Source organism: Podarcis erhardii (assembly GCF_964252035.2).
Source record: "Podarcis erhardii genome assembly, chromosome: 3".
NCBI lineage: Eukaryota > Metazoa > Chordata > Lepidosauria > Squamata > Lacertidae > Podarcis > Podarcis erhardii.
Window position 1 is genome coordinate 56,373,367 of NC_138507.1, and position 60,948 is coordinate 56,434,314.

A 60,948-nucleotide genomic window follows, 5' to 3' on the forward strand; every position below is an offset into this window, starting at 1 on the left:
GCACAATTCAAAGTGCTGGTGCTGACCTTTAAAGCCCTAAGTAGCCTTGGTCCAGTATACCTGAAGGAGCATCTCCACCCCCATTGTTCAGCCTGGACATGGAGGTCCAGCACCGAGGGCCTTCTGGCAGTTCCCTCACCATGAGAAGTGAGGTTACAGGCAGAGGGCCTTCTCGGTGGTGGCAACCGCCCTGTGGAACGCCCTCCCAGCAGATGTCAAGGAAATAAACAACTATCCGACTTTTAGAAGACATCTGAAGGCAGCCCTGTTCAGAGAAGTTTTTAATGTTTGATGTTTTCTTGTGCTTTTAATCTTCTGTTGGGAGCCTCCCAGAGTGGCTGGGGGAACCCAGCCAGATGGGCGGGGTATAAATAATAAGTTATTATTGTTATATTATCGTGATTTGTTTAGAAGTGTTGGGCTCTAAAAACGAATCAGCTAGGCCATCACTTTGTAATTACCACTTTTCCACCTATTGTTTTATGTTGTGTACGTCTGTTGTAATTTTTATGCTTCGAAACCACCCAATAAACTTCATTTTTATAGGTGTGACCCAGAGTATGGCACTCAGCATATACCTATGAATCTTGCTTGGGAACAGAATAGAAATGTCTAAAAGAAATATACATTCCTAAGATACTTGTATTTTTGAAGGATTTGGAAGATTAATGTATCAGTGTGGTATGGAAATAAGGACCTGTCAAAAGTTTTGTCCCTCTTGCGCCAGGGGAAACTGTGACCCTTCCAATGTTGTGGGACAACATCTGTAGGGCCATCGGTTCTCAATCCCTCTTTTACATAATGCCATTAAACTTACCAGCACATTTTCTCCCAAAGTCAACTAATAGCGAACTCTGGAGACCCAGCTGTGTGAAAGATAATTAATTTGGAACTGAAACCCTGGAGCCAAATCAAGAGTTTGCTCATCTCCCTGCAATTCCAACAAACTATAATTGTCCTTGGTTTGTTATAGCAGCCAAAAGGTTTTTAATGAACTCAGAAGAGGCCCACACTTGCTCAACTATACTGAAAGACTATGGGAAAATAATTTCATGTGATTGCCGCACGAGGCTCGAACTTTTCCCTGTACAAATGCATAACTGATCCTTAAAGCACAGCGCTTTGGTTGCAGATGTTTGGCTTAACAGGAGATTACTTCACCGCTGCTCTCTCCATGCGTTGCCAGCTTTTATGCTTGTCAACACCCCTTCCCACCAACAGAGCACAGATCCTTCTGCCTGCAAAGGCGGAAAAATTAGTGCGACACACAAGTCTACACTTCTGGCTCCGCTACAAAAAAAAATAAAGGGAAAAGTCAACATCTATTGGGCTGGAGACACAAGGAGGACACTCCAGGATCAACGCTATAAACCAATGTGGGGATCATGCTCCACTTGCCTTGCCTTGGTAATCTGGCCTGCACTTGGCCACAATTCCCTTTGTGAATTCCTTTTTCCTCCCAGATTATTTTCTTCTCCTCGGACTATAGGTTTTCCAGTTAAGTATGAAGAGAGATATTCAGTTAGCGGTAGATGCACTACTAGTATATTTGGCAAATCAACAACTCACTTCAAGAAACTTGGGGAGAATAAAAACATACCAAATGCCAGCCGTAGAACTGCAGTTCTAGTATTTTTTGGCAGATGTACAATATTTCTCTCCAGGAGCAAACTTAGGATAATGGTTCTGCCTGTTTGCATTAGATGCTTACTGTGCTAGCTCTGACTGGTAGACAGCAAGGGTGAAACGGAAGATTAAGTCAGTATTGGAATCAGAAGCAAGTCCATCTGTTTGTTGTACAAAGATGAGGCAAGATGGGCACAACCCCCCCCCCAAAAAAGTCTTTTTTTAATAATAATAATAAAAAGAACAGAATGTGCCAACACCTGTTTTAAGCATTTTCCATGTCTGATTACATGGACTCTGGTCCCCAAGGCTTATGCCATAAAGTATTTCTTAGCCTTCCAAGTGACACCAAGCTTTTAATCATTTATTGTTGTGTTGTGTTTTGAAGTACAGCCCTTGGGAATTCCTTCTTACCTAGGAAGTCAATATGTGAAAGCTTCAGCACAATTCTATATGTGTCTACTCAGAAGTAAGTCCTACTTTCAGTGACACTTACTCCAAGATAAGTGGAGACAGGATTGCAGCTTTAATGCCTTAGTGGTTTTTGAAAGCTTTAGAATCTACAGAGGAAAAAGAGATGCATTTTATAAGTTATGGGCCATATTCCACAAGCATGTTGCTCTAGCGGAAGCCATCACAATGATTCCCACTAGCGCAGCAGGGCTTCCCTCCTCCCCCTCTGTGCCCTCCCCAAATCTGCTTCAGAGGGTTGGGAGGACCTCCCAAACACCCGCAAAACAGCATGCAAGGAGAGGAGAGGAGATACTTGTTTTATCAGAGAAGCAGAAATGCTTGAGCTGATGGAACAATCTTCTTGGCGTTACACCAAATGCAACCGTAAACTATTATGTGTGACTGTGAGTGTGGAGGAATGCTAGGCCACAGGTCAGTGGTAGTGAATGTGTTTTGCATGCACAAAGCCTCAGGACACTTGTTCCCCCTTATCTATAAACTATAGTTGTTTTCCATGTTAAGACTTACTAAACGCATTCATCTAATTCTAAGAATTCAGCAATTCAAATTTCAGGCCAACTAATTCTCCATTTGCAATAGCTATTTCGCTAATTGAATCGAGAGCTCCTTTGAGCACATTTAAGTGCTTGAGCATGTGCATTGTTGTGGGTCAGAGCTGGATGAGAGAGGCCGACGCTGGAAAGCAGGGACTTGGACGCCTAAACTGTACACATGTGGAAGGGAACTGACTAATTGGTCCATCTCTGCCTCTTAACAATCTTCTCAAGCCAAATGTCTCTAATTAACAAACTTTTCTGTACAAATTTTTGTTGTGTTTTATTGCTTATGCTTGCGCCCAGGATTCCAAACTATGCACAGCAAAAGGCATTTCACCACAAGCGAAAAGATCGCCACGCTTATTGCACAATGAATTTCTTTTCTGTTATGCCAACGCGTAGAAAATAAGGAGACCCGTTAAGGGGGAAACGTAAAAACACCAGAGAGTACATTCTGTTCATTTGTTCTCCAAACTTCCTCCTTGGTCTTTGTGCAATAATTGATACCAATTATTTTCATAATGTCTTCTAGCCCTGTATGTGCTCAGTAAGCCAATTGAGTCAGCAGCAGGAGGGGGGTGGGAATTGGCTATAGGCATGCATCCAGCGACACCTGCCTATTGGCTCTGAAGTCAAATATCCTTCTGCATTAAGGGATTCAGCATGGCAGCATGTTTGTGGCCAGTTTGAGGAACCACTAAGCTAGATTAGGAAGCTCCAGATTTGGGTTTTCTGACACCCCTTGCCACTGCAGGTCATCAAGAACCCAGGGCTACAACATATGATTTGTCCGTTTTTGGCTCCTTTGAAGACCAGCAGCAGGAGAGGGAGGAATCCCTCGAGTTACCACTGCTATACTGTAATGCCACCCTCCCGCCAACAGAGCCTATGGTGGCCATGGGATAAGGACACATGCACACCTTGCTGTCTCATATGCATCCACATGTGAAATGGTGTGCCAGTATACCACAGCAATGGTGGTGAAGGGAGGTCAGGTATATAAGTTATACCCTGAACAGACTTGGACCAAACAGCCCTTCAAATAGAAACAAGGCATATGGTGACCTAAGTCAAACAAGGCCTAGTGAATAAAAGTTTTCCTAGCCACTGCTGAGACGCAACATCACTGATGCAGAAGTAGGTCCAAGGAAAGGCTGTGGCTCTATGAAGGCAAAATACAAGGGGTGTCTCTGCTTTCGGCATTTCTCCTGCAGCTGGTGCAGTGAGAAAACCATGTCGACTGTCGACTTCTGAGCTCTAAAGCCACATTGTGATAGACCCCATCAGCAAGTGACTGTAAATTTCTGAGAACTACACAGGCAAAGGCTTTTTCCACCACAGAACTCAGCAGGGAGATTCCACGCTAGTTGTTACAGTCATGGCAGTCACCTTTGTTATTGTATAGGGTCACAATGCTTGAGTTTATAGGAAAAGGTATATTGTACTTTTAATTTTATTTTTGTTCTTTAAATTCTAGGGGACTAATGTAAGTGCACCATAACCTATCGCCGTGTGCTAGATGGCACCAGCGGCAGAGAAGGTTTATATGCAGGTATGTATGGTTTGGTGGGGTGTTTTTTTTTTCCAGAACTGTTGTTTAAATAATTAAGCAAACAATGGTTTTTCTCCCACAAATGTGGTGTGAATAATTAAGCAAACAATGTTTTTAACTTTTCTTCGTGATTTGTTTAGAAGTGTTGGGCTCTAAAAACGAATCAGCTAGGCCATCAAAAGCTTAGGATTGTTTTGGAAATTGAAGCAGATGTTCCACCAGACATTTTACCAAGAAAACGGAGGGCAGCTGAGATCCAGTGTGAGATCCACCATAGTTGTGCATGAGTCTTATGTGAGGAGTTACTAAGAATCATAGAATTGATCAAAAGATGTCAGATTGTTTAAATAAATATGTTACATTCTAACAGATTCCTCAATAAATGCCAGAGCACAGGGCTTTGGAAATAAATATAACATGAAACATTTGTTTTAAAGGGGGGAAATTAAACTTATTTCTCCAAGCCCCACCTGGAGATGCTTGGGGGTTATAGATGCCATGCCTTTCATTTACAAAGCTCCAGAAGCATTCGATCACAGCAGATTCTGTTGTGTATTTTCCGCCCAGCCATGGGCAAATCACTTAATAAAGCCTTTATTGCAGCTCCATCATCTCTTCACCTACAAAATGGAAATAATACCCTCGGTAATGAGCTTGCAGGAGGAATTTGAGATCCCTCTCTCCCACCTGGCAAAAGGACATGTATGGGCCCCATATCTCTGGGATGACTCATAAGACTATAAAATGATTCAGAATGACTCATGAATATTTTCAATACCTACAAGCAAATTGATACTATCTTAGGATGCGAGTGCTGGTGGCATAAAACTGTCATGGCACATTTGCAATAGCCGGATTACCCCTCCCCAAATGCTGGATTATCACACGCCACGGATGAACTCCTAAAGAGCAATTGTGTGCGTGAACTTTTATAACCTGCAGGTACAGCTTCTATCCAGCATGCATGCAAGCTGTATCATATCACACGGTACTATCAAGAGCCAAAACAGAGCTGATATCATCTAACCAGATAGAACCCTTGAAATGGAAATTGGAGACAGGCTATATGGATCCAAGTGTTTCTACAATGAGGCCTTTAGCCAACATGGTTTTCTGACCTTGAAAGTGCCTATTAGACACATGCATGCAACAACTAACCAGAAACACATGGAAGTTCTTTATTAGAACCTGCCACAGAAGCATTACCAGACTCTAAATCCATGCCTACATTAGCAACACTAATAACAGCAGTAGTGGGAATATTAGTGGAATAAAGCCAATTTTTTAAATGTAATTCAGATGCTAGCTAAGTTCTTATCAAAGTTCACTGCTTTCAAGGGAGTTAAATAACAGCTATGTTTGGGCTAAAGAGAGTAGCTCTGTATTATTAATGATATATGGGAGACCTAATCCTAAATTTGCAGCTGCCCAGGATTAACCTGACAATCCCAAAAGAACTTTTCCCTGGATATTTAGGCTCTTTGCTTATGAATGATGCATACAGAGATTTCTTAGGATTTGTAATAAATACAGACACCTTCCCCGCAAGGCATTTCCCAATTCACCAAGGCTTCAGCTCCACTCGGCTTTGTCTGGACAATTCAGATGGTGCCACTGCAGATTTAGGGCTAGAAAAATGGGAGCTTTGAGGTGAGGAAAGTGTTCCCACAACTCATACAACAACATGGATGTCTTGGGTGTGGGGAATGTGAACACTGTTGCTTACAGAATCTCTACATTCCAGACGGGTATCTGCTGTAAGGTGGGTGTTCCTCACACATGCAACCCTAATATAGAACTACCATGCATGAAAATCCCTTTCAGACAATTCTCCCAAATGCATTGGTGGAGAAAGGCCCAAAGCTCAGAATATCCAAGGCAAGTTTAAAAGCTCAGATCCTGAAGTCCCAAAGTCAAGAGGACATAGAACTGTGAAATGGCTGCAATCTAGCTGACTGCAAGCAGGTGGGACTCAATAGATAACAATGGAAAGACAATGATTTATGGTCCCACAGACAGCATGTAAACTGTTATGTACAAAGGTCCGTATAGTTAAAGCCATGGTTTTCACAGTAGTAATGTATGGAAGTGAGAGCTGGACCATAAAGAAGGCTGATCGCCGAAGAATTGATGCTTTTGAATTATGGTGCTGGAGGAGACTCTTGATCAAACGTATCCATTCTTAAGGAAATTAGCCCTGAGTGCTCACTAGAAGGACAGATCGTGAAGCTGAGGCTCCAATACTTTGGCCACCTCATGAGAAGACAAGACTCCCTGGAAAAGACCCTGATGTTGGGAAAGATGGAGGGCACAAGGAGAAGGGGACGACAGAGGACGAAATGGTTGGACAGCGTCCTTGAAGCGACAAACATGAGTCTGACCAAGCTGCGGGATGCAGTGGAAGGCCTGGCGTGCTCTGGTCCATGGGGTCACGAAGAGTCGGACACGACTAAACGACTAAACAACAACACTGAAGTTTCTGACCCTGGGCCAGCAGGGGGATACTGTAGATAGTTATGCAAATGAAGGATCGAAAGTGACATTCAGTGATTGGATAGTTTTAGAAAGTTGTTACAGTAACAAGGTACTGGAGCTCTATATAAGCAGACTGACTGAGCCCTTCAGTTCAGTTCTGTTCTGGCATCTGAATAAAGAAGAGCTGTTTGAAGAATTGCTGTGTCGTCTGATATGTTCACCCACAACATAACATAAACTTTTTTTTTCCACAGAGAATTCCGGATCACAGCTAATGTTACAACATTTTTTCCAGCCGAGGTGTCAGTCAGAGACTTTTATGCCAGGATGTGTATCACTTCAAGTTTTAATAATGGAAAAGAATGAACAGTACTGTAAAGTTCAATGTTTCTTTTCAGCATTTAAAAAAAATAATAATAAAATACCAATGGTGCTGCACTTGTCTATAACATAAATCAAGTAAGTGAAATGAACTGGGCACAGATTCTTTGTGTGAGTATTCTGCAAAGCACTCTGAATAAGAAATAATGGCTCTTTAGCATATTAACCACGCGGGTACAGCATTTGTTTTCACTTCATTAGAGTCCCTCCCCCTTTCTCTCTCTTGGCCTCATGAAAAATTGTGAACAATCAACTTACTGCTGCCAATGTCTGGGACCCATTAAGGAGCAGTAGTTCCGTTTCATAACTCTGTAGCCAGTTAGACTTAGAATAAAAGTATACAGCTGACCACAAAAATTAGCTTTGTACTCATAAAATCTAACCAAAAAATGTTGATGGGGGAAAATATGCGACTGAAAACTTTTTATGCAGAAATGGTTTTGTTTAGCGCCTCATCACAGCCAGCCTTTGTAAGAGCACTTCGGATTTATATGGTGCCTTCGGTGGCAAAAGGATCTCAAAGCAATAGCCAGGCAGGAGTCTGTGCACAAGTGAATTACGGGCTGACTTCCAAGGGAAGAAGGCAACACACAGGGGAGAAAATGTAACACGCTAGTCCTCACCTTACAGGGCTTTAGCCAGTGAGTGCAATCAAGAGTTGTGACTGGCAAGAGACCTTCCTGGCCATCATCAGTCAGAGCTGCCTTTCTTCCTGCTTCTGTCACACTGCTGCCCAGGCATTGCAGATAATGGTCTGTGAACACTGCATGAGCTGAGTGAGTTTATGTCCTTCAGCAGCAGTAGCCCTTGTGCACAGGGCTGGATTTAGGTTTGTTGAGGCCCTAAGCTACTGAAGGTAATGGGGCCCTTTATATGCGATATTTTAGGGAGCAGGCTAGCAGGCGGGGCCCATTACTTATAACATAGGAGCCTACACAACACAAAACACTGTTGCTGTATGTAGGTTTTATTTTATTGGTTTTTTTATCTTATATTTTGGAAATGTACCGGTACATCCAGGTTTTTTTCCCTTTAATTTTTTGGGGCACCCAAGAGAGTGGGGCCCTAATATAGTTCGTTTAGCTCATACGTAAATCCGGCACTGGCTGGCCACCATTCTCTCTTTGTGCAAATCCAGCACAAGGTCCAAAAAACCCAAGAAGCCCCAGTAGGCATACACATTAAACAACAGCAGTTATGATGACAATAAATACTTCCGTGCAGCTTTTTGATATATATTCATTTTATTTCCAAGGAATAGCACAGTACACAGCTGACCTATCAGATAACTTTTTTGAAGAGATATAAAAAGTGTACATTCAGCTTATGATAGCATCGAAAAGTTCTGATAATTTGTACAGCTCTTTATATTTACAAAATATTTTTTTCTGGGCTGAACAAGAGAGCTTATTTGTCTAATTAATAATAGCCTGTTTTGAATGTGGTCCTTCCCAGCATCACTTCCTGGGTGTAAGGCTAAAATCTTAATCCCGTTTGTTGTTGTTGTTTAGTCATTTAGTCGTGTCCGACTCTTCATGACCCTATGGACCAGAGCACGCCAGGCACTCCTGTCTTCCACTGCCTCCCGCAGCCTGGTCAGACTGAAAAGAAACATTGAACTTTACAGTACTGTTCATTCTTTTCCATTATTAAAACTCGAAGTGATACGCATCCTGGCATAAAAGTCTCTGACTGACACCTCGGCTGGAAAAAATGTTGTAACATTAGCTGTGATCCGGAATTCTCTGTGGAAAAAAAAAGTTTATGTTATGTTGTGGGTGAACATATCAGACGACACAGCAATTCTTCAAACAGCTCTTCTTTATTCAGATGCCAGAACAGAACTGAACTGAAGGGCTCAGTCAGTCAGTCGTGACCCCATGGACCAGAGCATGCCAGGCCTTCCACTGCCTCCCGCAGCTTGGTCAGATTCATGTTTGTCGCTTCAAGGACACTGTCCAACCATCTCGTCCTCTGTCGTCCCCTTCTCCTTGTGCCCTCCATCTTTTCCAACATCAGGGTCTTTTCCAGGGAGTCTTCTCTTCTCATGAGGTGGCCAAAGTATTGGAGCCTCAGCTTCACTGGGTGATGGGCCCAGTGGCCATGATCTTAGTTTTTTTGACGTTGAGCTTCAGACCATATTTTGCGCTCTCCTCTTTCACCCTCAATAAAATGTTCTTTAAGTCCTCCTTACTTTCTGCCATCAAGGTTGTGTTATCTGCATATCTGAGGTTGTTGATATATCCCGTTTACCTGGATGCAAACCCGATTCCATTCAACAGGATTTACTTTTAAGTGGACATGGTTTGGATTCTGCTGTAAGTCAATGGAATTTACTTCTAGGGTTGTATCTACCTCCCTTCCATCCTAATTTTTAAAGCAATTACACAGTGTTTACTTTCGTGTCACTGTCGATATTGACAGGAAACTAATACTGAATATATATATATATATATAGAGAGAGAGAGAGAGAGAGATTCATATCTATATCTATATCTATCTATCTATCTATCTATCTGTGATGGGATAGTGAGCTGCTTGTGCGTAAAAGCTTGATCCCTCTGGGGTTTGGCTGGTCATCCAAACCGATGCACTAACGGAGCCCCCAAAGCATGACTCCGTCAGTCGCTGGTAGAATCTGACAGTGGGCGTCTACGGAATTTACGCCAACATAAAAGCTCTTTGACAGACATGCGCTTTCGTGACTCTCTGCGTGACAGTTTCCGGCGAAGGGTGGGCGTTCCCAACGGGGGTCCCGTTACCTCTCCACTACTCTCACTGGAAGCATCCCAGAGCCTCCCCTCCGCTGTGACTCCTGCACTCCCCCTGCTGGTTCCCTCTTCTGCTGCAGATTCTCTCCTATTCTCCTGGAGCCTGTCCACCACCTGTCTCTCCGATGGCAGTTCCCTGACATCCACCTCCCCCCCAGGGCCCCCTTCACCCCCTCCCGCCTCCTCTCCCACTGGCGGTGAGGGCGGAAAGCCCCTGAAGGAACTCTCCTCGTCGTCCGAGGATTCTAACACTTCTAGCCATGGCGTACCGTCTCTCTCCCCGTCTTCCTCTTCTTCGTCGGAGTCGGCTTCTTCACCCACCCCTGACTCTGGGAACCCTTCAAACTCTCCTTCCTCATCGGTGGTCCCAAAGTGTTCCCTTCTAAATCGAGCCACGGGTTGCGGTTTTCTTGGGAAACGCTGATGAAATGTTTCTATTAAAACCTCGTCATTGACTACCTCTGCTGGTACCCAAGTGTTTTCCGACTCTGCTTCCCCCTCCCATTCTACCAGATATTCCACCTGATTCCCCTTCCACCTGGAATCAATGATTCCTGCCACGTTCATGTCGCGCTCTCTCTCTTCTATCACGGGCGTTTGGGTGGCCTCTCTCTCACGCTCCCCCCACTCGCGTCCCTCTCGGTACGGCGACAGTAATGACCTGTGAAATACTGGGTGTAATTTCATGTGACTGGGCAGCCTGAGTTTGAATGCCACTGGGTTGACCTGCTGTATGACCTCAAAGGGTCCCAATCTTTTGGGCCTCAATTTCTTACTCCCGCCCTTGAACGGTAGCCCTTGGGTGGACAACCACACCCGGTCCCCCACCCTTATAGTTTCACCTTCCCTCCTATTTCTGTCTGCTTGCTTCTTATATTCTTCCTTGGCTTTCTCTAAGTTAAGTTGAAGCTGACGGTGGATCGCCTCCATCTCTTCAAAAAAATATTCCGCCGCCGGCACGCTCCACCTCTCCCCTCCCTCTCCTGGGAATGCCCGGGGGTGACACCCATAATTTGCCAGGAAGGGACTCATCCCTGTGGACACGTTCTCCGCGTTGTTGTAGGCAAATTCTGCTAGAGGTAACTTATCCACCCAATCATTTTCTCTGTCTTTTACATAACACCTCAGGTATTGTTGTAAAACCCCATTTGCCCTTTCCGCTTGCCCATTGGTTTCTGGGTGCCGGGCAGTTGAGAAATTGAGTTCTACGTGCAGTAAGCTCATAAGTTTCCTCCAGAACCTGGAAGTAAATTGTTTCCCTCTGTCGCTGACCACCCCCAAGGGGGCGCCATGCAACTTGAAAATATGTTCTACAAACAACTTGGCGGTTTCCTCCGCTGTGACTGCATGTGAACAAGCTATAAAATGACACATCTTGGTTAATTGATCTACCACCACCATGACAGCTGTTTTGCCTTTGGATTTTGGCAGGTCCGTCATAAAATCTATGGATACTGCCTCCCATGGCCTTTCGGGCGTGGGTAAGGGTTGTAATAGCCCCGCTGGCGCCACCCTCTCTCCTTTCGCTCGCTGGCACCTGTCGCAACCCCTGACATATTCCCGTACGTCCTCCCTCACCTTGGGCCACCAAAACTCCCTGGTAACCAACCACATGGTTTCATGCTGTCCAAAATGTCCCGCTGTGGGGCTGTCATGCAACTGCTTGAGTACTCTGCCCCTCAGTTCCCCGTCGGGTATGTACAGTGCCCCTTTGTAATACAACGCCCCGTTCTTTTCTTCGAACCCCCCTGTGTTCTCCTCTGTCCTCCGGAGCTCTCTGAGTTTCTCTTGGGCGTATTCATCGTTCTCCGTACCCTCTATCAGTTCCCTCTGCCCCACCAATGCCGCCCCACACACCCAGCGGTCTTCAGGGATTACATGCCTTGCCTCAGGCGCTCCCTCCCCCTCTAAGTACTCAGGTTTCCTGGAAAGAGCGTCCGCCCTCACGTTCTCGGAGCCGGGCACGTAACGAATCTCAAAGTGGAATTTGGAGAACTCCTGGGCCCATCTCACTTGTCTCTGGTTCAGCACTCGGGCTGTTCTCCAGTATTCCAGATTTTTGTGGTCAGTTCGGACTTGAACCTTGTGCTGCGCCCCAATCAGCAAGTGCCGCCATTTCCGGAATGCTTCATGAATGGCGAGCAGTTCTCGGTCGTACACTGTGTAGTTCCTCTCTGATTTGTTCAACTTCCGCGAGAAGAATGCACACGGTCTCCATTCAGACGTATCTTTTCCCGGCTGGAGAAGAACGGCCCCCACCGCTCGGTCTGACGCGTCAGTCTCCACTCTCATTGGTTGTTGTAGATCCACGTGCAAGAGTTGCTCTTCCGACGCAAACGCCTGCTTTAAGCGTTGGAACGCTTGCTGCGCTTCTCCCGTCCAAACAAATTTCTTTTTGCTACTAAGACAATCCGTGATGGGCGCTGTTAAATGGGCAAAGTTTTTGATGAACTTCCTATAGAAGTTTCCGAAGCCCAGGAACCTTTGCACGTCCTTCTTGGTCTTTGGTGTTTTCCATTCCAGTACCGCTTGAACCTTGCTGGGATCCATGGCCAATCCCTTGTCAGACAACCGGTACCCCAGGAATTCCACCTCCTTGGTATGAAACTGACACTTCTCCAGTTTCACCCACAGCCGGTTTTCTCGCAGCTTGCTCAGTACCTCTCTTACATCTCGCACATGCTGCTCCTCATTGTCTGAGTACACCAGGACGTCATCTAAGAACGCTACGCAGTTCTTGTAGAGCAGTGGCCCCAGGACGTGATTCATGAATGATTGAAAACAGGCGGAGCCCCCTTGTAATCCGAAAGGCATAACGGTGTACTCAAAGGCCCCCAAGGGGGTGAACATAGTGGTCTTCCACTCATCCCCCTTTCTCACACGTATCAAGTTATATGCCCCCCTAAAATTTTCTTGGTAAAAATTTTCCCTTTTCTCACCCGTGTTAGAATGTCATCAATTCTGGGCATAGGGAAAGTCACTGGTTCTGACACTGCATTTAGGGCCCTGAAATCACATACAAGCCTGGGCTTGCCCGTGTTTTTTTGGTCCACAAAGAACACTGGGCTGCCCCCCACCGCTCGTGACTCTCTGATGAAACCTCGCTTGAGATTCTTGTCAATGAACTCCCTTAACTCCTGCATCTCACTGTCTGACATTGCATACAGCTTGCCCACTGGCAATTGTGCTCCTGGGAGTAAGGTAATTTGACAATCAAAGGGTCTGTGCGGGGGCAGTTTATCTGCTTCTTTTTCGCTGAATACGTCAAGCAAGTCAGCGTATTGTGGTGGCACCCTCCCCTTGTCCATCACTTCCATCCCTGCTAGAGTGCCCCTGGCGCCTGCCTGAGCCTCTCCCTCCTTGCAGTGTTCTAGGCAATGTGCTGATCCAAAGGAAACCACTCTCTGATGCCAGCCTACTAGCGGATCGTGTAGCGCCAGCCAGCTCATACCCAAGATAATAGGAGCTCCTCCCAAGGTGGCTACGTTAAACGCTATCAGTTCGGTGTGTCGTGCCACCCTCATTATCATTGGTACAGTCTGTTGGCTCACTTCTCCTCCCAACAGCTCCCTCCCATCAATCGTGGTAACCTGCAAAGGCTTACTCAATGGGATAGTCTGTATTTGGTGTGCAGCTGCAAACTCTTTGCTCATGAAATTACATGAGCTACCTGAATCCAATAGCGCCTTTATCTTCAGTGGGTGTCCGTTTGCCAGTTCCAGCAACACCTCTATCACAAGCGCTGGTCTTGGAGGTTCCGGCGTGGGCACATTCATTACTCCCTGGCCTGGCTGCTGTGCCCTGATGTTGGCAACCAGGCGTTGGCTTTTACTGGCTCCGTGATTTCTTCTTCCTCCTTCCCCCCAACAGTTCCCGCCACCCCTTGCCATTCCTTCCTTTGCGGACAGACTCTGGCAAAGTGACCTGGCTGTTGGCAGAGATAGCATCTCTTGCCGCTCTTTCCCTCCTTCTTCCGCCCTTCACTGGTGTTTGAAACTGCGCGCGCGCACGCTGTTCCAAGTTCCATCGGCTCTGCTGGCGGGAAAGGCTGCTCCGGAATCTCTGGAATGCGGAAGTCCTTCCAACGTTCCCCCTTTCCTTCCCGCTTTTCCATAGCTCTAGCTTCCTGGCGTGCCCCAATGGACAGCGCTGATTTAGTCAGCTGATCCATAGACTCCGCCCTAGGCGCCCGGGAAAGTTCATCTTTCACTGCCAGAGAGAGACCTTCTTCAAACAGCATTTGAATAGGTTCACTAGCAAGGTCCCACCCAAGTCTATGAATCAGCATGGTGAACTCAGTCCAGTACTCACGTACAGATCGGCTCCCCTGTTTACACGCCATTAACTGCCTGCGCACCACTCCCTGCTCGATCTCGCTGGAAAACATCAAGTCCATGGCGCGGAAAAACTTCATTGTGTCCTTTAAGATTTCATTATTGGCTGCCATCAGGGGCCGAACCCAGTCCCTCGCCCCTCCCTCTAGATGGCCAATCACGTACGCCACTCTAGAATTCTCGTCGGGGAAGTCATCAAACAGTAGATTGAGAGCATATTGCATCTCTGTCCTAAAGACTTGATAGTTCCGGGGATCCCCCCCAAATTTCTGCACCAGTCCAGGCACCCGTCTGGCAAGTGGGGTGGTCTTCCCCTTATCTGCATCTTGAGCCCTCCTCTCCTCGAGCCTCGCCGTTTGCAGTGCCAGCTGGACCTCCAACGCCCTGTACCTTTGTTCCAGGCTTGGATCTGCGCCAGCTCCCGCTCCTGCTCCTCCGGTTCCGGCTGGTTCGCTCATGATGCCTTCTGCTTGCACAAGCTGCTTTCAAAGACTGTCAGATTGCTGTGATGGGATAGTGAGCTGCTTGTGCGTAAAAGCTTGATCCCTCTGGGGTTTGGCTGGTCATCCAAACCGATGCACTAACGGAGCCCCCAAAGCATGACTCCGTCAGTCGCTGGTAGAATCTGACAGTGGGCGTCTACGGAATTTACGCCAACATAAAAGCTCTTTGACAGACATGCGCTTTCGTGACTCTCTGCGTGACAGTTTCCGGCGAAGGGTGGGCGTTCCCAACGGGGGTCCCGTTACCTCTCCACTACTCTCACTGGAAGCATCCCAGAGCCTCCCCTCCGCAGTGACTCCTGCACTCCTCCTGCTGGTTCCCTCTTCTGCTGCAGATTCTCTCCTATTCTCCTGGAGCCTGTCCACCACCTGTCTCTCCGATGGCAGTTCCCTGACACTATCTATCTATCTGCAGTGACTAACTGATTTTGAAAATAAACCTTTACGTGTGGGGTTGTTTTTTTTACATTTCTACTGTCGGCAAGCTTTTTAATTTTTATTTTGGCTTGGTCTGATAGAAGCTGGATTCCAGAATTCTGGCAGGCACCATATTCCAGCATGGTGTAGTGTTACAGTGTGTTGGACTAGGACAGGGGTCAGGAACCTAAGGCCCATGGGCCACAAGCGGCCCACAGGGGTCGTTTAACCAGCCCATGAGCCACCCCCGAACCAAGCTGCCTGCTCGGCGAGTCCCCGCGTGCTGCACTAAACCAGCGCAGTGTGCGACTCGATTCCACGGTGCCAGGAATTGCATCTGTGCATGTGCAGACGCCAGAAATCACGTCTGCGCAGACACTGACGCCGGAAATCGTGTCTGTGCAGGCGCCGAAAATCGTCGGCGTGTGCGATCCGGCCCACGGCGGGATCTCCGCTGGAGTGAACTGGCCCAGGTGAGGTAAACCTTGCTGACCCCTGGACTAGGACCTGGAAAAGAGCCTCTCAGCCTAACCTATGTGACTGTGATGGCCTGGGATTCCGATTCAGAGGATGAACCAGAGGAATCCCAGCCTGCACAGGAGTCCCCGCCTCCAGGGCCGGCTGAACTGGGGCAAGGCCTAGATGCTGAAGAGCCTGCACCTGTGACAGAGCATCAGGAGCTGGCCCCAGGTGAAGCCCTTCTGGCCCCAGAGGGGCTTGACGACTCAGTGGCCACAGGTGAGCCTCCTCCAGGGCCCAGTAACCCTTCGGCCTCTCCTGATCTGCAGAGGCTTAGGGCAGAGAGGCGAAGGGAACTGGTTGCCCCCAGGAGGAGTGCTCGCCTTAAGGCCAGAGGAGGCGGGGCTCCTGGGGGTCGGGACCGCCCCCGGCCTTAGAAGAGGATAAAAGCCCAGTCAGCCTGGCCCCAGGTTGCGGGAGCAACGTCGTTGTTGGCTTTGGACCTTCCTGTGTTCCTGATCCCTGCTTGGCCTCCTGTTCCTGACTATCCGGTGTTCCAGTTCCCAGCTCGGCCTCCTGTTCCAGCGTACCTGTTCCCCGCCCGGCTCCCCGTCTTGGACCTCGCCCCTCTTCGTGTGGACTCTGCTTACACCCACGGTACCTTCCCCCGGGACCAGCACAGTTTGCTCCCGCCACACCCGCACTCCCCCTTCGTTGGGGTGCGTTCGGGAAGAGCCAGAGGCCATGGCTGACCAGGCGGCTGCGCTGGTGGCATTGGCCCAGGAAAACCAGGCCTTGACCCACACCGTTCAGCAGCTAAGCGATGTGGTTGCGGCGCTTCAGCAGCGGTTGGAAGCCTTTCCAGATCCTGGGGCCGACGCCCTAGCTCCAGGCAAGTACCCAGTGGCCTTGCCAGAGAAATTTGATGGGACCCAGGCCAGTTTTCCCATGTTCCTCGCCCAGGCCAAGTTGTACATTCAGGGGCGAGCCCGGAACTTCCCTGACGACCGCACCAAGGTGCATTTTTTAATCAGTTTGTTAAAGGACCAGGCGGCCAAGTGGGCTTTGCCACTGCTCCGGCAAGACTCTCCTTTGCTAACGGACTATGTGGGGTTTTGTAACCACTTAGAGACTGCGTTTGGTAACCCACTGAAGGAGAGCCAAGCCAATCGGGCGATTCGTCGGTTGAGACAGGACAAGTCCACAGCCGCCTACGCCACAGAATTTCGGCTGTTGGCACAAGACTTGTCTTGGAATGACTCTGCACTACGGGACCAGTATCTTGAGGGACTGTCGGACGAGATACTGGACCAGTTGGCCATGATGGATCGTCCCACCACACTGGATACCCTCATTCAGCGGAGCCTGCAGATAGACGATCGGTTGGAGGACCGTCGCCAGACCCGGGACCGCCAGCACTCCCGACTCCTGGCGCCAGTCCTTCCCAGCAGGTCCACGCCCACAGCCGAGTTGCCAGTCGAGCCAACGCCGCTCGGGGCTGCGCGACCTCGGCTCTCCCCCTCGGAGAAGTCGCGGCGTCGGGAGGGGAACCTGTGCCTTTACTGCGGTGGGGGTGGACATTACGCCCGTTCCTGTCCCGAGAAGCTACCAGTCGCAGGGAAACCGCCAACCTCGGTAGCCGAAGGCCCTAGCAACGTGGGGTCCCAAACCATGCAAGAAGGGCCCTCACCAGTAGAATTGCGACATCTCATGGTACCGGTGCGTCTCTACCCTCCAGGTGGGCCCTGGATTCTTACCCACGCTTTGGTAGATTCGGGGGCAACCCGCTCCTATATGGACGCTGCCTTTGCCGCGCATCATCAGGTGCCACTTCAGAACAAACCAGAACCGGTACAGGTGGAGGCAATTGACGGACGGCTCCTGCGTTCGGGTGCCGTCACTCGGGAGACCCAGCCCTTGGTCCTGTGTCTCCAGCAGCACCGGGAGGTGCGAACCTTGGACATTGCCTCCATGCCCCGGTTCCCCCTGGTGCTCGGAATGGACTGGCTAGAGGCTCACAACGTTCAGATTGACTGGGTCAAACGGACCGTACACTTCCCAGATCCGTGTTCCCATGCTCAGTCGCAGATGCTAGCGGCCGCACCCACGGAGGAGGCAGCACCCACGCTCCCAGCCATGTACCGGGACTACCAAGACGTGTTCGAGGAACGGGGGGCAGACCAGCTGCCGCCGCATCGGTCTTTTGACTGCGGCATAGACCTCCAGCCCGGAGCGCCCCTACCGGTGAGTCGCTTATACTCTCTAACAGAGCCAGAGCGCGAGGCTTTGCAGGACTTCTTGCACAAGAACCTGGAGCGTGGGTTCATTAGGCCTTCCACCTCGCCTACTGCGGCACCAGTGCTCTTTGTTAAGAAGAAATGTGGGGAACTCCGTCCTTGCCATGATTACCGAGCCCTGAACAAAATCACCATCCCAGACCGGTACCCCTTGCCCCTTATTTCGGAGTTGCTGGAGCGGGTGCAAGGGGCACAGGTGTTCACCAAGCTGGACCTCCGGGGGGCCTACAACTTGATTCGGATCCGAGCCGGGGATGAGTGGAAGACAGCGTTTGGGACCCGGTACGGGCAGTTCGAATACTTGGTTATGCCTTTTGGTTTATGCAACGCGCCTGCTGTGTTCCAACGCTACATCAACCACGTGTTCCAGGATTTGTTAGATAAGTACGTGGTGGTGTACTTGGATGACATACTGGTTTACTCCCGTGACCCGGCTCGCCATGAGGGACATGTCCGGACCGTGCTGCAGCGCTTGCGTGAGCACCGTTTGTACGCAAAGCTCAGCAAGTGCGAGTTCCATCAGCGGACTGTGGACTTCCTTGGTCACCGGCTCTCTCCAGATGGGGTGCAGATGGACCCTGGGAAGGTGGCAGCGGTTCGAGAATGGGCGGCACCCCGGAACCGCAAGGACCTACAGCGTTTCCTGGGGTTCGCCAACTACTACCGGACCTTCATCGCAGATTATGCTCATCGCACCACCCCGTTGACCCGGCTACTGCGCCCAAAGACGCCGTTTTCCTGGGACGAGGAGGCAGAGGAGGCGTTCCAGGGGTTGAAGGCCTGTTTCCAGAGGGCGCCGATCTTACAACATCCTGACCCCTCTCGACCCTTTGTGGTGGAGACCGACGCCTCCAGTACGGCTCTCGGTGCCGTCTTGTCTCAACAGAATGGACCTGAAGCGCCACTCTTGCCCTGTGCCTTCTATTCCCGCCAGCTCCTACCAGCGGAGCGTAACTATACTGTGTGGGAGCGGGAACTACTGGCCATCAAGGTGGCCTTTGAGGTCTGGCGCCACCATCTTGAGGGGGCACGACATCCGGTGGAGGTGAGAACCGACCACCGGAATCTGGAGTACCTCCAGACCACCCGCAAGCTGAACCAAAGACAGATCCGGTGGGCGTTGTTCTTTTCCCGGTTCCAGTTCCGGATCCGCTATATCCCTAGCTCTCAGAACCAGAAGGCAGATGCCCTGTCCCGGAAACCTGAAGACAACGCAGACACGGTACAGCAAGCAGAACCCACCACGATCCTACCTCCAGCTGCGTTCCTGGCCACCCAGGAGGCGGAACCACTGCAGGCTCGGGTGCGGGAACAGCAGCGGGTCGACGCTTGGGCCCAGGAACGACTCCGGGAGCTGGCTGAAGGGTCCAGCCCACAGTATCCAGGGCTGGTCCTGCATCAGGGCCTTCTGCTGCACCACGGCCGTCTGTACATCCCGCCAGGGCCACTGCGGCTGGAGGTTCTCCGGATGGCCCATGATGCCCCAGCAGCGGGGCACTTTGGACGATATCGGACCACCCATCTGGTCAGTCGTGAGTTTTGGTGGCCCCGCCTGAAGGCCGACGTGGCTCGCTACGTTGCTGGTTGTGATGTCTGCCGGCGCGCCAAGGGTCCTACCGGGCGACCCCCCGGCCTACTTCAGCCATTGCCAGTTCCACCGCGCCCTTGGCACACGGTTTCGTTGGACTTTGTAGTGGACTTACCCCCGTCTCGTGGCTGTACCTGCCTTCTAGTGTTCTCCGACCATTTCACCAAGATGGTGCACTGCACCCCCTGCCCATCTGTACCCACAGCCAAGGAAACCGCTCAGCTGTACCTTCAGCATGTCTTCCGCCTGCATGGCCTACCAGAGCGCGTGGTGTCCGACCGGGGCGTTCAGTTCACATCCCGGTTCTGGCGAGCATTACACCAGACCCTCGGGACAGAGGTCTGCCTCTCGTCAGCCTACCACCCACAGACCGATGGCCAGACGGAACGGGCGAACGCGGTGCTGGAGCAGTACCTCCGGTGTTACTGCAGCTACCAGCAGGATGACTGGGTCGACCACCTGGCATTGGCGGAGTTCGCCTACAACAACGCGGTGAATGCATCCACCCAGCAGACCCCGTTCCAGGCCAGTTACGGTTATCATCCACGGCTGTTTCCAGATGTGCTGCCGGCATCCGCGGTCCCGGCGGTGACGGAGTGGCTTCAAGAGCTCCAGTCCCAGCAACAGCTTTTGGTGGAGCAACTGCACCAGGCCAAGGAAGCGTACAAAGCCCAGGCCGACCGCCACCGCCAGGTGGGGCCGGAACTTCGCGTCGGTGACCTGGTTTGGCTCTCCACTCGCCACCTCCACCCCTCTCGACCTTCGCGGAAGTTGGACGCCCGCTTCACCGGCCCGTTCCCTATCGTGGACCAAGTCTCTCCTGTAGCATTCCGTCTCCGGTTACCCGCAACCCTGAAGGTTCACCCGGTCTTCCACAGGTCCCTGCTGAGTCCGGTGGCCCCACCCGACGAGTTCCACCCGAACCGTCCCCGTCCGCAGCCAGTGTTGGTTCAGGGAGAGCCTGAGTATGAGGTGGAACGCATCCTGGACTCCCGATACCGCAGGGGAAAGCTGCAGTATCTCATTGACTGGAAGGGGTATGGACCGGAGGACCGTTCCTGGGAACCAGCGGCCAACGTCCACGCACCTGCCTGCCTCCGAGAGTTCCATGCGACGTACCCCGGCAAGCCGGGTCCGGACCCTCGGTTGAGGGGGGGGCCTGGGAGGGGGGATGGTGTGATGGCCTGGGATTCCGATTCAGAGGATGAACCAGAGGAATCCCAGCCTGCACAGGAGTCCCCGCCTCCAGGGCCGGCTGAACTGGGGCAAGGCCTAGATGCTGAAGAGCCTGCACCTGTGACAGAGCATCAGGAGCTGGCCCCAGGTGAAGCCCTTCTGGCCCCAGAGGGGCTTGACGACTCAGTGGCCACAGGTGAGCCTCCTCCAGGGCCCAGTAACCCTTCGGCCTCTCCTGATCTGCAGAGGCTTAGGGCAGAGAGGCGAAGGGAACTGGTTGCCCCCAGGAGGAGTGCTCGCCTTAAGGCCAGAGGAGGCGGGGCTCCTGGGGGTCGGGACCGCCCCCGGCCTTAGAAGAGGATAAAAGCCCAGTCAGCCTGGCCCCAGGTTGCGGGAGCAACGTCGTTGTTGGCTTTGGACCTTCCTGTGTTCCTGATCCCTGCTTGGCCTCCTGTTCCTGACTATCCGGTGTTCCAGTTCCCAGCTCGGCCTCCTGTTCCAGCGTACCTGTTCCCCGCCCGGCTCCCCGTCTTGGACCTCGCCCCTCTTCGTGTGGACTCTGCTTACACCCACGGTACCTTCCCCCGGGACCAGCACAGTGACAGGGTTGTTGTGAGGATAACACATGGGGGACATGAACCATGTACAGTGGTGCCTCGCAAGACGAAATTAATTCGTTCCGCAAGTTTTTTCTTCTTGCGAGTTTTTCGTCTTGCGAAGCACTGTTTCCCATAGGAATGCATTGAAAATCAATTAATGCGTTCCTAGGGAGACCGCCTTCAGACCAGGTCCGGGGACAGTCTTTCCCCGGACCTCTTCTGAAGGCTGGTGGGGGGGGGAGGACTTTTCTCCCCACCGCCAGGCTTCAGAACAGCCTTCTGAAGGCTGGCGGTGGGAAGAAAAGCCCTTCTCCCGCCGCCAGCCTTCAGAAGAGTTCCTGCAGGGCTGCCTAGGCTGCGAATAGCAGCCTGCTGCCGGGTGCGAGGGACGCTCTGAAGCAGAGCGCCCCTCGCCCGGGGCAGACATCTGCAGCTTGGGGAGCCCTGCCGGACTTCCCCACAGGGCTCTCCAAGCTGCGGATAGCAGCCTGCTGCCCCGCACGAGGGGCGCTCTTAAGCAGAGCGCCCCTCGGGTGGGGCAGACATCTGCAGCTTGGGGAGCCCTGCCGGACTTCCCCACAGGGCTCTTCAAGCTGCGGATAGCAGCCTGCTGCCCCGCACGAGGGGCGCTCTTAAGCAGAGCGCCCCTCGGGCGGGGCAGACATCTGCAGCTTGGGGAGCCCTGACTTCCCCACAGGGCTCTCCAAGCTGCGGATAGCAGCCTGCTGCCCCGCACGAGGGGCGCTCTTAAGCAGAGCGCCCCTCGGCGGGGCAGACATCTGCAGCTTGGGGAGCCCTGACTTCCCCACAGGGCTCTCCAAGCTGCGGATAGCAGCCTGCTGCCCCGCACGAGGGGCGCTCTTAAGCAGAGCGCCCCTCGGGCGGGGCAGACATCTGCAGCTTGGGGAGCCCTGACTTCCCCACAGGGCTCTCCAAGCTGCGGATAGCAGCCTGCTGCCCCGCACGAGGGGCGCTCTTAAGCAGAGCGCCCCTCGGGTGGGGCAGACATCTGCAGCTTGGGGAGCCCTGCCGGACTTCCCCACAGGGCTCTCCAAGCTGCGGATAGCAGCCTGCTGCCCCGCACGAGGGGCGCTCTTAAGCAGAGCGCCCCTCGGGTGGGGCAGACATCTGCAGCTTGGGGAGCCCTGCCGGACTTCCCCACAGGGCTCTCCAAGCTGCGGATAGGAGCCTGCTGCCCCGCCCGAGGGGCGCTCTTAAGCAGAGCGCCCCTCGGGCGGGGCAGACATCTGCAGCTTGGGGAGCCCTGCCGGACTTCCCCACAGGGCTCTCCAAGCTGCGGCAGACATTCACAGCTTGGGGAGCCCTGCGGGGAACTCTTCTGTTCCCGGACCTCCCACCGCAAGCCTTCAGGACAGGTCCGGGAACAGAGGGGAAGGCGCGCAGCTTCTCCTCTCTTCCCGGGGCTTGCGGTGGGAGGAGGGTTCCTCGCTGTCCCCGGAGATTTCCCTATGGGCTTTCGTTTTGCGAAGCAAGCCCATAGGGAAATTCGTCTTGCGAAGCCGCTAAAAAATCGGAAAACCCTTTCGTCTTGCGGGTTTTTCGTTTAGCGAGGCATTCGTCTTGCGGGGCACCACTGTACACCACCTTGAGCTCCTTGCATGGAAGGTAGAATATAAATGTAATTAATAAATTCCTGCACTTGTGAGAAGCAACCATCAGAATATGATTCACTGGATACAATCAGTCAGCTTAAAAAAAGAAGTTCTGCAACTGAACCATAGCTCTTGGTTAGCAGAACAAAAACATTCTCCTGAGTCTTCCCCTCAGCAATAATTTGGTATTTTCTAGACATAAAACCCAACGAGCAATATTCTGGTTTTAAGGAGAGAGAAAATCCCAGGGAGGAGGAAGATGAATTAAAGTAGTTTCCGTATTATGGAGCCAATTCTGAATATTTGTGGGATGAGAACCATTGGTAGATAAAATGAAAAGTAAACTGGGGTCAGGAAATCTTTCTTGGCAATCAGCAAGGAGTCAGGGGCAGGAATGTATGAAAGCCACTGAAATTCCATTGCTAATTCCACATTTTCCAGAACCAAACAATAGATTTCTGTGGAAAATCCTTTGTCCAAATCAAAATTTGGTCAGTTCATTATGGGATTCTATTCTGTACTGCTTTCTGTATTAGTTGGATCACTAATTAATGGACTTAAAAGATTTTTTGCCTGTAAACAGCATGCCTCCCAAAGCGGTTTGCAAACTATATATCAACATATACATATTAAAAACCCTTTTAAGCACTCATTTAAAACATCCATTTCTTTCAAAACACTATTAAACCCCAGCATAAACCATACAATAACAGCAACCAATTTATATTGTGGACCCAGAACACAGTACGGTTTCTATAGCCCAAGTATGGTTAGCCACCAACATCCTTGATAAAAACACAGGTATTTGAGGCCTTTTAAAAGTAATGAAAGCTAGGGTTCTTGCCTGGTCTCAGAACTGAGTTCTACAGCTGTGGGGTCACTGCCCAAACAACTCTGTTCCATTCTAAGAATTTATAAGATTTCCATTAGGCATGGATCCTATGGTGCCTCAAGCAAAATGTGTTCTGCGTTTCAAACATTTGTAAGGTTTCCCTTTTATGTGCTCTCTTGTGCACCATAATAATAATAAGTAAAAGGCAAATGTCATACTTTTACTATACTTGCAGAACCATTCCAAGTCTGTTTTCTCAGAAGTAAATCCCACTGATCTCAACAAAATTTACTCCCAGGTGTGAATAGACTTGCAGCTGTAAAGCTGTCTGAACACACCATTTTTGTGCATTTTCAAAATTGCACTGCATCATGGGAGTTGAAGCAGCATGAAGGCACCAGTAGAATAAAAAGTAAATATTTATTTCACTGGTGCCTTCATGCTGCTTCAACTTCCATGATGCAATGCGAAAGAGTGAGAAAAGGTATTGGATAAGGAATGGGCACGATTGCAGGAGGTTTGGTGCAAAAGTTAAAATATTTTGGGAGTAACTTTGTTACAGCAATGGTGGTGGGAAAAATTCCTGGATAGATATGAATCAAAGGTAGTTTTTGGTAAAGCTGCCTGTAAGTTCAGCACAATATTCTGGTCTGACAAATTTCAGTTTGAATTATCCTGTTACTAACAGCAATAACCACATCTACCGCAGCAGTAGCCCTGGTCAGCTATGGTTAAAAATATAACGCAAAGAACTTCACAGTTTGATCTATATTGCTTGAGGACAATGTCAGAAAGAATTACTATGTTTGCAATTTCTCCATTAATTGAAGTTCAGTTTTGACTTCGCTTACCTCAGGTAGAGCTGCACTGCCACTGTGTGGCAAGCTTGTTGCAAACCCAGCAGTGGTTTCTGTGGCACAGTGAACAGAAAGGGCACAGCAAACTGGATATAGAAATGTGAAGGCCAAGTGGGGAGGGAACTGGGGGGGGGGAGGGTCCAACCCCTTCCCACCTCTGTTCCTACATTCTTATGTCACAAGGTCATAAAGACTGAATTCAGGAAATCAATTTTTTGTGACTTAAATGAAACTTATGCAATGTCTTTTAACATGCAGCCATTCAAACACCAGTTACAGCCTGAACGCTTTTTCCAAAAACATGGTTGTTGTTGTTGTTGTGTGTTGTTGTTGTTGTTGTTGTGTGTGTGTGTGTGTGTGTGTGTTTGGGGGGGGGGTTGAAACAACATGTATAGTTGACCTAAGATTCAGTGCTCTAGCAGATATATTCACAGGATGGAACTTGCAAGCTTTCCCATCATACCAACGTGTCAGGTCCCGAGGAAGTGGAACTTTGCTCACATAATGTGATTTTCCTGGCCTGCTTGCAGAACGTCCCAGGTTTAACCTCCAGCATCTCCCGGTAGGGCTGGGAAACAACTTCGTTGGAAATCCTGGGAAGCCACTGCCAGTATGGATTACCCTGAGCTAGCTGGACTAATGGTCTGGCTCACTACAGTGGTACCTCAGGTTACAGACACTTCAGGTTACAGACTCCGCTAACCCAGAAATAGTACCTCAGGTTAAGAACTTTGCTTCAGGATGAGAACAGAAATCACGCAGCAGCCGCGCAGCAGCAATGGGAGGCCCCATTAGCTAAAGTGATACCTCAGTTTAAGAACAGTTTCAGGTTAAGAACGGACCCAAGGTACCACTGTATAAGGCAGCTTCCTGTGTTCCCTTGAAAGGCCCACCCACACCTCAAAAGCTGTTCCCTCTGGGACAGAATGTGATGGGGCAGGAGGCAGCAGCAGTGGCAAGGAAATTGCAAGAATCTGGCAAGTCTGCCTAACTTTAAGGGCCTTTCTGCTCATGCAAGATATTTTTGCATGCAAGTCATTGCCACCAAGTATCACGTATTAAATATAGATTTTTTAAAAATCCTGCACAAGTGTTTCGGTTTAGCTTCCCAACATGTCTCTGAACATATGTTTGGGTCTGCGAAGTTCAGTGGAAATTATTTAGGCGTGCTCTTTCTATACGTAAACTAGTAACATTACGCTTATTGAATAAGCTTACTACCAGAAGTAAAAAAAAAAAAAAAGGTCAAGAAATGTTTCATTCACCACCACTTTTTAACATTGGAAAGACACTGGCACCACCTTGAGGTAGACGTTAACAGTATACAGTATTGAAATTTTGCAACAGTTATTCCTCTTTTTAAGAAAATAAAATATTTTAGCAATCATATAATTAAGTAACAGACAGTGTTGACACTGTTATTTACAAATTCAGGCAATTACTTCTTCATACCAGCCTCTGAATGGGATCATACATAGATAAATATGTATAGCTGGTCTAGTATATTGTTGTTATTGATATGAAAATGATCATACAAGAAAGTAACACATTATTTATGTGGAAATTGTTCAGTTTGGTTGTGTACATTTTGTGTGTGTGTGTGTGTGTGTGTGTGTGTGTGTTTGGAATCTATTATCTTTTCATGGTGAAGCCGCCTTGAGCATGGTTTTAAGCTATGGCAAGGTGGTGTACCAATAAAATCTCAAACTATTTCCTAGCCATTATTTTCCATTGAAGAAACACCAACCAATATCCCAGGCCACTAATAAGCAAGCTTGTTAGCAATGAAAGGCATACAACTTACAAGCATACACACTATTAGTGCAGCTAGATTATCAAAGCCAGCTTTCCTTTTACCAAAATGAGGGGGGAAATGGCACCAAAATATAAAAATGCTTGACACATTTTGTTTAGAGGAGCTAGACTGATAGCAAACCTTCAAAGCATTAATGAACCAAGGAATTATTATATTTTATCTGGAAGGGGTTGAGGGAGGAAGAACTCCACACATCAAGATCCACATTTCAATTTTTTCAAACTCATTAAAACCTTTTAGACAAATGTATCCTGTTCCACCTAGCATTATGGGCTGGCCCTCACTTAACTGCTTTGGAGAAAACATAGCACAAATCATAAAAACCCAGTGCTTAGTGAAGTCCTATAAAAACCTTCCTCTACTAGTTCTGTACGCCTATGAACTAAATCAATTTAGGATTGAGGGGGCTGAGGCACATAGCAGTGGTAGACATTATGTGACATTTGTCCAGGCTGATTGCTACCAAAAATATGAGAGACTCTGCCCACTGTTCTGTGCTTCTCAGTTAAACAGCCTCCTCATATGTTTCTGAAGTGCCACCTTTTTTTGGCAGAAAAAGATGGAGGGTAGTCAGGTGGGGTTTTTTGCACTGTGGTCTTAAGTCACTATCGCACACACCAGTGTGAATACTCAAGATAGAAGCTAGTTCTAGACCACATGCAAAGTACAGTGGTGCCTCGCAAGACGAAATTAATTCGTTCCGCGAGTCTCTTCGTCTTGCAGTTTTTTCGTCTTGCGAAGCACGGCTATTAGCGGCTTAGCGGATTAGCGCTATTAGAGGCTTAGCGGCTATTAGCAGTTTAGTGGCTATTAGCGGCTTAGCGGCTTAGAAAAAGGGGGGGAAAGGGAAAAAACTCGCAAGAACTTGCAATACGTTTCGTCTTGCGAAGCAAGCCCATAGGGAAATTCGTCTTGGGAAGCACCTCAAAAGACGGAAAACTCTTTCGTCTAGCAAGTTTTTCGTCTTGCGAGGCATTCGTCTTGCGGGGCACCACTGTACAAATGTCACACAGAAGTCACGGTGCACTTTTTTAAGGTCAGCAAGTTAACGAGCTGTACATACATTGGCAATTTTCAGAAAGTGTCATCTTTGAGACTATGCAATGTAAAAATTGAAGTTGAGTTTCTTTTAAAATTCAGTTTCATGAACTACAAACTTGTAGCTGTCATGAATTGATTTCCCAGCAGAGGCAGGTATCATTCATTAGACCCTTAAAATTATTTGCTTATCCAGCAAATAATCTTTTTTTCATTGCAAGTTATAGCCATGAGTGGAAATAAATCCAGGACACTTAAAAAAAAAAATAAGAACAGATATGCTTGCATCAATTCTTTCAAATCTACTTAAGCAGCATGATGTATTTTTAATTCAGTTGAAATATTTGTAAGTTCAAGGGCTATTATTATTATTATTATTAAATTTATATATCCCTTACCTATTCCTTGATAAGAACTCAATGCAGCTTACAGATAAAATAAGAACAACTGTCAGGAATCATGTTTTCAAACGTGTTAGTGTTGCAGATTCATATTTCTCTAAGCATATAAAGCTCTCCCATCATTTTAATTGCTTTAAATAAAGTCCTCTCACTGAAGTGATCTATTGCTTTTTCCCTTCCCCAACAAAATGGATTAATATTTTCTGCCATTTTTTCCTATTCATTTCTGAGGAACTGTACAGGCACGTTCCAAAAATAAACTAATATTTTTATGAAGGACATTTCCCATATAGATCTTCAGATGTGCCCACTATTTAAGTCATTTTCTTTTGCTTTCCACGTGATTGTATTATTATTGTTATTATTAGGATTGTATTCTAAGATCTCTTTCCATTTTTGTGTGATCCCAGATATTTAACTGGCTGTCTCTCCAAGCAATGTTTACTGTCTTCTTTGGTAGGTTTGTCTATATCAGGGGTTGTCAACCTGGTCCCTACAGCCCATTAATGGGCGTTTCAGGATTCTAGGTGGGTGGTTGAGGGTTCTACGGCACAAGCTGAATCCTCCTTCCATCGAGCACTGGTGGGCGGTAAGGAAATTTTACCATCATGAAAGATGCATTTGTCGGCAGTAGGTATAAAAAGCTTGACTATATTATAGCCAATTCATTTGGGTTTTGTATCTGAAAATTTGTATCTACAGTGGTACCTCAGGTTAAGTACTTAATTCATTCCGGAGGTCCGTACTTAACCTGAAACTGTTCTTAACCTGAAGCACCACTTTAGCTAAGGGGGCCTCCTGCTGCTACCGCGCCACTGGAGCACAATTTCTGTTCTCATCTTGAAGCAAAGTTCTTAACCTGAAGCACTATTTCTGGGTTAGCGGAGTCTGTAACCTGAAGCGTATGTAACCTGAAGCGTATGTAACCCGAGGTACCACTGTATTAAACTTTTACCCAGAGACAACCAACAGGTTGAGTTTCCCCCCAAAAAAATTTCAGGATTGGGTACAGTATACATAATCTAACATCACCAGTGCACAAAATAATTTTTAATACTTCCCTGCATATTTTGACCTCATTAATTGGCAGCTTCCCAGCCACAACAGCCTCCTGCCTACCCTACTCCCCTTAAAAATAATGACCTGTTTTTTAAGAGCTCGCTGCTCTTTCAGGGCCCCAAAAAACCCAAACACATACACTGAAATAAAGTGTGAGAGGTGTGTTTTTTTAAGTCTGCCTGCACATTCCTGTTGCAGAAGGGACTCTGCAACATAGAGGGGCAGAGCCTTGGAACACATCTGAGCCCAGCAGCCAGCCTTTACCGGTTTATTGTATTGATCTTGTAACTGTCACTATAACACTTTTCCAGATGTACTTAAAGAGTATCACAGTGTTTTAAGACCATAATACTAGTCATTAGGAAGATGATTCACAAACATAGTAGTGATCAGATTTCTTTTTAAGGAAAAGAAGAATAAGAATTCTAAGAGACAGTGCAATGAAGTGCTGGGTAGGGGGAGGAAGAGCAGAAGCACTTTTCCGGGTGAGCAGCAGAGGATCATTGCTGGGAAGACAGGGAATTTGTCGCATCAGATAAATGGTCCATCCAAGCACACTTGAGTAGCAGCAGCTGCCTAGGCTTCCCAGGCCCTTCTCAAAGGCTGTACCAGAGCGTGGTCGAGGGTGGATCCCCAGCCCTTCTCCATGCAAAGCAGTGCCGGATTTATGTATGAGCTAAACAAGCTATAGCTTAGGGCCCCACTCTCTTGGGGGCCCCCCAAAAAAAAATTAAAGGGGGAAAAACCGGGTGTACATTTCCAAAATAGAAGATAAAAACCAAATAAAATAAAACCTACATACAGTAAGTGTTTTGTGTTATGTAGGTTCCTATTTGTTATGTGCACATGGCTTTAGATACCTATTAAGTCCATAAATTACAATATATTCAACACAAAAAACAGTAACAATTTGTTGATGACAAAGGACAGCTAGACATATAAAGGGCCTCATCAAACCTAAATCCGGCCCTGATGCAAAGCACCTGCTTGTGTCACCAATAGCTAAACCCCGCCCCAGCTATTTCTACGGGTGCAGAGCTTGGAGCGCAACCTGAATTACTAGAAGCGTGGCAACTTCAGTGGCAAATACTAGGCTTCTGATTCCAACGCCACCGCCTCCCAACCCAGAGCCTCCCCCCGCCCCTCTTCTTTAATTTTTCCCCACCGTTGAGCCTCGCCCACTTTCCTTCCCTCCCCTTCGCGCGCGCCGCTGCCGCTCCGGCCTTCCATTCTAATTTGGAGAAGCTCCCCCTGATTGGCCGAACTTACGGCTATCTCCATATTTGCATTCCACGTCGGTGGAAATTTCCGTCTCCCGATTTATATATTTATTTATTTATTCCGCGCCCGGAGCCAATGGGAGCCCCTCCGCTCGCTCCGGCGCTTTTGCGGCCAATGAAAGGCGAGAATTCTCGCTGTTGTGGCACGTGAGGGCCGCGCACGTGGACTCGTTATGTAAAAGGCGGGGCGAAGAACCCGCGAGGGCCTCCCCCCCCGCGCGCGTGCGGGGCGGCGCGCACGCGCCTTGCGGGGGGGGGGAGCAGTGGGCAGGCAGGAGGAGGAGCGGCGGCGGCGACGACGGTATTAGCAGCGGTAGCGAAGGACAACGGCGGCACCGACGGCCGAGACTGCCTCAGGCGCACCTCAGCGGGCGAAGATGAAGCAGCAGCAGCAGCCGGTAACGTCGGCGGCCAACGCGGGCGCCGCCACCGCAGTCCCGGCCTTCCTCAGCAAGCTCTGGGCGCTGGTGGGCGACGCGCCGAGCAACCAGCTCATCACCTGGAGCCAGGTAGGCGCTGAGGAGGAGGAGGAGGATGGGGGCGAGGGGAGCGGGATGAAGCGAGGCCTCCTCGCTCGGTAGGCGACGCGGCGCGGGAATGAGGGAGGGGATCGGTCTCCCCGCCATCTCCCATCGCCGTTTCATGGATCGCGCGCTCCTTCCTTCCTTCCTTCCTTCCCACCCTTTTTCTGTCCGTCTCCCCTCAGCCGCCCGTCTTCGCGTCTGTGTTGTGTCTTGGGCCTTCGATCGGACAAAAGGCCCGGGGGGGGGGGAGGGAAGGGGGCGTGGTCAGGCGTTGGTCACGCTTTCTGTTTTCCTGACGGGCGTGGGGGGGTGGCTTCACGCGGCCTACCCGCGAAGGGCCCCGTGAGGCCCGAGGCGCACTCGGGTTCGCCATGAGGGCGCCTTCGTCCGAGGGAGCGGGGGGGGGGGGAGAAGGAGGCCTCGACAGCCGTCTATACACACCACACGGTAATCTGAAGGCCGCTCTTCGGTTCCCGCAACATGGAACCTCCCCCCCCCCCAGTCTACCTAATGGCTGCGAAACAAGTTCCAGGGGAAGGCAGCCAAATATAAAGGGGAGGAGGATGTGCCGCGCGACCCTTCCCAAACGTGGCTTTGACGTGGGCACGTGTGGATCAGCACATATCTACCCGCGTCCTTAACACGGAGGTGGTTCGCATGTAGGAGAAACGCCTTGTATGGAAATAGTCCGCAACCAGAGGGTGAGGGGTGTTCCTGCGTGTGGTGTACACACACAAAAAGGCACGAGTTAAGAGAACATACTTAGGTCGTGAGCAACTTACTGACTGTGTTAAGATCTGGTTTGGGGGAGTCCCTGGTTCATGCATTATTATTTTCTCGTTACAGATAGGTAGCCGTGTTGGTCTGCCATGGTCAAAACAAAATAAAAAAATTCCTTCCAGTAGCACCTTAAAGACCAACTGAGTTAGTTCATACTAGTTCATAGTTAGCTCATATCTTAAAGACCAACTGAGCTTAAAGACCAACTGACCTTAAAGACCAACTGACCTTAAAGACCAACTGACCTTAAAGACCAACTGACCTTAAAGACCAACTTACCTTATCTTAAAGACCAACTGACCTTAAAGACCAACTGAGTTAGTTCATACTAGTTCATAGTTAGCTCATACCTATTATTTTCTCCTTAGGCATGAACTTGGTTAGTAGTTCTAGGTGAACCATTACAGTATTATCTTGCCTATTAGCTCCACAACATGGGGCATTACAAAACTGTTAAGCAGGAGTGGCAGAACTGCCCTTACAGGTACTGGCTCAGCCTCTTATGCACTAACACACACATATCTGTCATTTTATTGACTTCCAATAGTCCATTAATTTTGGGAAGGAAACATAAATACACACAAAGTGTTGGAGTCAGTAGAGAGGTTTAGACCTCTGTTTGTAGCTCCAGGAGATCAGCAAGGGCTGAAGGTGGTTCTCAAGTCAAAAAAGGTTACTCACTTCTCTTGTAAACAGAGGTAGCCATGTTGGTCTGTTTTAGTCTTGTGTACTGAGATGTGGATCATTTTGAATGCACTAAAGTGCTAAATAATCACTATAGTTTCTTGTCCTGGGTTTGATTCTAGTAGTGCTCCCCTGTAGGTAGGCTTACATGGAGAAGAGGAGGTGGCAGCTCAGTAGCTCCGTAGATCATATTGGGCTACAGGTTGTTAGATTACTGCTTCTCTGTTTTGCCCAAAATAGACAAATTCCAAGAATTATGGAAGGAGTTACACCTGTATGAATAAAACCTTATGGTGAGAAGCAAAGAACTGAGATTGTTATGAACAAATTGATGAATGTTGAGTACACTCTTTCTGTAACAGTGTAGAAGAGGTCCTCTTTCATTAGCATCACAATTGTCTGGGAACTTGTACAAATTGGAACAGCAGGGTAGGAAAGCTTTGGTGATCAATTTTCAGACAGTCTTTGTATGCCTAAGGCAAACAATGTCCAGATCTCAGGAGGCATTCATCTTTTGCATAGTTTTTGTGTCACATTCCCTATCCTGCTAACAGTGACACTTTATTTTTAGCACATGAAGTTTTAGGTACTTAATTATTTTGTTTGATTCCAGGCTTAGGAACTATTTGGTAGGTAAAAATAGGCTATTTAATCATCTTAATATAAGCAGTAAGATTTACACTGCATTCCTATTGCTCATTTGCAGTCCATTTTGTATGTCCATGAATCCATTTCAGGTCTCTTTAAGAGGAAGGACACTTTCTATTAAGGATACAGTTGCAGGAATTTGTGCAGTCATGTACACCAGTTTGGCAAAGAAACAAAAGCCAGGGTTTTATGGGTAGATGAAGGGGCAAACAATATAGAAAGGGCATTGGTGGCAGCAAAGGTTAAAAGCTCTGCCTGAGTGCTTGTCCAGGAAATCTCTCTTCATCTTCCCTTGCAGCATTTCTATGGAAAGCTGCAGATGTGGTGACTTAGTCAAGTCTTCATCCAGGTAATGGGAACAATTGAAAACATCCAATCTCTCCTAAAGACCTTTCAGGAAGTAGTACAATAAAGAATGCTGCCGAAGCGCTTGACAACAGGGAAGCAGTAGGTAACAGACCAAGGACAGTGGTGTAGTCACTGGTGCCACCAGTTGGAAACCCAAAATTTGCAGGGGACAAGCAGAACAGGCCAAATATTGCAGTTAATTTTGTAAACAAGAATTTTAAAAAAAACGCCAACACCACCAATAATGTACACACTGCACATGTGCTCTGATGTGCACATGAAACTTCTGTTCAAGTAGACTTTTTCACGGAGAGACAAGTTGGAAGAATAAGCCTTTTGGGCTGCTCCCTTTCATGACCAGAGCATTTGAATATTTTCTCAACCAAGAATTCTCGTCTTCGTAATTTTCCAGTTACTGAGCAACATGCATACCATACTAATAGGGAATATGGTCTGCCTCCTTCATGTTTTATCTGAGTAACCTTGAGGAGTTGTGGAAATATGCTTGTGTTTTGTCTCCGTTTTTATGTAAGTATAAATAACAATTCTGAAATATTCTAAGCTCAGCCATGATAAGAATGAATATTACTCGGGTATGTATGCAGCAGAATCATTCTGCAGTTGATTCTCATTTATCTGTTTCATTTTTAATTAGCCCCTTCTTCCTGATTTACCTGATCTTGCTGCACTCTGCACATTGTTTCAGTATGCACAAAGATTAGCATAAAAATAGTGAGGAGCAAGATTCAATAGATGATTCCTAACTTGTATCAATGGAGTTGCATTATAAATGGTCCGTGTTTCACAAGCATACAGTAAGGTTGGTAGTACAATAGCTTTGTGAACAAGCATTTTGGTTTCCCTGCAAATGTACCAGTCCACAAACACACTGCACTTCAATCGGGAGAAAGCTGCACTCGCAGAGCTCAAAGGTTGTTGGATTTTGGCGTCAATGTCAGCCCTTGTGGAAAGGTAACTGCCCAGGTGGGGGAAGTGATTGACGCTTTCCAACATTACACCACTGAGTTGGATTTGTAGCTATGCAGAGGCGTTGTTTTGTGCTTGTTGGTACATCGCTTTGGTTTTTTGGATGTTGAGCGATAGGCCAAGCTTTTTATAAGCTTATGTGAAGATATTTAGGATGGTTTGGAGGTCATCCTCTTGAGTCTGCACACGCTATGTTGTCATCAGTATGCTGAAGCTTTATGGCAGAAGTTAAGGTAACCTTACTCTTTGTTTTCAGCCTACTCAAATTAAAGAGCTTTCCATCTGTTTGATATGATTTTTATTCAGGTGGGGAATTTCCCTTCAACAAAGTGTAGGGTCATGGCAATGAAAATAGTAAATAAAGAGTTGGGGTGATATCACAACCCTGTTTAACACCTGATCCCACTGTGAATGGTTCACTTTGAGAGCAATTATCTGCAATTGTTGCTGTCATATTATCATGGATGAGCCAAAAGATGTTCACAAATTCATCTGGGCAGCCAATTTTAAGGAGGACAGTCCACAGGGCATTATGATTTATAGTTTCAAAGGCCTTAGTCAGGTCAGTAAATGCCATATACATGGGTTAATTTTGATCTTAGCATTTTTCTGGAAGCTGTTGAGCGCTGAAAATCATGTACACTATTCCCCTAGAAGGTTGAAAACCATTTTGGGATTCAGGAGGGGTAGCCTCGGATATTGTTCGGAGACAGTTTGCTAAGATCCTTGCAAGAATTTTGCAGGCTGCAGCTAATAAAGAGATCCTTTGATAGTTTCCGTACTCTGTTCTATCACCTTTTTTAAAGAGATTCATAATTTTGGCATCCCTAAAGTCTGCTGGGATCTCTCCCAGATTTTTTCAATGAGCTAGTGAAGTTGTTGTGTAAGTTTAGCTCCGCCCACTTTGAAGACTTCAGCAGGTATCCCATCACATCTGCTGGCTTTGTTGTTTTTCATTTGGTTAATGATAGTCTATGCTTAAGAAACTGTTTTACATTTCTAACCACATTATTTAGGCATTGAATGTGATTGTGATCTTCATTGCAGAATGGACAGAGTTTCCTTGTGTTGGATGAACAAAGATTTGCCAAAGAGATTCTTCCAAAGTACTTCAAGCACAACAACATGGCAAGCTTTGTGAGACAGCTGAATATGTGTGAGTTTTATAACAATATGTATTATTAACCTTTAGATATACTGGTCTACATTTAAAACATTGAACTCCATGCAATTCAGTTCTGAGATGGATTCTAGCTTTTATTGTAATAACAGATTCTAAGTATTCCTCAGTTTTAATCATTTATTGTACAAAACAGTATCGTAAGGCATTCAGCTGCAGTCACTGACTGGAATGCAAGGGAAAACAAGCAGAATGCATTTTGCATATTGAGTGAATCAAAGAAATGTAGACTTGGAAGGGATCCAGAGGGTCATCTATGCAGGAATCTCAGCTAGGAGAAGGACAGCTGACGCTGAGAGAGAATTGATTCAAAGCAACGAGCCATCCTCATAGCTGCAGCCTGCAGCTTGGTTTTTGTGTGAACTTCAGTCATGTTTGACAACCAGTAATAAGGTTTTTATAAGCGTTTTGAGAGCATGGGTGGCAGCTTTATAAAAAAGAAATCCCATGATATTGATAGTATCTTCTTCCAGAAGGGACAGGTTTTGACATGATACATAGCAGTTTAAGTTCATCTCCTTATTTTAGGAAGGACACCCATCTTGTAACACAGCATTGCGTTGTGATGATTGAATGTGTATGTCATATTTTAAGTGGCACTTTAAAGCTAGAACTCTTAGATATAGCCTTTATAGTACTAATATATGAAGGCTGTGGTTGGCTTTGTTGTTCTGCCTTCCGCTGCTCTTATGAGTACGGCCTTGTTATCCCAAGATAAAACCCAGGACTAATAAGGCTGGAAGGGAAACAAAATGGGACCCTGCATAGGTTGATAATGCACCTAGGGTTAGTCACACAGAAACTTGCACAAATGAAGGGCAGCTTGTAGCAGAATAGCTTTCACTAAAGGCAAAAGAAATGTGAATAGGCAGAGCTGCTACCTGCACAAAGACAGCAACATTTTCACTCAACTGAATGAGGATTGTAGCCTTGATTATTCCAGTAGGCTTTTCCATAGTTGGTTTATTCTTTTCAGATGGTTTCCGTAAGGTAGTCCATGTTGACTCTGGCATTGTCAAATTGGAAAGAGATGGCCCTGTTGAATTCCAACACCCCTACTTCAAGCAAGGACGGGAAGACTTACTGGAGCACATTAAAAGAAAGGTTAGTGAAAGGGAGCCTGGAAGCTTTGAACCTTCTGTAAGCACTGACGTAGATCCATGTGAGGGTTTGCCAGGATCTTACAGATAGTGTAAGTGGGAACAGAAATCTAGATTGCAGAAAAGGAACAGTACAATTCAGTTTTACTGAGTACAAAGCAATGCACATGCCAACAAGACTGCCGTGCAACAGTTCAAAACAGCTGCATGCAAGCCTTCAGTCACATCAAGATCTAGAATTACAGATCAAGGATGGCTTACTGTAACCTAAAATATGCCTTCAACAAAGGGGGATGGCCAGTTCTCTGATCTAAAGGCAGAAGCAAGTCTTGGACCTATTTCGATCAGTCTAAGGAAGCGCTTCACCAATGAAACAGAAATCTAGGGAGATTGAACATCTCCCTGGATTTCTGTTTCTTTGGTGAAGCGCTTCCTTAGGCTGATCGAAATATCTTATCTTCATTTGGCACAACTTGACCTATGTCAGATTTCACTTGCTTACCTTCCACACTTTTTCTCCTCCTTTTTACAAACCCCACTTCTTCCATCCTCTATGCTTGCAAAAATTGTCATCTGACCTCATGGAATGTTTGTATTATTTATTTCTTCAGTTGCTACTTATTTGCTACAATACCTGCATAATGTAGCTTTGGTAAGCATCTGGGTGAAAAGGGAATTCTCTGTAAGAGATGGAACAAGGCCCTGACCATCCAGTTTGAATATCCCTCCATTATTCTCTTGACCTTTCCGCCCTATAATAATCATACATACGTACATAGCACTCCCCTTTTTATTCTTTTTGAATTATTTGAATTCAGCATAGTCTTTGTTTATTTAGTTCATTTTCAGATGGCATATGATCCCTACACGATCTTGCAGATTCCATCCATGTGTACATTTTTGTTAATTGAAAGCAGAAGTACAAAACTCTGCATGGATTCAGAGCAAAACCTTATTGATCAGTTAATAGTCACTGTAATCCATATTTTTAAAAGTAACATGTTAACTTAAATTTGTGGTGATAATTCTTACAGGTTTCTTCTTCAAGGCCTGAAGAAAATAAAATTCGTCAGGAAGATCTGTCTAAAATCATAAGCAGTGCTCAGAAGGTTCAAAGTAAACAAGAGACTATTGAATCCAGGCTATCTGCTCTGAAGAGGTAAATAAGATTTCTAGCTTGATTTTTCAGGAGGATGAGTATGAAAGACTACTAGTTCATCTAAAACTGTTTTTAGATATGCTGTAAGCTTCCCAGAGTGGCTGGGGAAACCCAGCCAGATGGGCAGGGTATTTACTACTACTACAATTATCATCATCATTATTTATATCATTACTGGTGGGTTTATGGCACTTTTAAGGAAACAGTTGTTTATTAAGGCTGGTGTTCACCTAAGTGTTACTCTGAGTAGACGCATTGAAATTAATGGCCATGACTATGGGTCTTCCATTTCAATGGGTCTGTTCTGAGTAAGGCAACTGAGTACAGTGGTACCTTGGGTTACAGATGCTTCAGGTTACAGACTCCACTAACCCAGAAATAGTACCTCAGGTTAGAACTTTGCTTCAGGATGAGAACAGAAACCGTGTGGCGGTGGCACAGCAGCAGCGGGAGGCCCATTAGCTAAAGTGGTACCTCAGGTTAAGAACAGTTTCAGGTTAAGAACAGACCTCCAGAACAAATTAAGTTCTTAACCTGAGGTACCACTTTGTGTATTTTGTATTACAAAGAAGAGGTGTGACAGGTCCCTGTTTCAAGGAATTCACAATCTAAAATAGGAAAGGGGGGGGATAAGCATGAATATGTGATTATTTTAATTATATATGTTTTGGCTTAGTTAACAATAAGGTATAATTACAGTTCCAATTTTCACTAGGTCAGTTATTGGGATGTGGGTGGCGCTGTGGTTGAAACCACTAAGCTTCTTGAGCTTGCCGATTGGAAGGTCGGCAGTTCAGAAATGTGCAATGGGGTGAGCTCCCATTGCTCTGTCCTAGCTTCTGCCAACCTAACAGTTGGAAAGCACACCAGTGCAAGCAGATAAATAGGTACCACTGCGGCGGGCAAGTAAACTGTGTTTCCGTGCACTCTGGCTTCTGTCACAGTGTCCTGTTGCACCAGAAGTGGTTTAGTCATGGTGGCGACATGACCCAGAAAGCTTTCTGTGGTCAAACACTGCCTCTTCAGCCTGAAGCGAGATGAGTGCCCCATAGTCACCTTTGACTGGACTTAACCGTTCTGGGGGTCCTTTAACTTTTTACCTTTATCTAGGTCAGTTAGTAATCCTTATATTGACTGTAAACATTTTGAAACAGAGAAAATGAATCTCTTTGGCGGGAGGTAGCAGAACTGAGAGCAAAACATCTGCAGCAACAGCAAGTTATTCGAAAGGTAATTATGTAACTTCTTTCTTCAGAAGAATAATTTAAAGTCATATATAAATGCAGTGCAAAATTGGAAGGGAAGCAGTTATTTGTATATTGTAAAGGGGAAGGGGTTTTAGTGGAAATTGGTAGCTTGAATGGTAGGTGACTTGCAAGAATTCAGTAATGCTTGAAATTATCTTCTCGGAGATAAAGTGGGTGGCAAAAAGCTCAGATGATCTGTTTAGGATATGGTAGCATGAAATGTAAAGGGCATTAATAATCTAATTTTGTTAAAAATTGTATAATAAATGGTTAAGAGATTAAACGCAGGGATATACACAAAATATAAAACTTGCAGAACTCCATGTTTTATATTTTGAATGCCTTTAAGTTCCATCTGTAGACATTCATTTCTTCTCAAAAATTTTAAATTGTTTTTAGACAAATCTGATATCTAAACATACAAAAATTAGGCTGTTTAGGGATTTGCACTATTATTTCTGCATTAGAATGACACCCAGACCTCTAAATCCTCTTGTCCTTAACATTCCTATTAGGAAGGTGACTCTAAGGCTTTGGTATTTCAGGCTTTAATTCTAGCCTACTTGACTGTGTATAGTACCATAAAAATAAAATTGAACTATTGAGTTCAGTTGAACTTGCTCCTAATTGTGTGTAGGATTTTTCTAAAGGCAACATTCTCTCTTTCTCTGCAGATTGTACAGTTCATTGTCACCCTTGTTCAGAATAACCAACTTGTGAGTTTGAAACGAAAACGGTAAGCATCGGGTTGACGATACTGGAATTGTAACACAGGTTTATTTTGTGAATATATGGTGTTTATAGAAGCATAAGTTTAAATCCTTGTGTTTTTTAGAAACATTTTTTTTTCTTTTATGATTTAGCCCATTGCTTCTGAATACTAATGGGACACCGAAGTCCAACATATTCCAGCAGATAGTCAAAGAACCAGCAGAAAACAAACATCATGTGAGTTAATACTGAAATTTACTTAGGGAAAGTATTAAAAAATGGACAGAATCACTGCTTGGTTGGACAGAGAAAATACAATATTCCCCATGAAAACGAGTACAGTAATCATTATTCACATAGCCCTTGTGTTGGCTGTTCTCCTTTATATGGAGTGAAAATAGATCAGGCGTATAGCAGTAAGGTACCAAGAATGCTGTTGACAGAAAGGGAGGGGGCACCAAGTGATGCTTTTCCATAGCATTTACACCCAATACTGCATTGTCAGATTATTGTTTACTTTTGATAAGCTAAATGGGGTGGAAGCAGGGTAAAATATTCAGCTAAAAGAACAGGTGTCATTGATGTGGAAGCTATTTTTTTCCTTAAACACAATCTGAAGAAGTCTTGTCTGTACACATTGTACAGATTTTGCATTCTTTCTGCATCTTCTCCCACAAATTATTTCACTATGCTGTAACTTTCTTCCATTCATCTTGAACCCTCTAAGGCCCACATTGATTGTGAAGGAGAAAATGTATTCCCCCCTCTCTTTATTGTGTACACACAAACTTCCTAATTAGGATGGCAGCTTTTGTTCAGAACTGTACTTACTGTCTCACCCTCACCTTACAAAGTTAAGCGGAGGGTGGATTCTCCAGATTCTCGTCTTAAGCTGCTTTTTACATTTGTCAAGAAAGCTCATTTGGAAATTGTATCATTTTCCTCCTAAATGTTTGTTTAGTATGATGTCTGAATTTCTAATGATTTATAAATCTAAATGGGTTTCAATTTATGGTTGATTTAAATTTTAAAAAAATCATTATAACACTATTTTGGTTCTTGTAAATGGGCAGGTACCACACAGCAGGACTGATGGCTTAAAGCAGAGAGAACAGCTGTCAGACGATATTATTATTTATGATATCACTGATGATATTGGTGATGAAGAAAAGCCTCCAGTTACTCCAGAAAGCAGTGAAGATGCTGCTTCAGACTCAAAGTAAGAAAAAATATTTGTACATATTTGGAATTAAATATCCTCAGGCACACTGACCTACAGAAATTATGTCCCTATCTTACTTGATAGTTTAACTCTCTAGGTCTTGTGTAGATCCCAAGATAACTGTTTAATCAAAAGATAAGATCCAAGATATCCAATAGGTTAGTCTATAAATTTTAACATTAAATCAAAATTGTTCTGAAAGGTAACTGGTGAAAGGTGTAAGCTTAAGGGAGCCATCCTAAAGCCTATGGACCGCCTCTCCTGGTATGCCCCGCAGAGGACCTTATGGTCCACAAACAATAACACTTTGGAGGTCCTGGGCCTTAAGGAGGTTAGGCTGGCCTTGACCAGGGCCAGGGTCTTTTCAGCTCTGGCCCTGGCCCTGGTGGAATGCTCTGTCGCAAGAGACCTGCGGGATTTGACATCTTTCCGCAGGGCTTGCAAGACGGAGCTGTTCCAACAGGCCTATGTTCAGGGCCCATTCTGTTTGTTTGATTTATGTTTTTAATGTATTATACTTTGATGTTAGCTGCCCTGGGCCCGGTCCTAGCTGGGGAGGGCAGGGTATAAATTATTATTATTATTATTATTATTAGTGGAGCGAGTGGAGCTTTGCAGTGGGATGCGATATAACACCTGCTAGAGTATCCCTGATGTACACTCACAAAAAGCTCCACAGGCATATATTCCCAGCAGTATAGGATGAAATGGGGTGTGTTGGAACAGATTCCTGGGGGTAAAAGAAAATTAAAATATGCTACCACCTGCCATCCTAGCCACATTTGAGTTGGAAGAGCTTACCTCTCTTCTCTTTCCCTGGACCCCAACAAACAGGTACTTCCCTCTTCTACCCTTCCTCCAAAGAAAAAAAGAAACGTACTGGTATTCTCAGTATTTGAGCATTTAAGGAAGTGCAGAACAATAGCATTATGTAGCTCATAACAAGGGCAGCAGTTTAATAGCTGTTCTCTACATTAATATGAGCTGCAAAGGAAATGTGGGTGTTGCTTCTCTTGAATCACATTTTATCTATGTATTGCAGTTATAGTCCTGACATTGTAATAGTCGAAGATGACAATGAAGATGACTATGCTCCTATAATCCATGAAAATACAACTGCTGAACCAGCCACAGTTCCATCCAGTGATTCTGTCAGTCCTTCCCCATATGGTGCAAGCCCATTAATGTCTGGTGCTGTTCAGTTAAACAGCCAGTCAACCTTAACAGCAGAAGACCCAGTCTCGATGATGGATTCAATACTCAGTGAGAATGGAGTGATTTCACAAAATATCAATCTTCTTGGAAAGTGAGTCACATTCTTCAAATCATCTTTAAAGTTCACACTTGTTCTCTCTCTTTTTAAGAGCTTCAAGAAGAGCTACATGAATATTTAAATTTGCACTAGTTCTCTGATTTGTTGCTTTCTGAACATGGCATAGTGGGTGAGATTCAAATGTTTCCCAATTCTAAGTGCTGGTGCTGACCCATTTACACAGTTCAGGACCTCAATACCTTAAGGACCGCCTCTCCCCATACAAACTAACACGGACCCTGCACTTGTCATCCAAGGCCCTTCTCTGTGTCTCCCTTCCCCAAGATGTTCAGAGAGTAGCAACAAAAGAATAGGCCTTTTCAGTGGTGGCTCCCCGTCTGTGGAATGCCGCCCCCAGAAATGCTAGCCTGGTGCCATCCTTACATGTCTTTAGGCACCAAGCAAAAACATACCTCTTTACCTTTGGGTATTAAATAATCTGTGGCCTGTTAAGAAGAGGGAGACTGTTACTATTATATTTTTTTATATGCTCGGCCAGTAAAGCGAGATGAGCACCACAACCCTTGAGTCGTTTGTGACTGGACTTAACTGTCAGGGCTCCCTTTACCTTTAACTAAAATATGTTTTTAATGTTGTACACTGCCCTGGGATCTTTTGAATAAAGGGTGGTATATAAATCAAATTAATAGTATTTCTTCAGTATTCCTCAGTTTTGGATTCTGTAGTCAAGGTACAGATAGCTTTTAGAGTAGGTGCTTATTTCCATTTTTAATACTGAATAATCTCATGCTTAGTGTTTACTGAAAGACTAATGGTCTTCTGTAGAATCAGTGCATGCTTGATCCACTATATACCCCCACTCAACATCATGGATCACTTGCAGATACCTAGAATTATACTCTTACCTGTTGAATTCCAAATAATACTAGTGGTTGTCCTCTTTACCTTCATTTTTCTTCTGCACTTTGATTCATTTGTACAATATATTTATCAGAAAATCTAGAATTTCATGGGGTTTTCTTGCACTCCTTTAGGGTGGAACTTCTGGATTATCTTGAGAGCATTGATTGCAGTTTAGAGGATTTCCAGGCCATGTTGTCAGGACGACAGTTCAGCATAGATCCAGATCTCCTGGTTGATGTAAATATTTACACTATATATATTTTTTTACTTATATTTTCCTCACAAATTTGGCTTTACAAAGATTTTGTGCAAGAAAAATACATTTGCATTTTTTAAATGTGTTATACCTTAAAAGGTCTATATTAACAACAGCTTGAGACTGCAGTTTCAGAGAGCAGCAAAATAGTAGTTTGTGCTTGAGGATTTGTGCAGAACATTTCTATTTGTGGCTATTTCAGACACAAAAGATTAGTTTGGTTTATAAGTCACCCAATTTATATCTAGAATATAGAATTTTAAAACTTGGTGTACATTTTGTCTTGTCCAGCTTTTTTCAAGTTCCGTGCAGATGAATCCTACAGGTCATATCAATAGTACAAAAGTAAGTTTTAAAGTAGCACAGCAGTGGGAAATACGGTGTAATGTCAATGGCCAGTTGTCTAATTAATCCAGTTGCATAGCATGTTAATATTTGTTTTAACATTTTGTGTGCCTTAACAAGGCTGATATTGACACATTATTTAAAGATGCAGCTGTTTTCCTTTTTGTGCTTTCCAGATATTTTTTTTCTGCATTTTGAAAAATTACACATGTGCATCTTAAGTTTTCAAGTTCTATATTGGGGGGCAGCACATGCTGCCCGGAACATCAGTTTAACACATCATTATTTTAAAAAGTTATTATCAAAGTACATGTAGCATTCAAAAGAGGGCGAAAAACACAGGCTAAGAACTGCTTTTGAAACAGGAGATTTGCATCATTTTGAAATGTATTCTCCTTATTTTAGACATGCTTTCTAGAGTAAAATTTGAATGTGATTGGGTGGATATACCCATGGTGACAGTCTAGATTTCTAACACTCCTGTGTCCCAGCTGCTAGATAAGTTCCTGAACATTTGCTTGTAGCAGTTATCTTCTAGACAAATGTTTTCTCTGTTCCTAAAAAAAATTAGTACCAAGTCATGTGATTTTTGTAACCATGCTTGCTTTTAAGGTGGAGACAAAGGGAATTGAAACTATGAAGACTAATAGTGCTCAACCATCTACACAAGATGTGCCTAATTCTGACCCCAAATCAGGTTGATATGCAAGTTCTCTTGGTTTCAGAAATGTAGATTGGGTATAATTTAACCTGCATTCATAAATACCCTTATTTTAGACACGAAATGAATAAAATACCGTATTTTTCGCTCCATAGGGTGCACCTAATTTTTTTTGGGGGGGGGGAGATTCAAGAAAAAAATATATATTATTTAGGCTCTGTTCAGCGCTCCCTTTCACAAGCCACATGGAGTGTGGGTGTGGCTCTTGGGGGCTTTTCCCCTAGGAGGGAGAAGGGCAGCCAGTCAGTGATGGGCTGCCCTTCTCCCTCCTAGGGGAAAAGCCCCCAAGAGCGCCTCTGCAGGGCAGCGGGATGAAGGCTCGCTGCTGCCCTGCGGAGGCTTCGCAGGCTACCCCAGAGCTTCTCATGAGCTTATCGGGGCTGGCGGGGAAGCCCGGGCTTCCCCCACCAGCCCCGACAAGCTCTGGGAGTATTCCCCACCTCCCGCAGAAGCCACGCGCTCTTTAAAGGGGCTGTGCGGCTTCTACTGGCTTTTCTAGGAGATGGGGGAATTCCCACCTCCCTGAAAAGCCCACAGGCTGCCATCCGCAAGCCTTGGGAGCCTGGTGGGCACTCCCGCGGGCTCCCAAGGTTTGCGGATAGCTTCCTGAAGCCTGGAGAGCGAGAGGGGTCGGTGTGCACCGACCCCTTTCGCTCTCCAGGCTTCAGCGAAAGCCTGCATTCGCTCCATAGGACGCACACACATTTCCCCTTCATTTTTGGAGGGGGGAAAGTGCGTCCTATAGAGCGAAAAATACGGTAGTTAACATATGCCCAGTATGTTTGGAAAGTGAGTTGTAGTTGTGCTGTACATTGCACAAGTTTCTCTTCATTTTTTAGCCTTTTCTATAGGAATATAGAGCAGTTGAGTAATTATTTTGGTTTGGTTTGTTTCTTGCCCTGCAGATAAACAGCTCATTCAATATACTGCCTTTCCCCTACTTGCATTCCTTGATGGAAATCCAGGCTCAGTGGAGAATTCAAATATGACACCTGAATCAGTATCTTCTGTGGATAAACCAATAGAAGTGGATGAACTCCTGGAAAGTGGTCTGGATCCTCAACCAACCCAAAGCAAACTGGTTCGTCTGGAGCCACTGACAGAAGCAGAAGCTAGTGAAGCTACACTATTTTATTTGTGTGAACTTGCTCCTGTGCCAATGGACACTGATATGCCACTGCTTAACAACTAAAATAAGAGAGTTAAAGCAAACTATTTATTGAGGCTATCGTTTGGGATCTATCTTTTGTAAATGGCATTTTGTGAGCAGCTACTGTGGAACCTTAAACAGTTTGTTCTATCACTTTCCCCAAAACTCGGGTCTCAAAAGAGCAGTTTAAACATTTATACAAACCATCAACAGTTCACAATGAGTTCATTCTAGTGCTGTCATATTTGGAATTGTATTCAGAATATGCCAGGTAATTGGATGCTCTGTATTAGCCACTCGCAGTTTTTCTTGTTCACTTTTAGTCCTAATGTATGACATACACAAGTAAATAAGTAACTCTGGATGGAGGTCGTAGCACTCAAGAGTTTAATTCTTCTGTACTTTGTTTTCTATTTTTACAACTTTGTTTAAATAAAACTGTGTTAGGGGACCAGAACTGAATATAGTGCTTCATTGAAGTGACAAGTGTCCATCTTAATTTCATAGTCGTAAGAGTATCCACTACTTGCTTCACCCCATAGGCACAAATGCTGTTGAATGGGTTGGGGGTTTTCTGTGAATGTGTTCTTTGTTAAAGGGGATTTTCAGTAGCAGGCTAGAGGAAGTATATTCAGTACTATGAAAATGTATGGCCTACAACCACATTGGATAAAAAATCAAAACAAGACCAGGAAGACCTAAACAGCCATCTTTTCTGAATGTTTACTAAGTTATAGCATACACACAAAATGACTTTAATATGAAAGCTACCTTGAAATTGCATTCATGTTGAGCCTAAGTCAGCCATTAAATATATATAAGTATTTTTTTATAGAAATTCACCACTGATACTCAGTAATGCACAACAGTGCTGCTACAGCTGAAACTGTTCTGTCAGCTGTGCAATCCTTAAGGAAAAGCAAACCAGAACTGTACCTTCCCATTCAAGCAGCAAAGCACAGTATTTGAAGATTTCCAACAAACAAACGATGCAAAACACCTAATAGTTTCTGTGTTATGTAGACTTAGGATTTTCCAGGTACAAATCCACTGCCGGCAATGGACACACAAAAGATAATACCTTTGACACAAGAATCAATGACATCTGTGAAGAGATCAGCTATTAAAATGCAAGTGTGCTTTAACTAAAAATGAGTATTGGTATACATCAATTTATCCAGGAAAGTATTTTTAGAAAGATACAGAACAACTTGATTTACAAACTAAGCTCAATTAAAACCCACTCAAGGAACAGATGGAGCCAGGATATTTTTTTTTAAGTAACTTTTTAGAAAGCTATAAAAATAACAGCGGTACCTGAAGTTTACCTCATCAGCGTGAAATATACTATACAGCTACCAGCAGTGGGGGACAGCAATCCATTTCACTCCCTAATTTCAATTTAATGAGCGCTAGTCCTAAATACCTTCCAAGTATTGATTAGGTTTTTTTAAAAAAAGACTTATATTGGTATCAAATGGTTACAAAAATGAAAAGCCTAGAGCATGCATTAATACTTCACTGCACCTCACTTTAAAAAACAAATCTGGTCAAAATGGCAACTATTTTTGATACCCCATGCACATTTTGAATAATTTCAAGTACAACCTTAAACATTTACTCCTGTTCACATTCTTTAAAAGAGGCCTTGTACTTACTCAAACCTGCAAGTACAAAAACCAGTCCTACAGAATTGTAACTGCTGTTTTCTTAAATGCTCACACCAGCCCTAGTGACAGCTGGGGACCTTTGTCGTTTAAAGTGTGGAAGGGGGAAACCCTCCACAAATTAAAATGGCAACTGAATCACAGGTACATTCTTTCCCTTCCTACTAACCCCACTCCTTGCTCTGCTCTGTCATCAGCTAAGGCTCATTAGAGTTGACATTCCTGTGCTCCTGCTCATCTGATGTTTGTTCAACAAACAAAAGATCATACCTCCTACAGATCAGCTATGATCTAAAGGTAACCTAGACTTAACACACACCTGATATGCGATTCTCATTCAGCATCAGACTCTCCTAGACAACCATCCATCCATGCTTCAGCTGAGGTAATACAGTATCCTCCAAAGGCTTACAACCATTACTGTCTCTCCTATCTGTCACAGCCATATTTTTCTCATCTTTTCTGGGAAAATCTCACAGTTGCGAAAGATTATACTTCCATGCTAGACCAAAGTTGATATTTTACTAACTAGAAAACTGCTGTGTAACAATTATTAAGCTGCAATAAAGGCCAGTAAGATTGTCATAGATAGCCCTAGCTTCTAACACTCTTCATGGTTCCCCATCTGATTATAACTGCAAATATCTGACTTTCAACCTCGGCCTATCTACATGCACTGAAAAATACTGTTTTAATGCACCTTTGACTGTACACGATCTAGGAATTCTTCAGTAAGCAGTAGGGCGGAGCCAAATATTTGTGGGGTTTGAAACACATGGAACTGTTGTTCTCACGTCTAGTTTGACCCTAAATCCCTCTCCAGGTGCTAGTTAGGGGAAAGGAAATATACAGAAGGGAACAGTGGGAAAGATCACACTAGCTCTGCCCAACATTGCCTTTTTCATCACTTTCCAACTGGTGATAATGTAAAGCGGAGAGATATTTGTATCTGTGGAGGCTCCCAAATGGAAAACCAAGGTTGTCACCCACAGAAGCAGGGAGTCTCCATGGATGCAAAAGTCTCCTTGCTTCACACAGTCACCATTTACAAATCGTAAAAGTGACGAAAATAGCAGGGTAGTGGTGGTGGTGGAATCTTCATCCCTACTCTACCCACCATATGTGTTTACTTTCCCCCAACATTGGAAGAGGGCTCAGTATTAATCATTAATATGTATTATTATTATCATCATCAAGCTCAACTAGAAAACAGTCACTGAAATAGCAAGTGAACATGATTTAAAAGTATGATCATGCAGAAGACATGATAAACTATTCAGACGATACATACACGTATTATTTACAAATTACATCTCAATGTTGAATACTGTTAGCTTCAAATTAGCAACAAAATAAAGCAAGAGCTTTCAGATGAGACACTTGGCTTAGTCAAATTCACGGTTTGTTAGAACAAGTGGAGCCACCAGAGTCCACACGTAGAGGACTATGCCAATCCAGCTGGAAGAGATCTTCACCCAGACAGATGGCCACTTACTGGTCATTGATGCAGAGGCAGGGTCAGGGCTGAGAAAGAGGAGAGATAAAGTGTTAGCCGACTCATTTGTGGAACTGAATAACTACTTTTCTTTTGATAATCACTTATTTTATTAAAATTGAAAAAATTATGTAAGAATCAAATTCACTGCCATCGATAATCTATGATAAATGGGAGAGGAGGTTATGAATCCAACATCTGCCTCTCTGCCCACTTCAACCCCAACAGGTGATCAGCACTGATAATGTCAAAAAAATGTAGTCTATGGAAGTGTCACCCTTCCATAATTTCCTGCAAGATCCACATACCTGTACCAGTTGGTTAGGGTCATCATGATGTAAAGCGAAGCAAGAAAAAGCATGAAGTGAAAGAATGAATAACTGTAAGTAACTCCATCTCTCTCATTATCAACAGCACGGTGCAAATCATCTCCTTCATCAAGAGAGCCTTCACTCCTGGGAAGTCCATCTTCTATCAGTGTTGACTCATCACTGGTTAATGTCAGTTTATTTACCTGACTATTATTGGATGTCCGAATGCTGCAGTTAAAAAGTGGATAGTGTCACTAGATGTCCTTTTTTAAAAAAATAACTGAAAATTGGAAAAGGTTTTCCAAAAGTTCTGCTCACCTTGAGTACAGAACACACATTAAGAACAGGATGAGGCCTACAATTCCTTGGGCATCCCACCAATGGACAAACTGACCCTTAGTTGGAGTGCTTGTGGAATTATAGCCAATTATGTTCAGCAAGCTTGGATTGCATTGTCTGTCTAGATCAGTAAAGACAAACAAAATTGAAAGTCGGATTATTCTACACAAAACAATCTATTTCCCACAGAAGTAATGTCCAACATAATAATATACAAGAGGTGCTAGCCTTTTACACTGCTCAGAACTGTTTTTGAGCTGTTTGTTATGTAGCTTTCCAACTGCAATGAAATACAGCTATGGCCTTTCCATACAAAGGATATGGGATTAACAGTGCTTTCTTTGAGCACTGTACTAGCAACATCCCCATGCAATAGAAGGACACTGGCTAGTCTTGCTACTGTGTGGTGTGAGAGCAACTGTTCAGAATAGTGTTAGAAACTGATATATGAAAGCAAGGAGATAAATGGCACCTTAAACCTAGGTTATGGGCACTGCAACCGAGTATCTAGGTGCACTTTTTTTAATAACAAGAATACAAAGCTGAAAATGAATGAACTGCCCGCCCTACAAGAAGTCTTTTGTATACCAAAACTGCAATCCTAATCATGCTGACTTGGGAGTAAGCTTCATTCACTTTAAGAATCATTTAGATAACCACAGATTCCCTAACAATCAACAATTTATAGCATTCTACCTTGCACTCTGAAATACTTTTTGTTTAACAGTTTTTTGTCCTTTCAAAGCTCCAAAACATTCAAAAGTTTTAAAATCATCCAAAGTAGGTGTGACAGCAATAAACAAAGGAGTTCTACCAGAGTCACTTCTGGATCATAACAATAACAACAACAACAACATGAAATCTCCTTACCTGGCTCATTGGTCATTGCAGCCCAGGTTAGATACATTGTATAAACGGTGATCACAGATGATTGTAACAACCCAGATCTTGGTTGTGATTCCTATATGCAGACAGAAAGCAAAACAATACAGGTAACTTGCATATTGCGCTGATTTTTCTTATGTGATCACAACTTAGCACAGGGTGGGAGAGTAGGAAATGAATGAATGAATCAATGAATGAATGGAGAGCAGAGGAAACCAACTCTCCATTTACTTATCCCCCCCCCAAGCTGTAATTACAGGCTTGCCAGACTTCGGGAAGGTGGTGTGAGGGCTCTGGCAATGTCCCAGAGCCCTTGTGCCTCCTTCCCAAAGCTGGGTAAGCAGTCCTTCACCTTGTGGGGTGCTGGGAGCAGTTCCAGGGTTTCCTGGCTTTATATGCTTTTGCATGTATGCAGAGACCATACACCCCCGAACCAAATGCTTGGATAAGATGTGAATTACCTGTATGTAGAAATTTGACAAACGGCTGATGTATTAGCCAGATTCTTATGAAAACAAATATCCACTTAATGTAACCTCATACCTGGATTTTAGGCAGAATTGACATTACAGATGCTCCAATGCACAGCAGCATATTGACACTGATGAATGCCTTATTTTCAGAACAGCCATCGGGCAGAGTATAATAGACATAAAATAGGACAATTGCCACCAGAGACAGAAGATAGTTTAATGCTGTGGCAGACAGCAAAGCTGTGAAGAAGCAAACAAAACTGGATTCAGGTTTTATTAGTACTTTTGAAGGAGGCTCACTAGAGCAGTGATGAAAAATAAATCCTATGGTACACTGTTGGATAAGAAAAGTGATCTGCTGGATTAACTTCAGGAGGCAGACTAAACTACTATTGCCTCTAGAAGATCTGGAAAAACTGAATCAACCCTCAGGAATTATAGTTGTTACTATAGCCGCATCAATTCAGGCACAACTTTCTCCTCTTCTGACCCCATGTGATCAATACCATTATTATGCTTCTGGGAACACCAATTCCCTCTTAACCATGGTATGTTGGGGATGGGAGGGATTCAGACTCTCAGTTCCGCACATGCACAAAAGCACACCCTTCCATGGTCAACAACTAGCAAGTGAAGAGCAACATCAAAGAGTTCTGAGCTCATGACTCCTACAACTGAAATTTGAGCACTGCATGTCCCAATTTTAATAAACAAACCCTGTGATGCTGACCAACAAACCACTACATACCTGCATACCAACATCTTGAGTTTCCTTCTTCCATCTTTTCGACCCAAGATTCATTCCAAGAGTGGGCAAAATCAATAAGTAAAACCAGCTGGATAAGAATGAAGCAGAAAGCACCAGCCATGCCTACATAAAACCACACTAAGAAGAAAAATAATTAATATATTAATTTTCATAAATATTTTTTCTGTTTGAATTGTTAGCATGTATTGAGTGATTCAGAGTCATCAGGGTAAAATTTACTCGTAAAATAAACTCTTAAAGAATTTGACAATTAAAAAATAAACAAGGCTATGTCCCCAGGTAGTTTATAATCTAAAACCAACAGTGAGGAAATCACAAGGATTTAAAGAGATAAATATGAGTATGTGACTACACATACATAAAACTAGATTCTTTGGGAGTGATAAATAAGGGATTATGCTGAAGTAAGGAACCTCCAGTCTGCAGGCCAGATTTAGCTCAATTTGGCCCACAAAACTGTTTTCCCTAAACCATGGCCACCTGACATCATATAGGATATCAGGTATGAGGCAGGTACAGACAGCACTGGATTAGCTGTGTAACTGAGCTCAGCATGGGGAACTCAATTGGACAGCTGATTGCTGAGGAATGTACCTTTGCCAGTCCTAAACTGGCAATACCCCTTGTGCTATGGTTTCCAAATGCCTGACAATCAGCCGGCTGTTGAGCACTTGAGAATCGCTGCTCAAGGGACACTGACAGGTAGTTGGGACCACCCATCTGTCTAAAGTTGGCAAACTGAGGTAGGGCCAGAAAGGTTTCCCAACCCTGGGTCATGCCAAAGACCTACACATCTTCTCCAGTGTGACAAATCAGAACATTAAGATCTGTTAAATAAGAACTCAGTATCACATTGAAAGCTATTGGAAACAGTTTCTGTGCAAAATATACATGACTTTCAATGCAATCATACCTGTTGTAAAGGGTCCTTCTGGAATAAAAAATGCTCCAACTGTAATTGCAACAGCTGTGATGAATTTAAAGAACCAGAATCTGAAATATCACCAGAGAACCATCAAAGTTAGGGTATCAGCAGTATTTTTAAAATTTATACTTTACATAATATACTGTATATAATATTTTATATGATCTCTTCACTGCCCTCCACTGAACAGCCTTCAGGTTTTGTTATTTATATACCTTGTGCAGGAAACACAAGACTACAATTTATCTATATCCCTCTCTCTATATCTATATCTATCTATCTATCTATCTATCTATCTATCTATCTATCTATCTATCTATCTAAATGAATTTATATACCACCCTATACCCAGAGGTCTCAGGGCGGTTCACAGAATAAAACCAAAATACAAAATACATAATCAAAATAAAAACAAGAACCCAATAACCCCCCCCCCCCAAAAAAACCCACATTTCAAAAGGGCATAGGATGCCAATAAAAGCAACCAAAGGCCTGGTTAAAGAGGAACATTTTTGCCTGGAGCCTAAAGGTGTATAATGAAGGCACCAGGCGAACTTCCCTGGGGAGAGCATTCCACAGACGGGGAGCCACTGCAGAGAAGACCCGTTTATGTTGCCACCCTCCAGACTTCTCAAGAAGGCACAGAAGATGATAGGTTCATATGAAAAGACAGTCCTTGAGGTATTGCGGTCCTGAGCCGGTTAAGGCTTTATAGGTCAAAACCCAGAAACTACCGTATTTTTCCGTGTATAACACGCTCCCATGTATAAGATGACCTGTTTTTTTGGACCTCATCAAAAGGGGGGGGGGAATTGATCAAAGTTGTTGTGCTTGGGGGGGGAGACTGCCCACAGTTGCTGAGCTTTGGGGGTGGGGTCAGCATCGCCAATCGCTCTACAGCCTGCCCGCCAATCAAAATCGCATGCATCACTGCGGCAAACAATCGTCTGCATGCACACCACCAAAAGCCCGTCTGCACGCTCAGCACAACAGAAGATTGCACACACGCCTCGATGATGCCGAAAATAGCACGCACAATTGCCAAAGCTGCAGATAAACGTTAGCAGGACTTGCCACAGCAACCTATCACATCCACTATCGCCTCTGCAAATGTCATGCTGGCTGATGCCAACAATCACCCATCCCCACTCTGCTATCTGTGTACAAGACGACCCGCTATTGTTGCATATTATTTCATAGGAAAAAATATCATCATAAACACAGAAAAATATGGTAATCAGTAGCCAGTGCAGTCGGACCAGGATCACTGTAATATTCTCAAACCATCTTGCATGAGCAACCTGGCCAATGAATTCTGCACCAGCTGAAGCTTCCAAACCGTCTTCAGAGGCAGTCCTGTGTATAATGCATTGCAGTAATCTAACCTTGAGGTTACCAGAGCATAGACAACAATATTTAGGCTGTCCCTGTCCAGATAGGGGTATAGCTGGGCCACCATTTCTTCTTACCCATTGTGTATTGCTGCCCTTGGATCACTGCTGCTCTTCACTTTGATCATCATTAAAGAGAACAGGAGAAAGAACATGGCCATACCAAAGCACACCCGATATACTGCTTTATAGCCTACTAGAACATCACAATTCACTTGGCCATCACAAAATCCAGGAATCTGTAATGAACAACATAAAATATATTAACATATGTCAATGAAGAACCCAAACGTTTTGTTTTGTTAGGAGCCGACTATGACAGGATTATTTTAATGTGTATCTGAAGAAGTGTGCATGCACACGAAAGCTCATACCAAGAACTGACTTAGTTGGTCTTTAAGGTGCTACTGGAAGGAATTTTTTTGTTAGGATTATTTTAACATCTCTTCATTACTTGAAATTTGTACAGATCTAAGGTTCTCACAAGCCAATGTTAAATTGAAGATTTAAATACATAATATATATATTTAAATACATAAAATATAGTCCCCCAGTGTTTTCAAAAGCCACATACATACATGTATGTATACTCCTGGTCTGAAATAATAGCTAACTAATACGGGAAGAAGGCAAGGTTTTACAGACAACCATTATGCTAAATGTTAAAACACTTCAATGAAAGGCAGTCATAATGAGAGAACTGCTCCATAGTTAGGCCCTAGCCTATGTAAACAAAACACTAAATAACATTCTAGAATAAAAAGAGGTGCGGATACAAAGGTGCTCTCTAGAGCAAGCAGTGCTTCTGAAAAGATAAGAAAATACAAGTCAAACCCAAACTACAGTAGCAGTGCCACAATAATTCTACCATAGTTGTCTCACGAGTAAACTGACCTTCTTCAGCTGTTCTTCCATTCCTGGAATTAACATCACACATGCAACACCCACTCCAAGGAGCAAGAACAGAGCATATATCACCCTTGTTATAGTGGAGTTATTTCCACTGGGGCAGCATCGGCACAGCAGACATGGGGCACTGCCACACAAACATGGTATCTGATGAAAGAAAGGGAGGAGTATAAGGACAAAATAAAAAGTTATGCTCAGTTAATTATGTGGTTAAAATGTTTAACTACTGGTTCTGATGTCATAATATTTAAGGATCACACCCCCACTAATGTAATATTTGTAATCTCATATTCTGTATTACGTTTTCCTGTATACCCATTACTGCAAAGGCCATGGTTTTGATAGTAAAATGTGTGCAGATATGAGCAGTATGTCCTTTGGCTCTTGATTCAGTGCCATAACACTAATAGAAGCATGAACAAGTCCTGCAAAAAAGTTAAGGTGATGTTGCAATGCTGCTTCTCAGATGGCTCTGTGATTGCCCCATGTACAGCCAAGACAGTCATCAGACTGTTTACAAAAGTTATTAGTTATGCTTACCAGGGCAAATAGTGATGTACACCATAGCCAAGAAAAAGTGTATGACTTACAGTTTGGTGGAGATTTGTTTTTACATTATGCCTGCATCAAAGATATATACTGAATTACACACTGTACTTCAATATCCTCAGAGGTGTAGGGAAAAATATAGGACAAGCTCTTACTCTAACTTCCAGCAGATTAGGAGGAATGCACAACAGTTAAATCAGCAAAAGTTTAAGCAACATTCTATCAAGTTGCCCAGTCTGACCATTGTAACTTTCCACTCTGCCTTTATTATTCCATAGGAGAAATTTATCCCAGGGAACAGGAAAAAAAATCCACAAATTTCAGTCTAACAAAGCAATAATATGAATTTCTACTACTGCTCAAGATATTGTGTTGTTTTTCCTCAAAAAGTCCACATTTTCTCTAGATTGATTTGATTCTCTCTTACACACCTACAGATGATCCTACTTTAATGCAGGGTTTGTCAAAAGGAGGTAGAAGCCACACTTTCACTCATAATTTTCAGTTCTGTAATCCCACATATACTGCTAGCATGGTGACTTAGCATACACTGCGGAATAAAATGGTACAAACATTTGCCAGATGCCTTGGAACAATAAACGACCCTGTAAAATTAGAGATGACAAAACCCCACTACACACACAAACACCTTTCACACTGCAACTTCAGAACCCCTTTATAGAGACATTCCTAAAAATGGCCTTAGGAAGCTATCCACAGAGGAGGAAAGCATGAGGGCTGGATAAAAGATGATGCTGGTCTGGGGGGGGGGGCGGGGGGCAACTACCTAAATAGCAAACTGCCCTCCAGGAAAAAAGTGAGGAACTGTCAAATTTCAAAGGGCCGATGTTTAAAGAGGCAACATTACCAACCCAGTGCCGGATTTACGTATAAACTAAACAATCTATAGCTTAGGGCCCCACTCTCTTGGGGGCCCCAAAAAAATTAAAGGAAAAAAACACCGGATGTAGATTTCCAAAATATAAGATAAAAAAACAAAAATAAAATAAAACCTACATACAGCAACAGCGTTTTGTGTTGTGTAGGCTCCTATGATGTAAGTAATGAGCCCCGCCTGCTAGCCTGCTCCTAAAATATCACATATAAAGGGCCCCATTACCTTCAGTAGCTTAGAGCTTCATCAAACCTAAATCCGGCCCTGCACCAACCCACTGCTTTCCATTACTAAGGGTTTTTAATTTGGGGTGCGTTATCATTTTGCCATAGCACCTGCAAGGCGCAGACAACAGGGTCGAGACGTTAACGCGCCTCCTGCATCAGTTCTAGGGCGTTGGCAAACGAAATCGTATTATATATGATTTAAACAAAGGGGACGCATCACGGCCAGGGAGGGGCCGCCTCGCCGCAGAGAAAGGACAGCGCGCGGGGATGCAGGGGGGGGGCGCAGTCAGAGAGCCCCCTCACTGCGCCTGCGCCTCTGGAACTGCTGCTGCTGCCACAGCCGCCGCCCCCGCGACTCCCTAACCCAGCGAAGTGGGGCCCCGAAGGAGGAGGCCGCGGTTCCGGCCACATTACCCAGCTCGCCATGGAGCAGAGGCCCAAGACAGCCCCCATCTTCTTCCTCCTCCTCTTCTTCTTCTCCTCCTCGCGGCGGTTGAGTTGCGCGGCAGCCCTTTAAAGATGGAGCCAGCGGCACCGAGCGGCGAGGGCTTGTTTACTCTCCAGCCTGCCTCGCTCACTAAGCTTTGACAGGCAGCAACGCGTCACTTCCGGGCTGGAGGAGGAAGGACCGCCACTGGCCACCTCCCACCTCAGCGCGCAGGATTTAGTAGGGTAGACTCGCACGGGCATCTGACTTCTGGGTTACCTTAAAAGTATTTTATGTTATCCTGTTTGGTTTGGTTTTTGCGGCAAAACAGTACGGGGAAAATCCAGGGTTTAAACGTAGGTGTGACTGGGCAGCAATGTTTCCTGTCCCCATTCGCTAAATGTAGCTTTAATGTATTGTTAATCTTTTGTTAGAAGCCGCCCAGAGTGGCTGGGGAGACGCAGCCAGATGGGCGGGGTATAAATAATAAATTTTTATTTTTATTTTATTTTATTTTATTTTAATAACCTAACCTCAACAGAGGGACGTGGGTGGCGCTGTGGGTTAAACCACAGAGCCTAGGACTTACCGATCAGAAGGTCGGCGGTTCGAATCCCCGCGACGGGGTGAGCTCCCGTTGCTCGGTCCCAGCTCCTGCCAACCTAGCAGTTCGAAAGCATGTCAAAGTGCAAGTAGATAAATAGGTACCACTCCGGCAGGAAGGTAAACTGCATTTCTGCGCTGCTCTGGTTCGCCAGAAGCGGCTTCGTCATGCTGGCCACATGATCCGGAAGCTGTACACCAGCTCCCTTGGCCAATAAAGCGAGATGAGCGCCGCAACCCCAGAGTCGGCCACGACTGGACCTAATGGTCAGGGGTCCCTTTACCTTTTAACCTCAATAGACAGAACCCAGCTCCTCCATCTCAGAAACAATCATGCAGCATGTGGTTATGATAGCTGGAGGGCTGTCCAAATTATTGCAGTTTTGAAAGTTTGAGTCCACTATTTTGGTGGTATCTAAAGATAAACCAGAATCTGCTCCTTGACCTTAGGAACCATCATGCCAGTTTTGGCTACCATATCTTAAGCAGTGTCCAGTTCAATGCAGTTTTCTAAAGGTGCAGTTCATCATTTTGTTTCAACATTGCAACCAGGAATATACAAACATAGACAAAAACCTGCCCCATTACCTCAGGAATGACCATGCCAAAATTGGTTAAGATCTCTCAGGAGGTGTCCCAATGTGTATGAACAAACAATCAAAATATATGATGGAGAACCTGTGCTGTATTTATGGTGTTCTGTTATTTTCCCGCTATTGTTTATTGTTTGCAGGCCACTTGTGGCATTTATCTGAAAACTCTTGCATGTGTAGTACATGATAATAATAATTTATTTATACCCCACCCATCTGGCTGAGTTTCCCCAGCCACTCTGGGCAGCTCCAAATCGAGTGTTAAAAACAATACAGCATTAAATATTTAAAACTTCCCTAAACAGGGTTGCCTTCAGGTGTCTTTTAAAAATAGGATAGCTGCTTATTTCCTTGACAACTGATGGGAGGGCGTTCCACAGGGCGGCACCACTACCAAGAAGGCCCTCTGTCTGGTTCTCTGTAACCTCACTTCTCGCAATGAGGGAACTTCCAGAAGGCCCTCCTTCAGGTATACAAATGCATTCTAGTAGCATTAAGCAAAACATTTGGAAGTCCATGTCACCTGACATGAATACAGGAGCGGGGAACACATTTCTTGGAGGAAATTGTAATGTTTTTCATGCCTCTCAGTTTTCCCTGAAAATGTTTCCCGCTTCCCCTGCTACTTCCTCCACTGGATTTATTTCTAGAGGCCAACTGAGAAAGATGACACCCTAGCTGTGGATGGGGAGGGGGGGATCAATAGCTATGGAAATGATAACTCCCTGATTCTTCAGCTCCCTTCATGCCATTATGAGGCAACTGCAGGGCTGAAAACCATTGTGCCCTCAAAACGTGTATTTCTGCCCTAACTCCTAGAGGTCAGTCTAAGCCAAGAAATGGATGAGCCCTTTAATGATGACCAGCTCCTAAAATGTACACCCTCCCTAGGCTAAAGCAGATTGTCGTTTTTCCCACTCAGGGATGTCAGTTTGAAAAGTGTCATCTAACTAGCATTACCACCATTACCCAGAATGTATTTGTGTACTGAATATCTCCCTAGATGGCATTTATTTATATATAAGCTGCACGTACAGCAGCATCAGTACAGATGATGGCCGATATTTTCAGCAGGGCAATCATTTCCATGACAACAACTGTCTGTGGCTTTCCAAAGGAAGAAATGGATTCTTAGGCTACGATCCTCTACCCTTTCCTATTGAAGTCAATTAGACGTACTTGTGATGAGTCATGCAAAGGATTGTGCTGTCAGTAAACAAATGTTCCTTTTAAAATGCAAGTGAAGCCAGAAGTTCTTAGTTTAAACAAGATCAAACACTGTACGTTTAATTCTGACCTTGAAATACATACAATATACAGGGAGCAGCCTGTTTAAAGAAATAGCCTTGAGATGGGGTAAGAGCTTTCGGATTACTGTGCTAGAAAGTACATTGCGTTGTTCTCTGAGTGCTGAACTGCTTGGAAGAACACACAGTTGTACAAAATGTAAAAGACTCAAATAAAACAGTGTGTCAAGTGTTCCTTTAGTAGCTGTGTCAGAGACTCCCAGCAATTTGTCACAAAAGAGCCCAGCATCCTACTGTGAAGTTATTGCAAGACTTAAAGCACAATCCTAATTTTGATTATCATTCCTAAAATAAAAACCCTTGTGTGATGTGTCTTGGGTTCCTTGACACTGTCTTTTCTCCTCTTCCTTACTTGCCCTATGTGGGGAACGCTAATGTAAATGAGTTTCACTGCTTGCTATAACAAGGCCTGGACAAGGTCAGGGGAGGCCTGGGTTGTTGCTGGTGGTACTGCCACTACTAACAACTAGGGAACTACTGCAACCTTTTCCATACCCCATCCTAGTGCTGCTGCTGCTGCTCCAGCCTCTCTCACACACCACCACTACATGTTTGCAAAATGTGCACAGTGGCAAGCCTTTCTTAACTATATTGGGCAGGGTTCAATCCTGATTGCAACCCGTTACCATAGAGGAAGGAAGGAACACTGAGATTTGGGTGTAGCAAAAAGTCAAGCCTGCTTATTTTCTACAAACAGGTATATTTCACCTCCCTAATCTTTTGCGACAATTCGTTCACCTAGAATTTTACCAATGACAAATCAGGTGCGGTTGAGAACATTTAAGCTATAACGTAACACCTTAGACCGTTATATGGTTTGCCTTTACCCAAATGTATTATTCAAAATGCTTCTCGGGGAACATTAATTCATTTTGATAAAGGCCTGGACTGCTATTGAATGCTATCTTGGGAAATATATTTAAAAACCCAACATTGTCAGTTGGGTGAAACAGTCTATAGGAATTTGCTACATTTACACACTACCCAAATGTGTTGTGCCTTAAAGTGGGTGTACTTCTTTGGATGCTCAATTTTTGTGAGTGGCTTAGTAGCCATTGTGCTATTGCTAGTTGGATACTTCTACTACTCATTTACCCCAAGAAAGAATCCAGCAACTTTCCTGTGATCCAAGAAACTGTGAATCCAGCAACTGTCCCAAGCGATACATTGTATCTTCTATACAAACAAAATCTTTATTTGACAAAGGCATGTAACCTAAAAATAGTCTGTGGAATCTGGGTATTTTTGGCCGTGGCTTAATAGGTCAAAGTGAAACCAAGACAGTTTAATTCTAAATGGCCTTGAAGCTTTGCTCCTGATATCAAAGCTGAGCTTATACACACATATCAAGTCCAGATGGTACTTAAATTAATCTGGCTTCTGGATACTTTCCCTGCCTTACCATCTTAAAGTAAAAGTGTTTCCAAATTCTGTGCATGCCAGTTACTGACAACATGAGCAGCATTTGAACATTTCAAATTAAGCCAATAGGCAGGTCTTTTGGCTTCTGTAAACTTTTCCTGGCTCCAAAAACTGTTTGCCATTATATATATATGCAGAGTAGAAGATAAAGGCCATTAGCTGAGCAGATCTCTGCATTGTGACCATTTTATTTTTTCTGATTTTTTTAAGGAAGCATGTTTATCTGATCTGTAGAAAATGCAACTTGAAAAAAGAGACAATGCACGTATTTTTGTAAACTGGGAATATATATATATATATATATATATGCAGGTTTTGGTGTCCTCGGGTGTCTTCCCGTGTAAAAGTTGGGGTGTCTAGGCGACGTTTCGACGAGGTCTCACTCGTCATCTTCAGGCTGGTGCTTTCGGCTTCTTGTTACTGGAACAGAGCAGGATCT

The 60,948-nt window shown here is 45.1% G+C and overlaps 2 protein-coding genes across 4 annotated transcripts; one reads left to right on the forward strand and one right to left on the reverse strand.

Moving 5' to 3' along the window:
* Nucleotides 1-30,304: 30,304 nt before the first annotated feature.
* On the forward strand, nt 30,305-45,779 carry HSF2 (heat shock transcription factor 2). Of its 3 annotated transcripts, none has more exons than XM_081856191.1 (13): nt 30,306-30,593; nt 35,103-35,211; nt 36,212-36,339; nt 37,370-37,494; nt 38,649-38,724; nt 39,416-39,477; nt 39,605-39,689; nt 40,526-40,671; nt 41,717-41,980; nt 42,982-43,087; nt 43,398-43,451; nt 44,064-44,148; nt 45,078-45,779. In XM_081856191.1, the coding sequence occupies exons 1-13, from the start codon at nt 30,462-30,464 to the stop codon at nt 45,362-45,364; spliced, it is 1,659 nt and encodes a 552-aa protein (XP_081712317.1). In that variant the 5' UTR covers nt 30,306-30,461; the 3' UTR covers nt 45,365-45,779. The 3 variants fall into 3 exon arrangements, with proteins under 3 accessions (XP_081712318.1, XP_081712317.1, XP_081712319.1); XM_081856193.1 differs by lacking the exon at nt 30,306-30,593 and adding an exon at nt 30,954-31,055; XM_081856192.1 differs by lacking the exon at nt 43,398-43,451 and having other exon boundaries at nt 30,305-30,593.
* A 252-nt stretch (nt 45,780-46,031) lies between these two features.
* Nucleotides 46,032-56,757, reverse strand: SERINC1 (serine incorporator 1). Its single transcript, XM_081856210.1, has 10 exons — nt 56,572-56,757; nt 54,472-54,633; nt 53,656-53,816; nt 52,175-52,254; nt 51,241-51,378; nt 50,563-50,732; nt 50,005-50,095; nt 49,114-49,255; nt 48,793-49,023; nt 46,032-48,513 (listed from the first exon to the last, which is right to left on the reverse strand). Exons 1-10 carry the CDS (start codon nt 56,608-56,610, stop codon nt 48,375-48,377), a joined length of 1,353 nt encoding a protein of 450 aa, XP_081712336.1. The 5' UTR covers nt 56,611-56,757; the 3' UTR covers nt 46,032-48,374.
* Nucleotides 56,758-60,948: the final 4,191 nt, after the last annotated feature.

Coding starts and splice junctions, on each gene's coding strand:
- HSF2 (XM_081856191.1), top strand. CDS start 30,462: ATGAAGCAGCAGCAGCAGCCGGTAACGTCGGCGGCCAACGCGGGCGCC. Junction 35,212..36,211: donor TGTGAGACAGCTGAATATGT/GTGAGTTTTATA, acceptor TATTCTTTTCAG/ATGGTTTCCGTAAGGTAGTC. Junction 36,340..37,369: donor TGGAGCACATTAAAAGAAAG/GTTAGTGAAAGG, acceptor TAATTCTTACAG/GTTTCTTCTTCAAGGCCTGA.
- SERINC1 (XM_081856210.1), bottom strand. CDS start 56,610: ATGGGGGCTGTCTTGGGCCTCTGCTCCATGGCGAGCTGG. Junction 52,255..53,655: donor AGGGCAGCAATACACAATGG/GTAAGAAGAAAT, acceptor GTGATATTTCAG/ATTCTGGTTCTTTAAATTCA. Junction 48,514..48,792: donor ACCCTAACCAACTGGTACAG/GTATGTGGATCT, acceptor CCTCTTTCTCAG/CCCTGACCCTGCCTCTGCAT.